This window comes from Alligator mississippiensis, chromosome 3 (assembly GCF_030867095.1).
Source record: "Alligator mississippiensis isolate rAllMis1 chromosome 3, rAllMis1, whole genome shotgun sequence".
NCBI classification, from domain to species: domain Eukaryota; kingdom Metazoa; phylum Chordata; order Crocodylia; family Alligatoridae; genus Alligator; species Alligator mississippiensis.
In genome coordinates, this window is record NC_081826.1 from 303,663,563 (window position 1) to 303,732,559 (window position 68,997).

Consider the following 68,997-nt stretch of genomic DNA (forward strand, 5'->3'; position numbering starts at 1 on the left):
CTCCGATGCACCACCTCTTCCCCAGTGCGCATGCGTGTTCATGGCCGTTCATAGATGGTTACATGGCGCAAGTGGGAGCCTGCACTGTGTGGCGCCTGCACGCTGGGTCTCCCTCCCTGGTTTTACGTTGCGACCGCTCTCCCGCACAGCAGCGCCGAGCCATGACTTGCTGTGGCTGGGTACTGGGAGACAGCGGGGGAGCGTCTATCCTTGTCCCCTCCCCCAGTGTTGGACGCAGGGTGCCCGCTAGTGCTAACTCCCAATGCGCATGTGTACTTTCGGTTTTCGTCGTGTCGTCCCTGTCGCCGTAACCATGGCCACTCATCGATCATCGCCGCTCTGGCAGTGTCCACTAATTCGCAGGAAGCAGGCGCCAATCGATTATATCGGTTTCGACGCAATTAGTCTGGCCAATGCGCACCCGCACTGAGATGCCATCGATTGACTCGGCGATCAGCTGATCAGGCTCAGAGGCAAACGCGTACATCCACTGCCCTTTGGTGGGGAAACGCTGTGCGACACCTTCCCAAGTACGCATGCATCTTCGTAGTCTCGCTTGAACTTCTGTCATGTGACTGGGATCAGCCTCTCACGGTCCGAAGCATGCGTACTTGCGGATCTGGAAAACGATGTGGCGACTTCCCAAATGTGCAAGTGTAGTCAGGGCTTTTCATCGATCTGTTCGTCACGCGACTGGGAGCCTGCCTTGCATAGCAGACGTGTACTGAGCCTCCCCCAGCCCTTTTTTTAACGCGGCGGCACACGTGGCTGGACCTGTAGGCTTGGAGGAACGTGGCGGCGGGGGTGGGCAATCATGTCTACCCCGAGTATTGGACCCTGGAGGGAACGGTCGTGTTCATTATTAATGCGCATGCGTATTGACACGTGCCCTCATAGTTTCGGCGGTTGACATGTCGTCACTTCCTCCGTAACTGTGGAAACTGAACCATGACTCTTCTGGTAGCGGCCGCTGATGCTTACGATACATGCGCCAATCCTGAACATCGGTATTGGATGTTTTTTGACTGCGTTCTCTGCGCACGCACAAGTTCCTCTATAGATAAATTCGGTATTCGGGTCATCAGCCCACTTACTGCCCGGCGCATGCCTATTTGCTTTGCTGATTGAAGGGGAACGCGATGGCCCGCCTCTTGCCAAATGCGCGTGCGTGCCCATGGCAGATTATCGATATTTTCGTCGCGCAACTGGGAGGCTCAGCTGTACCGCGCGTGCGCACTAGGTCTTCACCGGTGCTTGCTTAACGTCGCAGGCGCTTTTGTGCACAGGGCGGTCGCGCCAAGTGTGACTGCTGTCTTCAGTGCATGTGTAACCAGGGAAACCATCAATTATTTCGACAGGAGGAAACGGTCTCTTCCTAGGACACGTACGCATCCGGCGTCAAGAGTTCTCCGGGCGCATGCATACTGTCATTGCCCATTGAGCAAGCGTCATGAGTGCTTTTGGCCGCCCTGTAGTGCGCATGCGAACTGAGTCTCCTCCGTACGCCCCGGGATGGCTGCGACTGCGGCCGCGGCCCGATAGCGACGAGACGGAGACATCCCTGCCTCTCCCCCGAGTACTGCTGCGGCCTGAGTGGAGCGGAGAGTGTGGAGCCCAGCTTCCCTTCTCTCATGGGTTGCACAGCTGGATTGGTCCCTGTGGGAGGTGGGGGTGCTGAATGAGGGTTGCCTGCTGTGGGCTTGGGCACCCTGCCCTCCTGCCCCAGTGGGTAGGACCCATCACGGCAGGGCAGAGCAAAGCTTGTTGCCACTGTTGCGAACCCTCCGCCACCGTGGTGAGCCTGCTCACCGGGACTAAGGACCGCAACTCCACGCTGCCACCCTTGCTGGCTGGTGGGCAGGGGGCTCCTTGCCACTGCGGTGCAGGGCTCGCAGCAATGCCAATGATGTTCCCCACCCTGGACTGCCCTGCCATGCTGGGTGTGCCCTGTTGGGCCAGAGAGGGTCCCAGGAGAAGCCAGCAGTCTGGGAAGATACAGCATGCTGTGGGCAGCTTGCCACCACCCTACGTGCAAATCTGGAGGGCATGTGCCCCCATTTCTCCCTGGTAGTGTGCGCAGTGGCGAGGAGTCAGGCCCCCGCCCACTCCCACTCCCCTCTCGGGCCCTTCCTTTATTTGCTGGCCAAGTTAGTTGTCATATCTGCAAGGGTTCATGCTGCATTCAGTGAGAAGAAGGCTTTGAGCTTTCTGCTTAGCAGCACTTCTGCAGCTTAGTGTAGGTGCCTTGAAAATGGCCGAGGCTGGGAGCAGGATCCTGTTACTGTCATCTGTGTTGTGGTTAACAGTATGAGCATTTTACATCGTGTGAAAGTGTCTGATGTGGATCCGCCCTTTCTCACAGGCTAGTCCTTGTGCAACTGTCCTTGGCACCAGGTTATTGGTGAAGAGGTTCAGTGTGACAATGGGCTCCAAAATGCCTGGGGTAGAAGGGCCCCCGACAGTTGACACGTCTGCAAAGGGTCCCTGTGCAGGCTGTAGAGAAACAGGGTTATGGGGCCTGCGCTAATCTCTTGAAAAGATCCGAGCCAACCCTGGCAGCAAGTGAGTGCGTGTTCCTGCCTTGGACACCCTTATGGAACACAACGTGCCACTAGTTGCCTTGGTTTCTCACTGGATGCACATTGTTTGCTTGCACATGTCCAAAGGTACCACCTGCAGTGACTGCCGCTCTTGCCTCTGAACTACTAGGGCACCTTGCAAAAGCAATGGCCTGCCCCTGGGCTAGGCTGATATTAGTGGCCCAGACCCAGAGACTTCCTGTTGTTTCCTGCTGTGCCTGGATTAGGTGTTGAGCACTTGGACCTCTTCCAGCATCAGCACGTATTAGCCTCTCATTCTCCTGTGGCCAACACCAGAGGGCATATGACCATGCTGTCTCTGTCAGCCTCTGTCTCAGCCTTCCCATGCTGGCTCCCATGAAAACCCTTGTCCCATCACAATGTGCAGTGGGGCTGCAACAGTATTTCCTAGCTGCAACTGGAGAATTGTGAGGTGGGTGGGAAAGAGCCTTCGTTGCCTGCACGCTCCTTCATTTTTTCAGCTTGGAGCTGCTTGTCTGTCCCAGTGCTCCTTTTCTGTTCTCCTCTGTATATGCTGCCCCTGCGTAGCCCTCCTGTCTCCTGTGTATGCTGAGAGGTGGTGTATGAGGGTGTACATAGGCCTCCAGTCAGAACTATTTACTTACGGAGTTAAGCTGAAACCCCTCTACAGAGCATCATGCAAAGTGCCTACACATCTGCAGCAGTGGAAGGCGAATGGGGTAAGGGTTAGAGGTGAGGGGATGGCTCTGTGTTGCCCTCTGTGAGATCCCAGGGAAACGCTTTGTTGCGGGCAGTCGAGTGGGTCACAGTACAACCATTCTTCCATGCCTGAGCTTTAGCCCATGAGGTTTGGGTGCAGGTTTCCCCCGGGGTGACATGACACTGCCTGTACAGGCGCAGTCACCTGAGCACAGAGCCAGGGGGAACTGTATGGTATGGTTGGGTTTGAATGCAAAGGAGCAGGGACCAGGATGCACTGGTCCGAGTTGGGTTACAAACCAGTGAGGGGTTTCATACATGTCTGGGGCAGGGCACTGGGGGTCCCTGTGCTTCTGGCTTGTGGGGGAGGAGCCTGGTGCTGGGGGTGCCCCTTGCTGCTGCCCCCGCAGCCCATGCTAGTTAGATGCTTTAACGCCCTTGACTCCCAGCTCTTCGTCTCCGCTTGTCTTATGATGCTGTCACTGCTGACCCGCAGCCCCCGCTCCCCGTTCTTGTCCCCACGGAAAAGGTCGGTCCCGCGTGCGGCTCCCGCCAGCGATCACCACAGGAGCCGGGGCTGGGGGCGTGTCCTGGAGCGCGCGGCAGGGCCGGCATCAGAGGCGCGTGTTCCCGTTGGCCGCCTTGAGGCGAGTCGCGATTGGGTGGAAGAGCTGTATGGGCGGGGTCTCGGAGACTCCGACCTTCCTCGCTTTGACTGGCCTCTGCCGGTGGAGGCGGGTCCAGGAGGAAGTCTCGTTCTCCGCAGTCTGACTGGCTGTTGGGTTTGGTAGGAGGAGTAGGCCCAACTGCGTGCTGATTGGTCCGACTCTGATCTTCAGAGGCTCGGTTTGCGCTGGCAGGGCGCGGCGTGGGCTGTGCGGGGCCGGAGATCTTTGTTTTAACATAAGTGCCATGTTGAGTCCGGTGCGGGGGAGCGAAGAATTGCCCGTATTATTCGTATTCTACGTCCTTGTCATGACAGAAATGCGTGGAGGTGGGATGCGTGTGCAGATGTGTATACAGTGCGTGTGCTGCGTGTAGAATAGATGCGGAAGCCCCGCGGCAGCACTGAGCGGTTCCTCCCTCCCCGCCGTTGTGTCCCGGCTCCGCGCCCGGCTGCAGGGACAGGAGGACACGTGGAGCCGCTTTCGTCCCTGTCCTTGTCCGCTGGCTGTAATGCCCGGCGTGACCACAGGAGAGCAGCACTGAGCCGTCCTCAGGAGCCGTCCGCGTCCCCCTCCCACTCTCCCCCCCCTCCCCGCTGCAGTGCACGGCGTGAGCCGCCGGGGGCAGCACGGAGCGCTCTCTCCTTCGAACCGTGGTGCGGCGCCGGGGGACCTTGGTTTTGTGACCCACGTGGGAGCGGGGCACGTGCGGGGTGCGCGGTGCCGCAGCCCGGGAGCTTCAGAGCTGGTGCTGGCGGGACGCTGCCCCGCGCCGCCTGCCCCTGGTCCCGCTGCTCGTCGCCGCTGTCCTGGGGCGCCCGGCCCGGCGTCGTTCCGCAGCGGCGGGGGCAGGACCCGGGGGTGTCTGTGGGGGATGTGTCCTGTGTGGAAACGTGAGTTGGGAACCTTTTTCTGGCAGTGCGGTGATTTTGTGGGTGGGAAGTTGGTCATTTAGTGTGGTGATTTGGGGCGTTTCTGTGGAAATGTTTGGGGAAATCTGGGGATTTGGGACCTTTTTTCTGGATGTATGTGGAAATGTGTTTTTTGCTGTGGGAAACTGGGAATTGTGTGTGATGATAGCTCCTTTCCCTGAAAACACAGTGGCTCTGTATTTAAAACTGGTTACTCTAGGAGTAGTTTGTAGAAATGTGTTTAGAGATATGGTGTGGTAATTTTAGGGTGAGTTGGGAGGGTTTTTAGGGGACTGGTTTGTTGTGGGATGTGTGGAAAATTGTGTGGCAATTGGGCAACCATATGGAAATATGGTCAGGTTGTGTCAGGGAAATTTTCTGGGGATTTGGAAACCTTTTTGTAGGAATGTGTATAGATAAGTGATGATATTTGTGTAGTGATTTGGGTACCCTTAATGGAAATGTGCTGGGTCGGCCCATGGCGATCGTCTTATCCGCTGCGGTGCGGTTAACAGCGTGTGCGTTTTCACTCGTGTGAAACGGTCTAACGTGGGCGTGCCCTTTCTCTGAGGCTCTCCTCATGCACCTGTCCTTGGCACCAGCATATCAGTGGTGAGCTGCAGTGTGACAGAAGTGTTACTTGGGGCAGAAGGGCCCCCAGGAGCTGTCGTGTCTGCAAGGATCATTCTGGGTACTGAGACGGGTGTGGCGGTCCCTTGGAAACAGCCAAAGCACCACAGGCAAGTACGTGTTTCTGCTTTGACACGCCAAGCGGACAGAACGTACCAGCAGTTGCCTAGGCTTCTGCCTGGAGGCACGTCATTCACGTGCCCTGCTCCAACAGGAACACCTCCACTGACTGCAGCTCTTGTCTCCAACTGCTTGTAGCACCCTCAAAAAGCAATGGCTTGCCCCTTGACTTGCAGAATACTGGGGGCCCAGACCCCACAGACTTTGTATTCTCTTCCCCTGTGCCTGGGGGAGGTGTTGAGCCCTTTGATCTCTGCAGTCTTCAGCACTTGTTAGCCACTCCTCCTTATGTGCGCAACACCCAGCCCCTGTGACCTTGTCCTACCTGACAGCCTGTGTCAGCCTCTCCTAGTCTCATCCTTCCTTGGAAGGCTTCCCATGAAATCCTGTCTTCTGTCCCAGCGTGCAGCAGGCCTGTGCCAATATTTTCCGGCTTGCTTTAGAGAGTTGTAGGGTGGGGGTGGTGCTTCCTTGCCCCCTGCTGTTTGCTTCTGTCAGCTTTAAGATGTTTATGTCTTTCAGTTTTCCTTTTCTCCCCTCCTCTGTGCTGCCTGTGTCTTGCGCATATGGAGGACGTTGGTGTAAGGCAGGGGCCAGCAGCTCTTTGGGCTTGTGGGCCACAGAGGCGGTACTGGGGAGGTGACGCGGGCCGGTCAGCGGTGCCGATCCTGAATAGCCCAGATCCCGTGTGCCCTACGGCTCCTCCCTGTACTGCCAACAGTGCCCAGCCTAAGCCCTGACCCCCAGCTCACCCTGCACCTTCTCTGGACTCCCTGGACAAAGTTGACCAGATGGAACCTGTGTGCATAACCCTGGCCCGCTGTGCCCCTGCTCCTGACAACCCGTGCACACTGAGCAGCGGCAGTAGCTGTTGCTTGACATGGCGGAAACATGACTCCTCCTCGTCACTGTGGCCAGTCCCTTCCTCCTGCAGCTGTGCAGAGTCTACATGTGGGCTGCCCTGGGGCTTGTCTCCACTGCCATCGCTGCTGCTTCCGGGCCATGCAGCAGGGCCGTGGCGGCTGTGCAAAGGAACCGTAGGGCAGTCCAGCCTCAGGCTCGTAGTGGTTGCAGCCAGAAGAGCCTGGTAGCTGTGAAGGGTGTGGGGCCACTTGTCCCTTGTGCCGAGCATGAGCTTGTGTTCACCTCCAGCAGCTATGGCCGCTGCTCAGCGTGGGTGGGCACGTGTAGAGGAGGCGCAGTGCAGTTTGGGGTTTGGGCTGTGTGCACGGGTTCTGGCTGGGCTGGTGCTCGTCCACTCTGCTGGGCCTAGTCCTGAGCGGACACTGGCTGGATGGAGTTGGAGCTGTACGTGTGGGTCCTTGCCAGTAGCTTGGGTTTGGGGCAGTGGCAGGAGAAACTAGAAGCAGCTGTCTTTTCCTGTACAGCCTGGAAAGGCAGTCCAGGCGCACCCTGCTGCATGCCCGGAGGCAGTGGGATGCACTAGAGGCTAGACAGTGATTGGGCAAGACAGGATTGATGTACCTGCCAAGGGGCAGACTGAGTCCCTCCATGGGCCACATCTGCCCATGCTACTCATGGTGTTTCATATGGAACAGGTTTTAGGAGCAGAGTATCTGGAAGGAGGACTACTGTTGAAAAACTGTCTCCCTGCAGCTGTCTCCCCACATGGATTTGTGGTGCTGAGCAGCCGTAATACGCTGGTGCCCTGCCCATGGCATGTTCCCTCCCTCCCAAGCTACACCCCCCTCAAGGCCAGTGCCCCTCACTCCCCTTTTCTATGCTGATGCCGAAACCTGTCTAGAGAGCAGCTTGCAAAGCACCAAATTTTCATTTTTTAAGCAGAAAAAGAAATGAAAAAACCTGTTGTTGTTCAGGAAGCACCGCAGGACATCAATTCAACTTCAGGGGAGTTTGAGATGTTTGGAATACAGATTCTCACCTGTGCAGGAGGGGGGAGGAGGCTAACAACAGGTTGCCTCCACTTTGCAAAGGTCTGTTAAAGCTTTCCTCTGTTCACATCTAATGTTTACGTGTGGTTTTTGCTTTGTTTTTTAAATGGATATTACGATATGTGTCAAGCAGATTGGTGTCACTGGAAGTTTGGGAATGGGAGTGAATCCATTTTCCCGTGGACTTGGGAGATGCCAATGAGCTGGGGCCTGTGTCCCTGGAAAAAATACAACTCTGGAAGGGAAAAGCACTGCTCATGTCTTTCCCTGCCCACCTGGGAATGCTCCTTGCCCTGTTTTGTTTCTTTTACTCTGCTGTCTAGACCGATTTTAATTTACAAAGGTTCACAAAACCAAAAATCAGTTGGTGTTTTAAGCTGCTTTTTCCCACCTTTTCAGGAAGTAGTTACTCATCTTTGGTCTCACCTGGTATTGAAGGCTGGAGAAACAGATTCTTATTGTACTTTCTCAGGCCATTGCTTGTGATGTAAATGCAGGCTTATTACTTGTTAACTGTTTCAAACAGCATGTTCATCTAACACAGGAGGTATATGGTCCCACTAGGGACCTCTTACTGGACTTGGTGCTGGCTACAGGGGATGACCTGGTAGGGAATCGACTGACACAAGGTAACCTAGGAGACAGTGACCATCCATTGATTGGATTCACTATCTGGCCCAGGGCGGGAAAGATAACCAGTAGGGTAGGAGTGCTAGACTTCAGTGTGGTCAGGAGATTAGTTAGTGAGGCGCTGAAGGACAAGAGCACTGGTGAGATGGGAGTCCAGGAAGGGCAGTTGTTCCTAAAGGGAGCAATCCTACAGGTGTAGAAGAAGATGATCCCGTTGCACAGGAGAGGGGAAAAAGGGGCCAAGAAACCCTCTTGGCTGAACAGCAAAATGCAGGAAAACCTAGGGGCAAAAAAGAGGCATATAGATAGTGGAAGCACGTGAGATCTATCAAGGTGGAGTATACCTACTTGGCCCGCATTTGCAGGGAGGCAGTTAGAAAGGGAGAAGCAGAAATGGAACTTGGGCTGGCAACAAAAATTAAAAACAACTAAAAAGTCTTTCTTTAGGTGTATAAGGAGTAAAAAGAAGGTGCCATGGTAGCATAGGAACCCTACAGGACAAACCAGTGCAAATAGTGATAGGTGGGGTGGGCAGGGCAAGGTTGAGCTCTTCAGTGAGTTTTTTGCTTCTGTATTCCTGAACATGGATCAGGACAGATCTCCCAGTTGGATGCTAAACAGGCATAAACGGGACACCAGCCCACCAAGTGTTTCTGCCAACTTGGTGAAGAGGCACTTGGAAAGACTGGATGTGTTTAAGTCAGCAGACCCACGTGATCTTCATCCAAGGGTGCTGAAGGATTTGGCAGCGTTATAGGAGAGCCCCGGCACAGCTGTTTGAGCACTCGTGGCACTCGGGTCAGGTCCCAGAGGGCTGGAAAAGGGCCAACGTGGTCCCTATCTTTAAGAAGGGAAAGGAGGATCTGGGTAACTAGACACCAGTTAGTCTCACTTCTATTCTGAGGAAAACCTTTGAAAACATTAAAGATCACATTTGTGGGAGTCCTGGAAAGTGGGGGGATGCTGAAGGGCAGTGAGCACATATTCATAACAGGTAGATCTTGCCTGACTAACCTTGTTTCTTTTTTATGACCAGGTCACAAAATGCTTAGACACAGGAATTGAGGTAGATGTCATCTACTTGCATTTTAAGAAGGCCTTCAATATGGTATCTCATTCTAATGTCATTAATAAACTGAGCCGGTGTCACATAGATGATTACACGATCAGGTGGGTGGCAAAATGGCTCAGTGTCATACCCAGAGAATGGCGGTGGATGGGTTGGTATCAACCTGGAAAGATGTGGGCAGTGGAGTCTGACAAGGCTCGGTCCTTGGACCTGTGCTGTTTAATGTCTTCATCGGTCACTTGGATGAGGGCGTGGAAAGCACTCTGTCCAAATATGCAGATGATACCAAATTTATGGGTAATGTTAACATGCTAAAGCAGAGGTCCTCCAACTGTGGTGTCTGGACCAGCACTGGTCCACAAGCTCCATGTAGGTGGTCCTCAGAAAGGTTGCAGAACAATTGAGAATCTCTGCATTTGGCCCCGCAGTTGATTAATTTTTTTTCTGGTGACGGAGATTAAGCGGTCCGCTGAGACTCTCGGCAATTTTCAAGCGGTCCATGCAAAACAAAGTTTGAGAGCCAGTGCACTAGAGGGTTGGGACCAAATCTGTGGGGACCTGGACAGGTTGGAAAATGGGCAGACCAGAATAGGATGCCGTTGAACAAAGACAAGTGCAAAGTGCTGCACCTAGGGAGAAGGAATCACCGGCACGCTTACAGGCTGCGGGAGGGCTTTCTCAGCATCAGAGCAGCGGAAAGGGATCTCGGAGTCAGCATCGACACCGAGATGAGCGCGAGTTGTCAACGTGACAAAGCGATTGGTAAAGCTAACTGCACTTCATCATGTGTTCGCAGGTGCAGGACAAACAGGTCCAGGGAGGTGATGCTTACCCTCTACGCGACATTGGTCGAGCTACACTTGGAGTACTCTGTCCGGTTTTGGACGCCACACTTCAAGAGGGATGTGGACAACCTTGTGAGGGTTCAGAGGAGGGCAAAAGTATATCTATTATAGAAAATAACATGCAGTATATTTAGTTACATCAATTGCCACACTGCTAGCTAAAGATAAACCTATGATATACCATATAGGGATCATTTATGTATGGTCCGTTAGCTCCTTTTAGGCCTTGTGCTTTGTTTAATTGTGTTTGATGGTTTCCTTTACTTGCTGCCCAAGTTAGTTGTCACAACTGCAAAGGTTCATGCTGCGGTTACTCAGAACAAAGGCTCGGCCCTTGTGCTTAACAGCGTAAGTGCGGCTCAGCCTAGGCACCTTGAAAATGGCCGAGGCTGGCAGCAGGGTCATCTTATCGCTATCTGTGCTGGGGTTAACAGTGTGAGCATTTTACCTTGCGTGAAAGTGTCTGATGTGTGTCTGCCCTTTCTCACAGACTAGTCCTTGCGCTCCTGTCCTTGGAACCAGCTTATCGGGGAGGAGGCGCAGCATGACATTCGACACCAAAAGGCCCGGAGTAGAAAGGCCCCCAGCATCTGTCACATCTGCAACGGGTCCCTGCGTGAGCTACTGAGAAACGAGCGTTTGGGGCCCGCACCGGTCTCTCGGAAACATCCGAGCCAGCCCTGGCAGCAGGTGCCTGCGCGTTCCTGCCTCGGACACGGTCAGGGAACGCAACGCGCCAGCAGTTGCCTCGGCTTCTGACGGGATGCACGTCGTTTGCTTGCAAGCATCCAAAGCTAGCACCTCCAGCGGCTGCAGCTGTTGCTTCCCAACTACTAGGAGAGCCTTGCAAAAGCAATGGCCTGCCCCTGGGCCAGGCTGATACCAGTGGCTCAGACCCAGAGACTTGCTGTTGTACCTCCCGGTGTCTGGATTAGGTGTCGAGCGCTTGGAACTCTGGCAGCTTCAGCACATATTAACCTCTCGTCCTCCTGTGGCCAACACCACAGAGCCCATTACCCTAATGTTTCTGTCAGCCTCTGTCTCACCCTTCCCCTGAAGGCCTCCCATGAAATCCCTTGTCCCATCCCAGTCTGCAGGTTGGCTCCACCAGTATTTCCCAGCTGCACGTGGAGAGTTGCAAGGGAGGTGGGGAAGAGAGTTTTATGCCTGCATACTCTTTACTTGTTTCAGCCTGAAGCTGTTTGTCTCAGGGCCTTTTTTTCCCCTCTCTCCTCCTCTGTCTGTGCTTCTGCTGTGTAGCCACTGCCTCCTGTGTATGTGGGAAGGTGATGTAAGGGAGTGCACAGTTGCCCTTAAGAAGGAGCAATTTTTCTATGGAGTTAAGCTGAAACTGCTGTACAGAGCACCTTGCAAAATGCCTCCAGGTCTGCAGCAGTAGAAGGTGTATGGGGTAAGGCACAGAGATGAGGGAATCGCACTGTGTTGGCCTCTGTGAGCTTCCCGGGAAACACTTGGGGGGGGGGGGGGGGGAGTGCAGTTCATGTAGGTGTGGCTGGGCAGTGCAACCATTTTTCTTCCATGCCCAGGGGGTGTGGGTGCATAGATTCATAGATGTTAGGGTCAGAAGGGACCTCAATAGATCATTGAGTCTGACCCCCCGCATAAGCAGGAAAGAGTGCTGGGTCTAGATGACCCCAGCTAGATACTCATCTAACCTCCTCTTGAAGACCCCCAGGGTAGGGGAGAGCACCACCTCCCTTGGGAGCCCGTTCCAGACCTTGGCCACTCGAACTGTGAAGAAGTTCTTCCTAATGTCCAATCTAAATCTGCTCTCTGCTAGCTTGTGGCCATTGTTTCTTGTAACCCCCGGGGGCGCCTTGGTGAATAAATACTCACCAATTCCCTTCTGTGCTCCCGTGATGAACTTAAAGGCAGCCACAAGGTCGCCTCTCAACCTTCTCTTGCGGAGGCTGAAAAGGTCCAGTTTCTCTAGTCTCTCCTCGTAGGGCTTGGTCTGCAGGCCCTTGACCATACGAGTTGCCCTTCTCTGGACCCTCTCCAGGTTATCCGCATCCTTCTTGAAGTGCGGTGCCCAGAATTGCACGCAGTACTCCAACTGCGGTCTGACCAGCGCCCTATAGAGGGGAAGTATCACCTCCCTGGACCTATTTGTCATGCATCTGTTGATGCACGATAAAGTGCCATTGGCTTTTCTGATGGCTTCGTCACACTGCCGGCTCATGTTCATCTTGGAGTCCACTAGGACTCCAAGATCCCTTTCCACCTCTGTGCCACCCAGCAGGTCATTCCCTAGGCTGTAGGTGTGCTGGACATTTTTCCTCCCTAGGTGCAGCACTTTGCATTTCTCCTTGTTGAACTGCATCCTGTTGTTTTCTGCCCACTTGTCCAATCTATCCAGGTCTGCCTGCAGCTGTTCCCTGCCCTCCGGCATGTCCACTTCTCCCCGTAGCTTTGTGTCATCTGCAAACTTGGACAGAGTACATTTGACTCCCTCATCCAAGTCACTGATGAAGACATTAAAGAGTATCGGTCCAAGGACCGAGCCCTGCGGGACCCCACTGCCCACACCCTTCCAGGTGGAGACCGACCCATCTACCACGACTCTTTGGGTGCGACCCTCTGGCCAATTCGCCACCCACCGGACTGTGCAGTCATCCACATCACAGCCTCTTAACTTGTTCACCAGTATGGGGTGGGATACCGTATCGAAGGCCTTCCTGAAGTCTAAGTATACGACATCCACCCCTCCTCCTGTGTCCAGGCGTTTTGTAACCTGGTCATAGAAAGAGACTAGGTTGGTCAGGCACGATCTGCCCGCCACAAACCCGTGCTGGTTTCCTCTCAGCATAATCTGCCCTGCCGGGCTCTCACAAATGTGAGCCTTGATAATTTTTTCAAAGACTTTGCCAAGGATGGAGGTGAGACTGACTGGCCTCTAGTTGCCCGGGTCCTCCTTCCTCCCCTTCTTGAAAATGGGGACCACGTTAGCCTTTTTCCAGTCCTCCGGGACTTGGCCCGTGCGCCACGAGCGTTCGACTATTCCCGCCAGTGGCTCTGCAATGATGTCGGCCAGTGCCTTCAGCACCCTCGGATGGAGCTCATCCGGGCCTGCCGACTTAAAGGCATCCAGTTCTTCCAAGTGACTCTACACCGCCTCAGGATCTACACATGGCAGTCTGGCGCCTTGCTGCTGCCTCTCCACAACCCCAGTGAGAGACTTGTCGTGCCTCTCGCTTAGGAACACTGAGGCAAAGAACTCGTTGAGGAGTTCAGCCTTGTCCCCCCTGTCTGTCACCAATTGTTTCTGCCCATTTAGCAGGGGTCCTATTCCTCCCTGGGCCTTCCTTTTACTCCCAATATATCTAAAAAACAATTTCTTGTTGTCTTTTACTTGGGTTGCCATCCTCAGCTCCATGGTAGCTTTGGCCCGCCTAACTGCCTCCCTACAAGCACGAGCAGAGGAGGTATATTCATCTTTAGTGATCTCACCCTGTTTCCACTTTTTATGTGCTCCCCTTTTGGCCCTTAGGCTGCCCTGGTTTTCTCTGGTCAGCCATGGAAGCCTCCTGGCCCCTTTCCCTTTTTTGCCTCGCTCGGGGATCGTCTTGCTTTGTGCCCGAAGGATCGTTTCCTTAAGGCACAGCCACCCTTCTTGGGCTCCCATCCCTTCAAAACTCCTACTGTGCAGTGCATCCTTGACTAATCGCCTGAGTACATTGAGATCAGCTTTCCTAAAGTCTAGCACTTTCACCCTACTAGTTACCTTACCCACTCGACGTCTTATGTTGAATTCTATTATAAGGTGATCACTGTCTCCCAAATGGCTACCGATCTGGAGGTCCCCTATCATGTCATCTCCCGTTGCCAATACCAGATCCAGTATGGCATTCCCCCTAGTGGGACCGTGCACCTCCTGTGTCAGGTTGAGGTCCTGTACACAGGTTAGAAACCTGCGTGAGCGATGGGACCTTGCTGTCTGCGTCTCCCAGCAGATGTCCGGGTAGTTTAGGTCCCCCATGACTACCGCCTCTTTAGCTTTTATGGTCTCCGAGAGTTGCTTCAGGAGCCCCGCATCTATTTCTTCCCCTTGGTGTGGGGGTCTGTAGCAGACCCCTACCACCAAATCCCTTTCTCCTTGCCCCCCATGTAGCCTAACCCACAATCCTTCTACTTCCTCAACCTTGGATTCTGTCTTGATGAGGGTTGATGTATATTGCTCACTGACATAAAGTGCAACCCCCCCCCCCCCCTTTCTTCCCCGACCTTTCCTTTCTGTACAATCTATAGCCCTCAATATGTACCGCCCAGTCATGGGATGAATCCTACCAGGTCTCTGTTAGCCCCACTAAGTCATAGGTGTTTAGTGCAAGCAGGAGCGCTAGTTCATCCTGCTTGTTCCCCATGCTCCTAGCATTAGTCTATAGGCACTTGAGCCCTGCGACTGGCGCCTTTGCTGCCGCCCCGCTCCAAGTCCCAAGGGGCCCATTGTTTCTGACCTTCTTGTTTCTTACCTGTTCTGTAGTGCTGGTCTCCCCATGGCTTTCAGGTCTCCAGTGTTCTCCTTCTTCAGGCTGGGCTGTCCTTGTGGGTGCCACATGGTTTGGTGGTCCACAGCTTCCCCTGCCCTCGTACTCCCCTCCCCCCGACGAGCCTAGTTTAAAGCCCGCCAACCTAGTAGAAAACACACGCTTACCTTTGGGGGACAGGTGAAGCCCTTCCCAGCTGAGCATGTCCCTCGTCGTGATGTGCGGGTCATTGTCCAGGAAGCCGAAGCCTGCCTCGAGACACCACTGCCGAAGCCGCCAGTTGGTTTCTCGGATGCAGTTCTCCTGCCGTCTTCCTCGTCCGGTCACTGGTAGGATGGAAGAGAAAACCACCTGTGCACCGAACTCCTTCAGCACGCCACCCAGAGCACTGTAGTCTGCCATCAGGTGATCGGGGGTTCTCCTGGCCGCATCATTAGTACCCACATGGACTAGGACCATGGGGTAGTAATCGGTGGGCTTGATCCTGGCCTGGATTACCTCCGTCACATCCCGAATCTTTGCTCCAGGGAGGCAGCATACCTCTCGTGCCGAGGGGTCCTATGCAGGTTTCCCCCTGGGTGACATGACACTGCCTGTGCAGGCCCAGTCACCTGAGTGTAGAGCCAGGGGGGCACTTTATGGTATTGTTGGGTTTGAACTACAAAGGAGCAGGGACCAGGATGCACGGGTGCCAGAGATGTGTTCCAGACCAGGTGAGGGGTGCATGCACGTCTGTGGCAGTGTCCTAGGGCAGGGCAGGGCACTGGGGGGGGTCCCTGTGCTTCTGGCTAGTGGGGGAGGAGCCTGGTGCTGGGGGTGCTCTGTGCTGCTGCCCACCAGCCCGTGCTTGTGGGATGCTTTGGTGCCCCTGACTCCCAGCCCGCAGCCTCTGCTTGTCTTGTGTTGCCCTCACTCCTGACCCGCAGCCTTGTCCCCACGGAAAAGATCAGTCCCAAATGCGACTCAGGTGGGTGAACAGGTGCTCCAGGGCTGGGTTTGGTGGGGGAGCGGGGGCAATGCATCCCCTAAGTGCATGGTGGCATGCGGTTGTGTCCCTCACTGGTGCTGTGTGGGCTGGGGCTGTGGTCCCACTGTTCCCGAAAGCAATGGGTTGCACCTGCTGGGCTGCAGAGGCCCCGGGGCGAGGGCAGCAGGGAGGGAGCCTGAGTCTGCAGTGGGCAGCCTGCCCCTGCCCTGCACACAGGATTGTGTTCCCGCTGCCCCTTGGGAATGCGCACAGCTGTGGGGAACCCCCCCACCCAGCCTGAGCTCACAGCAGGCAGGCAGTGGGTGGGGGGAGCTGGGCTTTGGTCTGGTGCAGCAGCCGCTGTCTCCTGCCGGGCAGGGCGCCGTGGACACGGGTCCCTGGCCCCATAGTGCTGGCAGCTGGGGGCCCCCTCTGGTAGAGCTGGGGGCCAGGAGGTTGGGCGGAGTGGGGAGTTGAGGGGCCTTTCATTTTAATCAGGCATTTTGGTGTTTTTATTTGAGAATGAGTGGGGTTATTTATCAGAGATTGTGCTTGCTTTTTTTTTTTTTTAATCTGGGAAAAGCAGGATGCCTCGTCGTTAGAGCAGCACGTGGGAGCCAGGGCCTGCAGCGTTATCAGGCGTGGGGTGGACACGCGGTTCCCGGTGTCAGTCAGAGCCCGGTGGGGGGCGGGCACGCTCCGCAGCAGCACCCGGGCTCCGGCGCTGCCGTGCGCTCTGGACACGAGGGGCAGCTCTGAGCCGGCACGTGTGGGGCCGTCTGCAAGGCTGGCTCGGGGCAGAGCAGACCGGGGTGCTGTGCGCGACCCTCGGGGCTGTCAGGCAGCCGCTTGCCCAGCGGAGGCATCAGCGCTGCAGGCGGGATCCGCCATGGCCACGTGCGGGGCAGGGCACGGCGGGGCGGGCGGGTGTTCTGTGCGCGGTGCCGCAGCTCGGCCCCTTCCTCCTCGAGCTGGTGCTGGCGGGACGCTGCTCCGCCCCGCTCCGCCTGGCCCTGGGCGCGCTGCTCGCCCCGCGCCCCCCGCACGGGGTCGGAGCCGCCGCTCTCCTGGGGCGCCTGGTGCGGCCTCGTTGCGCGGCGGGGCAGCGCGGTGCGGGCGGGCAGGCCCCGGCGCCGGACGGACCCGGGGGAGGGGGTGGAAATGTGCCCGTGAGCAGGGGCGTGGAGCTGTGTGAGCACCGGGGGGTTTTCATGTTGCCTGTTTTGTGTGGGGGGCTTGGGAAACACTTTTTGTGGCAGTGTGATGATCTTTTTGGTGGGAAGTTGGTCCTTTAGTGTGGCGATTTGGAGGTGTTTTGTGGAAATGTGTGAAATATGGTGGTATTGGGAGAATTGTGTGAGGAGCTGGGACCTGTATTTTGAAATTGTGGAAATGTGATTGTTTGGGGGGAATTTGGTCATGGTGTGTGGTGATATAGTGCCTTGTTTGGAAATACTGCTATTTTGTGTGGAAACGTGATGGTTTGGGAACTTTGTGGAAATGTGTGTGGAAATCTGTTGATTTTGTGTGGAAGTGGTGTGGTAATTTTAGGGTGATTTGGGAACTGTTTGTGTGACTGGTGTGTTGTGGGACCTGTGGACAATTGTATGGGGATTGGTTCACTGTGTGGAAATACGGCTGTGTTGTGTGGGGGGAAATGGTCTGGGGATTTGGCAACCTTTTTTGTGGGCTCGTGTGTGGGCTTGTGGTGGTTTGCGAGTGGAAAACCAGACATCCTTTGTGGTGAGTTGGAGGCGTTTTTGTGTCAATGTTTGGAGATATTTTGTGACGTTGGGAGAGGTCTGTGGGGATTTGGGACGTTTATTTGGGAGTGTGTGGAAATGTAAAAATTTTGTGAAAAACTGGTGATGTGTGGTACGAAAGGACCTTGTTTGTTAGAAAACGTGATTTTTGTGTGGAAAACTGGTGATTTAGGAACTCTGTGGAAATGTGGTGATTATGCCAGTGGAAAATGGTGTGGTAGTTTTAGGGTAATTTGGGAGCTGTTTGTGCAACTGGTGTTTGTGGGAACTGTGGAAATTTCTGTGCATGGGAATATGGTTGTGTTGTGTGGGGGAAACGGTGTGGGGATTTGGAAACCTTTTTTGAGGGCATGTGGCGACTTTTGTGTGGAAAACAGTTTGTTCTGTGTGGTGATTTGAGAACCCCCTTTTTATCTGGAAGTGCTGATTTGTTTGGTGGCAGGCGAGTCATTTTGTGGTAATTTGGTGATGCGTTGGTGGAAAGGTGTGGGGAAACGTGGTATTGGGAGAATTCTGTGGGGACTGGGGAGCGTGTCTGTGGAAATGTGCTTTTTTGTGGAAGATGTGATGGTGTGTGGTGAAAAAGGATTTGTTTTGGAAGTGATATTTTTTTTTTGCGTGGAAAACTGGTGATTTGGCAGGTGTATGTGGAAATGTGAGTGGAAATATCTGGTGATTTTTTGTGTGTGGAAAATGGTCTGGTAATATTAGAGTGATTTAGGAACTGTTTTTGTGGAACTTGTGTGTTGTGGGACTTGTGGAATAGTTTGTGGTGACTGGGTAAGTGTGGAAATATGCTTGTGTTGTGTGAGGGAAATGGTGGGCAAGGGTTGGAAAAATTTTTGTGGGCATGTGTGTGCCTGTGTTTGGACACGTGGTGGTTTCCATGTTGAAAACTGGTGCTGATTTGAAAACCTTTTTTCTGGCAGTGTGGTGGTTTTTTTGTGGGTTTTTTTAGGTGGGAGGTTGGTCATTTTGTGTGGTGATATGGAAGTTTTTTTGTAGAAACGTTTTGGGGAAATATGGTGGTATTGGGAGAGTTCAGTGGTGCTTTGTGAACTTTTTCCTGGAAATGTTTGGACATGCGATTTTTGTTGTGGCATTTGGGACCTTGTGGTATATAGGACATTTGGAACTATAGGGGTTTTGCATGGAAATATGGTAATTTAATTTTTAGAAAATGGTGTGGTAACTTTAGGGTGATTTGGGAACTGTTTTGTGCAACCTGTGGAAAATTGTGTGGCAATGGGGTAAGCATATGGAAATATGGTTATGTTGTATGAGGGAAAATGCATGGTGATTTGGAAACCTTTTTTGTAGTGGTGTGTGTAGAAAAGTGTGATTTTGTGTGTGTGTGTGTGTGTGTGTGGTCATTTGATAAGTCTGAACGGGAATGTGCCGGGCTGGCCCACGGGGGTCATTTCATCTACTGCGGTGCGTTTAATGGTGTGTGTCTTCTCACTCCAATGAAACGGTCTAACGTGGTTCTTTCCTTTCTTTCCAACTGCTCCTTGTGCACCTGTTCATGGAAGCAGTGTCAGCGAGGAGCTGCAGCGTGAAAGAAGTGGGACTTATATCCAAGGCACCACGGGTAACAGGTGAAATATCCAAGGCACCACGGGTAACAGGTGAGTACGAGTTTCTGCCTTAAACACTCTCATGGGGCAAAATGCACCCTCAGCTGCTTAGGCTTCTGCCTGGAGGCACATCATCTGTGTGTCGTGCTCCTATGATAACACCTCCAGTGACTGCAGCTCTTGCCTCTAACTGCTGGTAGCACCCTTCAAAAGCAATGACCTGCCCCTTGGCTCACAGGATCCCAGTGGCCCAGACCCCACAGCCTTTGTATTCTCCCTTCCTGTGCCAGGATGAGGTGTTGAGCACTTTGATGTCTGCAGGCTTCAGCACTTGTTAGCCACTGAACCTTATGTGCCCAATATCCAGGCCCTGTGACCTTGTCCTACCTGACAGCCTCTGTCAGCCTCTCCTAGTCTCATCCTTCCTTGGAAGGCTTCCCATGAAATCCCTTGTCCTGTCCCAGTCTGCAGCAGGCCTGCACCACATTTTTCAACTTCCTTTCGAGAGTTGTAGGGGAAGTGGGGAGAATACTCCTTTGCCCCCCGCTCTTTGCTTCTCTCAGCTTTAAGGTGTTTTTCTGTTTGTTTCCTTGTCCCTCCTCCTCTGGCTGTGCAGTGGTAGCATTGTCTCCTGTATATGGTGGACATTGGTGTCAGCCAGGGGCAGGCAAGTATTTGGACTTGTGGCCCACACAGGCAGTTTTGGGGAGTTGCAGCAGGGCAGTCAACACCCCCCTCCACCCGAGCCCCAAATGTGCCAAGCTTGTGGGCTCTACGGCTCATCCCTGCCACTACCAACAGTGGATAATCCCAGTTCCAATCCCAGCCTGCCCCACGCCTGCTCTGGACTCACCCCAGCCAGAGTGGACCAGTCACAACCTGCGTGCACAGCTCCAACCCTCGCCCGCATTGCTCCTGCTCCAGACCGCCCACCCACATTGAGTACTGGCAGCGGTCGGGCAGAAGCTGCTGCTTGGCATGAGAGAAAAATGGCCCCTCCCTCTTACAGTGACTAGGCTATTCTTGCTACAGCTACCTGGAGCCTGCACCCAGGTTGCCCTGCTGAGCCTCTGCCACCATCACTGCTGGGGCAGCAGCGGCAGTGCAGAGGAGATGCAGGGCAGCACGGGTGCAAGCTATGAGCGGCTGCAGCAAAAAAGGACCCAGCAGCAGGGGAGGAACAGTTTTTCTTTTTCATCGAGCAGCAGCTTCTGCTCGACTGCTGCTGCTGGTGCCATTGGTCAGCGTGGGTGGGTGAGTCCAGAGCAGGGTCGGGGCTGTGCATGCGGGTCTGGCTGGTCTCCTCCACTGGGCTAAGTCCAGAGCTGGGGCGGGGTGGGGCGGGATCGGGGCTGTACATGTGGGAACCTGCCAGTAGCACGGTGCTGGGGCCAGTGGCAGTGACAGCTGGAAGGAGCCACTGCTGTCCAGGCTGCCTAGAAGGGCAGTCCAGCCACAGTTCTGCTGTATTCGCAGGGACGGCACGATGTGCCACAGGCTGGACAGTGCCCGGGCCAGGCGGGACCGAGGAACAGACAACGTCTCTCCCCGTGCTGGATCTGGCCTGTCGACAGTATTTTGTGCGTGCGGATGCACACGTTACACCCCGGATGGCTCTGGAGAAGTAGAAGATAAGCTGGAGCAAGTTCCTTCAAAAAAATGTACACCGGTCTATCGAGATATTAATAGTCAGTCACTTCTGCTGACAGCAGCTACGTAAAGCAAAGAATGCGTAGGCATACACGGTACCGGGCGGGAAGGTGCCACGGCCCCTTGCAATCCATCCCCCAGGTTTGAGGGCGGTTCCAGAATCCCGCATCTCTACCTTTTGTGCGGGGGTTTTATAGAGTTCAGGTTGAAATTTCTGTATTCCACCCTGTTTGTCTGAGGTAAGGAGCGCTCGGCCAATAGAGCGGAGAGCAGGGAAACTGAGGCGAGGCCTGGGACCCTTCGTCTTTCCGGAGGTTGCCTCGTTAGCATCGCACGTGATTACTGACCTATATATCTCAACTCCCTCAAGACTTCTCTCACATGCTACTCATGGTGTTTCAGACTGAACAGCTTCTGGGATCAGAGTATTGGGAAGGAGGAGAAACGTAGCGTAGCAGAAGAAGGGCGCGGAGTGTTCGGGACTCCCTAAAAATCCTCACCTTAGACTCGAGCAGACACTTTGTACTTTAGCAGCGACAGATTACGGTTCTGCATCGAGGGGCCTCGTTTGTCCACTAAGTATAATCATTCCAGTTAAAATTGCCAGATATTTTTTCTGAGAGTATGAGTTGGGGTGGAATAGGTTTTTTGGGTTTTTTTTTTTTTTACCTTTTAGCCAGTAGCATTTCAGCCTGGATTTCCTTGGCTGATCTCAGCATATCCAGTGTCCCATTTGGGGCTCTTGTTGCTCGGCCCTGAAATCGCTTGGAGTTTATGAGATGACTTTTCTTTATACAGTTTCAGCTGTGCGTGATGGACGTAGAGGGTGTTTTTAATCAGTCACGCACGTTATGGAGAACCAGGTAGTGTTCAGTCTTTTGACAGACAAGCCTACAGTTCTGTTATGGTGAGGACAGTTTTGCAGGTTAAGACAACATTCTAGGTAAGTATCCATTCCTTTACTTATTACCAGGGATCCTGCTTTTCTCAGAAGAAAAAACAAATCACAAAATCTCTGAATAGCCCCCCAAATCCACCTTTTTTCACGACCAAAAGGAAATGCCACTATATATATAGGGATTGGTTGAACACTGTTTTATTGATATGTTTCCAATGTTAAATCCACTTGGAATCTTACCAGTGCACAACCCCGTGGCCGTTCCTGTACTCGTCACTCTCCACCCATGGCCCCCTAGCCTGCCAGTGCCCCTCAGTTGCCAAGCATGGTCCCTTGGGCCCTGGCAGTGCCCCTCAGTTCCCACCCACAGCCACATGCTGCACCCCCTCCCAGCTGCCAGGGTTACTGGATCAGGGTCCTGGATGTGTCAGGCGGCAGCTGCTGTGGCCTGAGTGGGGAGCGGAGCACAGCTCCCGCTTTCATGGATGGCACAGCCTGAGTAGAGCCTGTGCGGGGTGCATGCATGCTATCTGCTGTGGGCTTGGGCACTTCACTCTGTTGCCCTTCCCCTGGGGTTTCTGGAGCCCAGTGGGCAGGACCCAGCATGGAAGTAGAGAGCAGGGATGGGCAGGGAAGATTGGTGCCGCCCCTGCAAGTCCCACGCTATCATGGTGAGGCACCCTGTGCCCACCCAGCAGCAGCAAGGGGAAGAACTCTGTGCTGCCACCCCCAGTGCTCTCTGGCGGGCAGGGGGTAACTTGCTGCGGTACTGTAGGGGTCACGGTTGTGGCACTGAGCTTCTGTGCCCTATATTGCCCTCCTGTGCCAGCTCTCGCCCACTGGGCCACAGAGGCTTTGCAGAGAGGTCAGCAGGGTTGGAAGACCAAGCCTGCAATGGGCATCCTGCCCCCAGTGTGCATAAATTGGGGGCATGTGCACCCCATCTGCCTCAGGAGTGTGTGCAGTGCCAGGCAGTCAAGCCCCCCCTGCCCGCTCCTCACCTAGGCCCTGTAGCTGTGCTTGGCAGCACCAGGCCCCATGCTTGGGCACAGCTGGGCAGCAGCCCCAGCCCTGCCCAAGTCCCTCACTCCTCATTTATGGGGGCCTCAATTCGCCTCCTCCCGCCACACCTGACTTACATGTGGGGACCCACTCTCCAGCCTGTGGGCAGGCATGTACCTGTGTACATGGTCACATGCACATAGCACCCCTTTGTGACCCCTCCTCCTGTTCCCCTGAGCACCTTGCAGGATGGAAGTCTGGCAGCCTGCAAGGAGAATCCCACCACTGGTCACGCTGTTACCCTTTAGAGGAGAAAATCTGGGGGGCTGGGTGTCGGCAAATAAAAACCTAGGTTTCCGGACTAGCCCAGGGATTGACACGACACTCGGTTTGAGGAGCGACAGAAAGGCTTTATTTACTACAAGTATTTAAGATCAAGTCGGGCGAATCCAAACCAAATCTAAGTCCAGTAATTAGCCGTAAGGTGACGATTTCTCGCCAAACAGGCGACAAAGAGGCGGTCTGTTTCTCTTCACCTTGTAGAGTAAGTTGGGCGTATTGGCAAGCCGTGTCAGAGAGATGTTTTTCACTCCTGAAACGTGTGTGTGCTGTGTGCCGTTTTACTTTTTATCCCTTTACTTTAGCATCTTCAAAGCATTCTTTTAGTTGCGTAAATCAAGACGGAGTCCCAAACAGTAACCGACAGGAAAAACCTGCCGATTACCGGTTATCGGACATTTCTAATGCGAACGAGTTAGCTTCTTCGGTGACGAGAGGTTATTCAGTTTGGAACGTATCGAGAAACCGATTAACCGCTAGGAAAAACATACTAAATCAGGAGGAGGCAGCTATTACATATGGAGAATGTGTTTCGGCATATAAACGCGACTTAGTCGGAAAAGAGATATTTATCGTGCTAATTAATTGAGGATAGACGTTTCGTACGTTTACACGCCAGACAACTAAGAGTCTGTGTGAAATCATCCTGAATGTAGCCCGATAAGATGGAAGAGACTTCATAATTCTTTCTTAGATGGCCTGGCCATGAAATTGCGTTGTCTTGCATTATGCAGTTAGCATTATTATTCAGTATGTTAACTTTTGTGAGTAGGGCCAAGCTGTACATGATTTTCAGAGTCATTACTGGGTCGGGGTCCTTAAGGTGACAAACTGGGTTTTACTGCATTTTTCCTTGGTGAATGCAAAACCCGGGTCCCTGCCAATTACCCTTTTTGTACGTGAAGTGAAGACGCTATGACACTTGCCAGTGATGCTCTTGGCGTGTAAAGGATTACAACCCTCCAACTTGGATAAAGCAGCTAGAGACAGGGCTAGAACATGCACTTTTATTGATCACACCTCGAGGCATAAGAATATAAACCCTTTGTGCTATGCCTACCTAGTGACTTGTCACACCACAATACAGATTGCCCAGTCTACCGGCTGGGGGAGATGCAGGAGGGAGGAGGAGGCTGACAGGAGGTTGTCTCCACTTTTGCAAAGGTCTTTGTACTTTCCCTTTTGTTTAAACCTAATTTTTACGTGGGCTTTTTAAATCGATAATCCGACGGGCGTCACGTAGACTCGTTTTGCTGAAACTTTGGGACCGGGACCGAACCCATTTTCCTGTGCCCCGCAGGACCTGCCCCACGGGGACCAGCCCATGGCTGGGGCCCGTGTCCCTGGGAAAACTCCGAGTTTGGAAGGGAGGAACACTGCTCATCTCTTTCCCGGCCTGCCTGGGAATGCTCCTCCTTGCCTTGTGTTTGTTAGCCTCTGCCATTTAGACCTATTTTAACTTGTAACAGGGTCACAAAACCAAATGCCAGTTGCTGCTCGTAGCTGCTGTTTCCCACCGTTCCAGAAAGCAGCTACTCGCTCTTGGTCTTGTCTGGTATCAAAGTCTTGAGAAACAGAATCTTATTCCACTGTTTTTGGCCGTTCCTTGGGATATAAGTGTAGGCTCACGGCCTATTGCTTGTATGCCAGCTTAAGCACGTGTCATTCTTAAGTTAGGCTTCTGGTAGGTGTGTAGTCTGCAATACTGAGCGTGGTCTGTCAGGCCCTGACCATATTTTCAGTTTACACCGAGGGGAATCTGCCCATAGCCTTCCTTCCCCTTTCTCATCACCATCTTCGTAACATCCCTGCCTCTTTACTTGTTGCTCATTTCAGGAGCTGTTGTGTGCCAGTGCTTCTGTTCCCTGGTGCTTTCCCCGGGTACCCACCCTGTCTCCTGTACGTGGTGGAGGACCGGTTTAAGGAGTTGCACGGAGGGCCTCACAGAAGTCCTGTGTGGTCATGGGTTTACAATGAAGACTTGCAGCTGTGTGTTGCTATTTCTGGGGTGTGCCGTGTGTGAGGCGCAGCTGTCAGAGGAACGCTTTGGAGATGTCGCTCACGCAGGGAAGCAAAATTGTTCTGCTTCCCACTACTGAGCTTTAATGATACCTGTGAGACATCACATCCCCTGTCCAAACCTGAGCCATCTGAGCAGGGGAAGTGGCATGGGAGGGGGGCCAAGATACCTGGTTGACAGCCCAGACTGCAAGTTGAAGGCTGCAATGGAAGCGCTCAGAGTGTGGCCTGTCAGATTCCAACAAAATCTGTCAAGTCTTACATGTAGCTTATCACAAGGACACGAAAAAGAAAAGGACGTGAGCAGGGGCCCATGTTAGAGTCTTAGTGCATTGGTCAGCGATTGGGGGTGAGGGGGTGCATGTCCCTCCTTCACTGCTTGTGTGTTGACTGTCATTGTTAAAGGACCAGGGTTGGGGGCGGGGGCATTCTTGGCTGCTTGGCCAAGTGCCTGGGGGAAGAGCTAGGAGGGAGGGAGAGGTTCAGCAACCCCGGACTGGCCAGGTCTCCCCCTGCCTCCCACAGGGCTGCGCTACCTGCTACTGGCAGTGACTCTGCCTGGAGCAGTTGGCAGGCCCTTGTAAGCAGCCTGCACTGCTTGGGAGATGCGGGCTGTGACACCTTGGTTTTCTGGACTGCGGTGAGAAAGCAAACAGCCTTGTAGTACAGGCTTCAGTTGTGGGACTGCACCCTGTTGTTGAGACCCCCCCAGGGGCTTATTTCTTGTATGTCCATGCAGGATAGTTGGGGGGGCGGGGAATGGAAGGAAGAGGCACGGATGAGCCCTGCATCTTTCATTCAGCAAATTTCCATAAGTAATGTTAGTACTACTAATATTATCCCTGTTCTGATTCTTACTATTACTATTATTTGTTTTCCCATATACTTTGCCAACAAAGCACCTGGCAGGTCCAGTAAGAAAAGGAAGTTTCCAAACAGGTGACAGAAGGAAACCAAATGATTTAAGCATGCAAGTGGTGGTGGCGGCGGTGTTGTTGGGAAGGTTCAGGAACCACGGGGGAGGCAAGATTTTTGTTATGTCTCGTGTGGCAACAACAGCACGGTTTGGACGGACAGAAGCAAGGTTTTAGGCATCCCAGTCCCCTTTTTCAGTCCTGGTTCCTTCCCAGCAACCTGAGGAAATGTACTGTCATACCCCAAAGGTTGCCTGTATCTATGCCCATCTTACAGTTGGTCTGGTAAAACAGGGGTCAAAAAACCTATGGCCTGTGGTTTGGATCCAGCCTGTGAAGAAACTGGTTCTAGCCTGTAGCAGTTCAACCAAGGAGCAGCACACTCCCATGGTGACAGCAGCAGGGACATCCCCAGCGGCCTGTTGCCACTGCGTTCAGTTTGTTCTTTGTGCTGCAGCAGAAGCAGCCTCCCCAGGGTCCCGGCCCCTGCCTTTTTCTTCTGAGTCCCTTCACAGCCTGTGGAGATTGCTGGGGAGCAACCTGTCCCGTCGGCAATGGTGCATAACGGCAAAAGAACGGCCCTTCCCTGCAAGGAAAGATTGCACCTAACTCCAAGCGAGCAGAGCAGAGCAGAGCATGGACACAGAGCGAGATGCTCATCAGTAGGGTAGTCTGGCCTTGCCGTTGCTAGGAGTGCCCAAGTAGGGAGGTGTTGGAATAATTTCTCAGCTTTTTCCCTAGATCGCTGTAAGATGAGAGGGGAGCGCTAAGCACACTTGGGTTCGTGCACGCTCCCCATCGTTTTCAGAAGCGGACGGCAGGAGAAAGTTTGCGGTCAGCGATAGCAGCACAAGGCCATGCAACCAGGCTGGGGAACGTGGGGCTCTTTCCTAAACCAGGAGTGGCAGGACTTGCACAGCTTTGCCAGGTGAATGCTGTGCCCGAGTCCTATATGTTGCTTACCTCTTGCTGCCCTCTTCCTCCCTCCCTCCCCGAGCACAGGTACAGCCTCAAGCCCCTCTCACTGCTACCTGGCCAACTTTTAAAGCGGTGGTTCTTGCCCTTTTTCACTCTAGGACCCCCACCATCCTGCTCCGTGATTTAGAGAGTCTCTCCCTCCCTCCCTCCTGTTCCTTTACCCTGCCCCCAGGCAGCCTCGCAGCGTTTCTCTCTACCTTGCTGTGACCCTTTCAAATCTTGCAGAGGAACCTCTCTGCTCCCTTTGGCTGGTGGTGTAGATAACAGGGAGGAAGGTAGGGAGCCTCTTCCTGTCCTCCCGTCTTGGAGGCACAGTGAGCAGAGCTAGGGTATAAAGATGGACGTGGGCCCCGTGCAGCGAGCGGAGGCTGCTTCAGCACTGGACCTGAGGACGAGGACTGAGCTGAGCACAGTTGCGTTCTTGTTGCCTGGGCAAATGGGGGAGGTCGTGCCTGCTGAGAAGGGTCCGGTGGACACTCCGGCCTGTTCTCCACGCTTTTTCTGTGGGCGGAGGGGGTGGGTCGTCCTACAGGCAGTTGGGTCAAGGACAGGCTCCGGCATGGCACTGCTGAAAGCACTTTTGCAAAGTTGAGGCTCAGCAAGGCCTCCCCATACTGCTGCTTGCTTCCTTAGTGTCACAATACTGTTTTGGTTTCTGAGTTTCCCCCATTTTGTGTTCTAACAGCTCGCTACCGCCGGGCCTCGGCCAAGGAGACTGCGGCCTGTCTGCGCTCAGAACCTCGCAGGCTGACGCAGGCACAGAAATGACGCAGCTACGGCTCCCTTGATGATTACCCTTGAAATGCAAAAGGCAGGTCCCACTACAGTGGCCACCCAGGCAGCTAAGAGGCAGGAGACCAAGCTGCAGCCTGAGCTTGCTTGTCATACCCCAAAGTTCCCCCACGCAGTAGTGCAGCACCACGCACGTTCTCCCCCGCGGGGTGGGAGGTGGTGGGTCTGACTGGCAGCAGGACTGGAATTGGTGCAGTTTCTCTCGCCTTTGCCTTCCAGCTCGCCCCATCCTGCAGACACCCGAAGCAAAAGTCTGGGGTGGGAGCCAGGTGCCAACAGCTGGGGGTTGGGTTTAAAGCCGTGTGCCAGGTAGTGTGGTGTGGGCCAGGTGCTCTTTCTTGGCTGAGTGGGTTAGGTGCCTCACCGGCAGAGGTTTTGGGGGCTATGGCATTAGAGCCAAGCCGGGGTGGGGACAGGTGCTGGAAACAAGTGCTTGTCGCACACGGCCACGGAACAAGACTGGGCTCAGCTCTGCAAGACAAGGCGGCACCTGCTGCGGTGATGCCTGATGCCCGCTAGCGCTTCCTCACAGGTAGGAGTTGCCTGGGGCCCGCGCAGCCCGGCAGCTGCGGGACCGCGTACCTTCCTGCGGCTGGGGTGCGCCGAGAGCCGCAGCGGCCCCTGCCTGCCGCTGAGGACGCCGCTGGCGGACGGGGAGGGCAGAGTCTGTAGTCCCGGTCCCTCCGCCCGCCCCGGGGGCAGAGCTAGACCCGGCGCGCACTGCCCTGCGGCCGGGCGGGCAGCGGCAGGAGCGGGGGGCGGTTGGGGCCCGGGAGCTCTTCCTAGGGGCCTGGGCGGGATCCGCCGGGCCGCCCTCGGGTCCCGGCTCGGCGGCGGGGCGGGGCAGCGCTGGGCGGTTGCGGCCACGGGGCCCGGTCTGTGCGGCGGAGCCCGGCGGCCCGTGCGGAGCCGTCTCCCTGCGTGCCCGAGGCTCTCGTCCAGTGAAAAGCCGAGCGCGGGCCGGCGCGGCACGTGACCGGAGGGGGCGCTGGAGGCGGGAGTAGTGTGCGCTGCGGGGAGCGCCGGGCTCCTGGCCGCCTGTGCGGGCTGGGCGTGCCCCGTGTCCCCGCGCTTTGTTCGTCCCCGTTTTCGTGTTGTTAAACCCCCGCTTTCTCTGAGCTGCTCCGTGGGGTGCTGTCCCTCGGGGGCCTGGGGCCCTGCTTTGCTGGGGCCGGGGGTGTTTTGGGAGCCGTTGGCTGAGACCTGCCCTCGGTCCGAGTCCTGGCCTGGGAGTGCTGTTAATTGCCCGCGTTAATTGCCTCGAGTCGGGGCGGGTCTTTCCGCCGCGGTGCCTGGTCTCCGAGGAGAAGGGCTGCGGGGCCTGGGTGCGAGGAGTGTCCCCTGTGCCGCCTGGGCCTTCCCCTGGGCGCCGGCCCCTGCGTGCCCTGGGCCGTGGCCCGAGGTGCCCCAGGCGCACCTGGCCTGTCCTGCCTGGGGCCCGGGGGGCGGGCGCGGGAGGCTTGACACTGCGGGTGCCGGGAGCCAGCTGCGGCCGGCTGGTGTCGGGGCCTGGCAGAAATGCGACTCGTGCGGGGTGGGGGTGAGCAGTCCCGCTGTGGGGCGGCGTCCTGAGCTCTGCGCTCGCAGGCCGCCGTTTTGCAGCAGGGGCCTGCGGTGCCCGGGGCTGCTTCTGCCTGTGGCCCCGGAGAGCGTCTGCCCTTGTGTGTCAGCCGCTCCTAAACTCCTTTGTGCTGTGCTGGGTTAACTGTTGTGTTTAATGCTAGTTTACTAGCTGCAGCCCCCAAAACGCTAGGAATTACATTTTTATTCCAGAAGTATTTATTGAAGTCCAGGAGTTTTAGGTACCCTTTGAGTGCGTACTCTAACACAGCGTCAGCACTTATTTCAGGTGCAGGGCCACTCACCAAGTGGTGGCACGTGTTGCAGCCCTGCCCCTGGCTCGGTGCCCTGCCCCTTGGTCGCCGTCCTGTGGCTGCGAGTCCTATCCCGTAACCCTGACCTTTGCCACTGGAAGTCCCTCTCTTTGCTCCCTGGAAACACTCCTTTCAGGAAAGGGTTTTGTCATCTCAGAAGCAGAAAAATACCGAGTTATATTCTAAAAAGAGAACATCTACAACAACGACTAATTTTATTAAAAAAATTTAAAAAGCAGTAATTTGATTTCAAGAGTCACTCTTGTGCTCCCGGGGCACTGGCAACCCATCCACCCTGAGCTTCTCTGAGCGCAGCCAGGCTTCCAGAAACCGGTGCACCATTGGATCCAGCAGGTGCAGCCTGTGAGCTGGGGCTGCAGCCGTGCAGCTAGCACCCTGCCTGGGCAGCCTTGAGGGAAACAGCTGCTGCGGAGGGAAGCACCCGCCCCCTGCGACTCGGGGGCTGTGCAATGCCCAGCAGCTCGTATTGGCAGGCTCTGCTGAGGGGTGTGGGGGGGGGAAGCAGTGAGGGGCCTGATCTCCCTTCTTCCCCCTCCCCCAGCCTGAGTGCAGGCTCCAGAGCACTCTGTTTGTTTCGTTAAGCATTGGGATTAGCTGCCGAGATAACCCACCGGAGCGCTGTGGAGAGACGGAATAAGCCTCTGGAAGGGGAAAACTTATAGAGGGGATGACTGGTTCCTATGGAGAGGGTGCAGGGTGGAATAGAGCTGCTTCTGTAACTCTTTGGGTGGGAGTTGTTCTGCCCTCGGTGCTGTGAGGATTGTAAGTGGAGTTGCTTGTAAGGTTTTTTTGGTTGTGGTGGGGTTGGTTGGCCTTTCTGCCAAAGTTTCTAGGGTTTGAGAAGCAAGTGTAATGAAGAGACCTAGAGCTGATGAGTTGTGGAGGGTAGAGGAGGGAGCAAGAGGCTGGGTTTGTGTTTCTGGATTCCCTGTGGTGAGGCCTCTGCCCCTGTGCCCTTAGCTGCCTTGGAGCGGGACATGGTCACAGCCCGGGGGAGGTGCAAGCTTCCTTGGATCGTTGTGGGGTTGTCTTTGATTTGTCAGTTTGTTGCAAGGCACAGGGATGGCTTCTGGGAGCTTGGAGACACTGGGTGGTGGGGCCTGGATGCCTGTGTATGCTGCTTGGGAGGGATTTCAGTCTGGTCTTGATTGACCCTGTGGGCTTCATGGCTTGTTTTCTCTTTCAGGATCCTGGCTGTTGTGGAGAGACTTTGGGTTGGAGATGGATGCAAAGAAGTGGAGGCGTGCCATGGTGATGGAGGATAGAGCAGGAGGAGTAGCGTGATGGAAGGTGGACTTACCTCAAGCGGGGGTGGTGTTTTGAGTGGGGGTGTCTGGGTGGGCTGGGAAGTCCCTGCTCTGGGTTGGTGTCCTGAGCTGCATGCTCCCAGGGCAGGGCTACTCAAGCGGAGGGCCATGGCACCCAGGAGTGCCTCTGAGATGAGTGGTGTACGGCTGGGCTGGCTTGGCCCAGAGTTGCTCTGAGTCTGTGCAAAGATCTCCAGGTTACGGTGGGACAGAGGATTGGGTCTCTGCCTGGCTGTACCTGTTGCCACATGCCTCCTTTCAGTGCTGGGAATTGCATTTATGTCTCATCTCTCTGGGTGTCACTGGTGTCTGTCTTTGTACTTCTGTTCTTAAAAATCACTGCAGCACTTGTTACTTTGTTCTTCCCAGGACTGAAAGGAGGGTTGTGTTTGCATTTAAATTGATCCCCTCACTTGGGAGGGGTGTAGCTGCAGCCCCCTGCGGTTTGTTAGTGGGGCCAGTCCAAGCTGCTGTTGTACCCCTGGTTGGGAGGGAGGGGGTGCTGTCCCGTTGGTGCTGTGAGACCTGCGCATAGCGCTGCAAGTGTTAATTGCTGTTCATTTTTGGTGGTGTGGACATGTTTGGCAAGGTGATCAAAGTCTGGTCCTGAGTGGAGAAGAGCTGAGTAAGAGGTGAAGATCCCTGGAGCTGGTATGGTGTGGAAGGCGTTGGAGATGGCCCGAAGCCATGCTCATGTGATCACCTGGAGCGAGGTATTTGCTTCTTGCGGGTTGCAGCTCTGGACGGACAGATCCTGCAGCTGGTAAGGGGTTGCTTGGAGCAGTGTGGGGCTAATTGCTAGACTCAGACATTCATGCTTTGCCCTTTGATGTTTTTCATGCTGAGTCTTTTCTTTTGCGTCCTCAGCAGGTGCCTGCATCGTATCTGGGAAAGGGATGGCAAGCATGAGGACTGACGGCGCACAAGGACTGAAAGTGCAGCTTGATGCCAGGTGTGGTGAGTGCTGGGTCTCGGGGCTGAGGCCTTCCCCCTGCTGTCTGCCTACCCTGTGCGTGCCCATAGCAGCGTGTTGAGGTGCTCCCTTGGTCAGATGTGTGGGGTGGGAGTTCCCCCAGTGGTTCCCTTTGACTGTGTTTTGTTCTTCCACTTGGGGTGAATACCTGTTCTCTGTATTCCAGGGTCCTGGTGTTCCTGGAAGGAAAGGGTGAGGGCACAGGGACCGGAGCAGAGCAGCGGTAACGGAACCAGAGGATCAGGATGCTAGAAGGTGTTTCGTGTTTGGGATGGTGGGTGTCTGGTGTGCGGGCCGGGCCCTGCTCCCGCCGCCACGTGCGGGTCGGGAGGGGCGATCTGCGGCCCGTCTTTCGCGCACAGGAGCTGTGGCCAGCAGCCTGGGCACGCGGGGTTGGAGAGAGCAGGCGGCGAGCTAGAGTTAGTCACAAACGCGTAGCGGTTGATTGAAAAGATTGTTTACTTACACCCAAAGATGGTAGTGGTGTAGGCTGGACAGGTTTCCAGGCTCAGCTCCCGCTTAGATCCTCGCTAGAGGAGCATGACAAATTCGATTGCTCCCATGGAGTTGTTTAGGCTCCACGGGTCCGGTTCGGTTTCTTGGTTCTCCGGAGTTGTTTAGGCTCCGCGGGTTCGAAGGGTTCCCTGGAGATGCTTAAGCTTCGCGGGTTCGAAGTTTACAGGAAAGGGATGTGTCTCTAGCGGGTTATGGAATAGAGAAAATCCCACACAATTTACTGATTTGTTTTGATGCACTGGCTGGGGGAGTAGTTAGCTGATTGCACGATTTCACAATGATTACACACTTAATTCATACAACACAATTTTATTTTAAAACTCTTTGCTACGCATATAATACTGCTTAGCCTTAAGAAACACCACAAACATTAAAAACACAATAATTACATATATCAGAAACAATGCTCCAAATGCACTTCCTTCCCAAACAATACTATAAGAATTAGTGTTACAAAAACAACTACAATTACAACTAAAAGTTAAATTTGAATCAATACTATTATTTTTCATATTGTACTTACAATCCTAGAATTCCGAGAAGCCAAATACCAAAATATGGTTTCATTCCTCAGTAGTACAATTTAATGGGTTGGCCTCAGTAGTACGGTTCAATGGGCTCGCCTCAGCAATACGATTCAATGAGCTGGGCTCAGTAGTGATAGGACTAAGTCCCTTTCCTTCAGTCCCTTTCGGGCGCTCTGCAGCTTCAGCGTGAACTAAGAGATTCGTGTTCATGGAGAAGTTGGTTCAGGTGATCAGTCTGATCCGGGCTACACTTGTGATTCTTCCTTCATTGTTCTGCAAGTGAAGTGACCTCCAAATTGGGACAGTAACTTACAGTTTTTATTGAGCGAGCTGCTGTCAATGGGCTCCTCCTACTCAAGCCTGTCACTACTCCCAAATTTGGGCTCGGATCTTACTCAACAGATTCTTTTGCCTTTGTTGAGCATTTTAAATTACCTTTGGGAAACTTCCATATCACTTCAAATGCCCTTTTCTTACCAATCTGGTCAAAATGCCTTGGGGTTTGATCTCTCGGAACTCAGGATATTTGCTCTCTTTGTAAAAGACTTCTAAAGATAAAATTCAAATTAAGACTTTAAACAAAGTCAGGGCCTCTTGCACGTAGTACAAAAACAATGACTTAGGTAAGGAGATAAATCTTATCTTCTTCCTGAAACTGGCTAATGGGCAACCTTTACAAACATTCAGACTATTTCATTCAATATGACAGGATACGTCTGGGATTGCGATCGGCGACAGGGAGAGGCTAGAAGCGAAAGCTCCGTAGGTTCGGTTATTAAGCCTCTATTGCCTGCTTAGGGGAGGCGTGTCGGGTCCGCAGCGCTTGGAGATCTTCACACAGAGTCTCTCTCTCTCTCTTCCTCCCTCCTCCGACTTGGGCGGAAGCTACCCAAGCCTTTTGTATGGCTAGCAAGCCAATAGCTAGCTGCCACGTGTGCCTACATTGGAACTGGCCAATAATATGGCGCGAATCCAAATACAAATGGCGGGAACTCCTTTGCAACGTGCATCGCTAGTATGCAAAAGAAATGCACCCTGCAAAGAAGCTGTAATTTGGCGGGAAATCCCCCATTACACCAGAGTTCTCTCCCGCAGCAGAGAACTCTATCGTGCAAAGAAAGCTACAATCGGCGGGAAAATAATTTAGCGCTGCTGAAGCACGCGCAAACAAAAACCACAACTTTTGGGTTGTGACATCTGGGTGTGATGGGAAGGCTCAGGCAGGGTGTTGTGGAGATCAAAGTTTCCCTCCTCTCTTGTGGTGGCATGCTCTGGCCAGGGGTCCCTCATCTGGCTCTACATGAGGCTTGAGTATCTGTGCCTGTCCCTGCTACTAGCCATTTTGGCTCTCTGAGCTGGGTTTGGTCCAACATTTGAGTGCTGGTGTCTGGCCCTGTCCAGGGTTCGCTGGAACAAGATGGTGCGTGTCTGCCTAGCTGCTTGTCTTGCCACAGGCTCTCCCACTGGTGCCGGGAACGGCTTGTCCTGTGTCTGTATGCGTTTCTGTTTGTCTTGTTGTCTTCCATGTCACTGCAGCGTTTCTCTGCTCTTCCCAGAACTTGCAGGAGACCTGTGTTTGCACATCTAAATTGCTTCCCTTGCTTGCAAGGGGAGAGCCCGGAGAGGGCTGTGCCTGCACCCTTGCCGCTACGGGCGGGGGGGAGGGGGGTAAAAAAAAAAAAAAAAATGTTACCTGTGGGGTCTTGGCAGGGAGGGTCTGCTGCCCCCAGTGCCGTGAGGCCTCTGAGTTGTTAACAGTGGCAAGTGTCTTCCTGTGTTTTGTCTGTGTCCAGAGGAGCCACCTTGCCAAGGCTTCAGGCACTGAAGACGAGGTGAAGAGCCGCAGAGATGGTGGAGGAGGAAACGGGCAGCTGTCTCGTGACTTCCCAGTTTGTGTGGTGTGAGGCCTCTGCCCCTGTGACGTCACCTGTGTGGAGCCTGCGGTGGGTTTGAGCTTCCTTGGAGCGGTGCGATGTCTTTGTCTTCCTGTCTGACCACTTGTTGTGCACTTGTTCTTTCATGTTTCCAGGAGCTGTTGTGTGTGTATCTTTGCAGGTCATGCTGTGTGTACGGTGGTTTCTGTGATACATCACGTTTTGAGTGCCTGTGACTATCCAGCTCCGGGAGGCCGCAGACAAGCCTTTGAGAGCTCGGGTAGTGAGTAGGGGGGCTGGATGTGTGTGCTGGAGGATGGGAGAGGAGCTTTCCCCGTCTCTGACTTTGTGCCCTTGCAGCCCCTCTTTGGGCTGACAATGTTTCTGCTCTTCTTCCAGAAGCCTGTATGCATCTTGTGGGGGAAGAGGGACACAGGGAGTTCTGTGCCATGCTGGTGGAAGAGGAAGGAAAACAATGCTTAAAGGTGGGTGTGGTTAGAGTGTGTGTGGGGGAGTGGTGAGCATTGTTTGCCCTGGGGTTTTTGGGGTGGGGGGGGGAACCCCTAATGTCTGATAGATAGTGTCTTGAGCTTCTTGTTTCCAGCAGGGTTTTGGCCTCCTGGGTTGCCCCAGAGCTGGGTGGTGTAAGCCTGGGTTGGGTTTAGGCTGCCTGTGAGTCCTTGTTCTTTTGTAAAGGCTGAAAATAGTCTTTAAGTATACAGATGGTTTCAGGGTTTGCCCCTGGCATGTGAGTGCAGATCTTGGCCTTGTGTGCTGAGGCAGAGGAGCGGGTGCTTGTGTCCCTGCCTGTGCTGCCACTGGCCTCCTTTCAGTTGTGGGAACTGCACTTTGTTCTGTCTCTCTGGGTTTGTCACTGGTGTTTCTTTCTAGTTTGATTTTTAAAATCACTGCAGCACTTTTTATTCTTCCTTTGCTTTTCCCAGATCTGGAAAGAGGGCCATGTTGGCACCTAAATTGATGCCCTGCTTTGGGGAGGGGCTTGACTGCACCCTGCCTGCCTTGTTTGGGGGGGTTGGCAGTGTGCTGCTTCTGGAGCCCTGGCCGGGGGGGGGAGGGGTCTTCACTTCACTACAATGAGAGATGAGTGCTCTTCCATGTAGTAATTGCTTGTTGTTTTGGGGTGATGCCAATGTTTGGACTGTGAACAGAGGCGAGCCGAGGTAGAGGTAAAGCGACCTAGAGCCACAACGTTTTGGGAGGTGGAAGACACAGGGGACTGCGCTCCGATGGTGACTTCTGGGTCACTTGGAAGGAAGGCCTCTGTCCTTTTGCTGGAGTTGTGTGCATGAGCAGAGCGTGCAGTGAGTAAGATGTTACTTGGAGTGGTGTGGGATTGTGTTCCGGTGGGGCAGTTGTTTGTCCTTTGCCCTTCTGTTTGGTAGTGAAGTTGCCTGTGTGCCCTCAGGAGGTGCCTGTGTACCCTGTGCAGAGAGGAAGGCAATCGGGGACAAGGCTGGGCTGGAGAAGGAGCAGAATTATGCTAGTTTGGGTGAGTGTTGTCTCTAAGGGCTGAGGCTTCTGTCATGGCTGGGGTGGGTCTTGGCCAGGCACCATTTGGGGAACTTTGAACTGGGTGGGTGGGGTGGGAATTGTACTTGGTGGTCCCTTCTTCTGTTCACTTGTGCCTTTTGGGGTGAATGGCCTGTTTTGTCTCTTGTAGGATCCTGCCCTGCGTGGAGGGAAATGAATGCCGGTTCAGGGAGTGGAGCCAAGCAGTGCCCATGGAGGCGGAAGCAGGAGGAATTGAATGCCGTGAGGTGTGTTGGCGCTGCATGGGCAGATCCAGTAGTTGGTAAGAGCTTGCTTGGAGTAATCTGGGGTTGTGTGAGTCTGGTAGTTGTTTCTGCTTTGCACTTTGTAGTTCTTTGTGTTGGGGTTTTTCCTTTGTGCCTGCAGCAGGTGCGTGCCTCTGGAGTTAAGGGGGGATGGCAGGCAGGGACACGTGACGGCTGGTGTTGCAGCGCGATGCCGGCTGTGGCGGGTGCTGGCTTTCAGGGCTGAGGCCCTCCCCCTGCTGTCTGCCTACCCTGTGCAGTGTGTCGAGGTGCTCCCTTGGCTGCATGTGTGGGGTGGGAATTTTCCCAGCGGTTCCCTTGTCCCGTGTTTTGTTCTTTTGCTTGTGGTGAATGCTTCTTCTCTGTTCTCTTGAGGGTCCTGGCGTGTGTGGAAGGAAAGGGTGAGGACACTGGAGCAGAGCAGTGGTAATGGAGCCAGAGGATCAGGATGCTAGAAGGTGTTTTGTGTTTGGGAAGGGGGGGGGGAGGGGTTGTCTGGGTGTGGTGGGAAGGCTGAGGCAGGGAGTTGTGGGGTTTGAGGTTCCCTTCTTCCTTCGTGGTGGCATGCTGTGGTCAGGGGTCCCTCATCTGGCTCTACATGAGGCTTGAGCATCCCTGCCAGCCCCTGCCACTAGTTGTTTTGGGTCCTTCAGCTGGGTTAGCTCCAATATATGGGTGCTGGTGTCTGGCCCTGTTCAGGTTGTGCTGGGCCGCAAGTGTTTTGTCTGAGTTACTGCCTAGCTGTTTGTATTGCCACAGGCTCTGCCACCAGTGCTGGGAACAGCTTGTCCTGTGTCTGTGTGCCTTTCTGTTTGTCTTATTGTCTTCAAAGTTGCTGCAGCCTTTGTCTGCTCTTCCCAGAGTTGGCAGCAGACCTGTGTTTGCACATCTAAATTGCTTCCTTCGCTTGGTAGGGGAAAGGCCTGAGAGCGCTCTGTCTGCACCCTCACAGCTATGGGGGGTGGTGGTTTAAAAAAAATAAAAATAAAAAGGTGCCCGTGGGGTCTTGGCAGGGAGGGGCCACTGTCCCCAGTGCGGTGAGGCCTCTTTGTTGTTGATAGTGGCAATTGTCTTTTCTTTGTCTCTGTATGTGTGTGGAGGAGCCATCTTCTGAAGGCTTGAGGGCTGTGAAGCAGACACTGTGAAGATGAAGTGAAGAGTCCCAGAGATGGTGCATGAGGAAATGGGCAGCCTTGTCATGACTTCCTGACTTGCGTGATGTGAGGCCTCTTCTCCTGTGGCATGACCTGGCTGGACTCCTGGGGTGGGTCTGAGCTGTCTTGCAACAGTGTGATGTGTTTGTCTTCCTGCCTGACCACTTCTTCCACACTTGTTCTTTCATGTTTCTAGGAGGTTTTGTGTGTGTAGCTTCGCAGGCGGTGCATCTCTGCTCCCACTTCCTGCTGTGAGGACACCTGGATAAGGAGCAGCATGATTGTGGCTGGCTGTGGTGAGTACTGCCTATTGGAGATGAGGGCTCTCCTGTGGTGGCTGTCCCTTGTGTAGGTTAGCTGAGTCCTTGATTGCCTGTGAATATGCACCTCAGGCTGGCCACAGGCATGCCTTTGTGAGCAGAGTTAGTGGATAGCGGGGCTGGATGTCTGCTGGGGGTTTGGAGAGGGGAACGTCCCTTATCTCCGAGTCGGTGCCCTTGCAGTCCCTCGGTGCGCTGATGAGGTTTTGTTCGTTTTTTCCAGCGGCCTCAATGTTGTGGGGGAGAGGAATAGAAGTGAGTTTTCTACGGTGGTGGTAGAAGATGGAGGAACTGGATCCCGAAAGGTGGGCTGGGTTAAAGTGGGAGGCTGGGTTGCGTTTTCCCTGGTCATATTTGGGTGGGGGAGGAAACCCCTAGTGTGTGATGGGGTCTGGAGCTCTGTGCTGTCTGGGGAGTGATGCTGAAGCAGGGAACTGTGGCCCTTAGGGATGCTGCAGAGCAGGGGGTCTAAGCCTGATTTTGGTTTAGCTTGGGGTTGAGTCCTGACTGCTTGTAAAGGCTGGAAATTGTCCTTGAGTATATTAGGGGTTTCAGTGTTTGCCCCTGGCTTCTGGGTGCAGATGACGGCATTGGATGTGCCGGGGCAGAGGAGCGGGTGCGTGCGTGGCTGCCTCTGCCTGGCTGTTGCTGCTGCCACTGGTCTCCCTTCAGTTCTGGGAAGTGCACTCTGTCCTATGTCTCTGGGTGTGTCACTGGTGTTTCTTTCTACTTTGATATCTAAAATCACAGCAGCACTTCTTTCTTTGCTCTTCCCAGAGCTGGAAGGATAGGTGTGTTTGCATGTAAATTGATCCCCTCCTTTGGGTGGGCTTTGACTGCACCCTGTGTGCCTCATATGCGGGTGGGGGTGTTATGCTTTTGGTGTCCTAGATTGCGGGGGGCATTGTGTCTGTGCTGTCAGTACTATGAGATGTGAATACTGTTGTGTGTAGTAATTGCTTGTTGTTTTGGGTGTGATGTCAATGTGTGGAGTGTGAGCAGAGAAGAGCTGAGGGGAAGAGGTGAAGAGACCTAGAGCCAGTGCTACGTAGAAGCAGGTGGTCATGCAGCCATGCTCACTTCTGGGTCACCTAGAGGGAGGCCTCTGCCCGTTTGGTGGAGCTGTGTGCATGGGCAGAGCCTGCAGTGGGTAAGATGTTACTTGGAGTGGTGTGGTGTGGTCTTCCCACTGGGCAGTTGCTTGTGTTTTGCCCTTTTGTTTTGCAGTGATGTTTCTTGTGTGCCCTCAGGAGGTCCCTGCGTCCCCTGTGTGGAGAGGACGGCAAGGAGGGATGAGAGTGCACTGGAGGAGGAGTGTGATGCCAGGTCCCATGAGTGCAGTCTCTTGGGGTGAGGCCCTTCTCACAGATGGATGGGTGCACCCTGGCCAGGCACGTCTTGGAGAGCTGTGAGCTGGGGCCTGGGTATGTGTGGTGTGAATTGTACCTGTGGGTTTCTTCTTCTGTTCACTTGTCCCCTCTGGGGTGACCTGCGTGTTCTGTCCCTTGCAGGGTCCTGACCTGTGCAGAGGGAAATGACTGCCGGTTGAAGGAGTGAAGCTGAGCAGCGCCCACGGAGGATGAAGCAGGAGGAACTCAATGCTGCACGGTGTGTCGGTGCTGGATGGGCAGGTCTGGCATTTGGTACGAAATGGCTCGGAGCAGTCTAGGGTTTTCGGAGCCTGGCAGTTAGTTTTTGTTTTGCTCTTTGTTGCTAGTTGTGCTGAGGTTTTTCCTTGGAAGCCTCAGCTGGTGCCAGTCTCCCGTATGGGGTGGGGATGGCAAGCAAGGATGCATGAGGGCTGGAGGAGAAGCGTGATGCCAAGTGTGGCAAGTGCTGGCGGTCAGGGGTGAGGCCTTTCCCCTTGTGTCTGTACCCTGTGTGTGCCCTTAGTAGTGGGGAGAGGTGCTCCCTTGGCTGGACGTGTAGGGTGGGAATGCCTCCACAAAGATCAGGACCCTGGACCGGAGTTCAGCCCAAGGAGCAGAAGTAAACGCAGGAGAAGGAAGCCACTGAGGAGAAGGGAGAGGGCGAAGGACTGGAGCAGAGCAGTGGTAAGGGAGCAAGACAAGCAGGATGCTGAAAGGTGCTGTGGGATGGTGGGGGTGTCTGTGTGTGGTGGGAAGGCCCTGGTGTGGGACGTTGTCATGAGTTCAATTAGTGCAAGCAGTTACGGTCAACCGGGGTGTTGCGGAACCTGAAGTTTCCCTCGTTTCTTGCGGTGGCTTGCTGTGGCCAGGGGTCCCTCATCTGGCTCTGCGTGAGGCTTGAGCATCCCCGCCTGCCCCTGCCGCTAGTTTTTTTGGCTCCCTGGGCTGGGTTTGGTCCAACATCTGGGTGCCGGTATCTGGCTTTCCCAGGTTTTGTTGGGGCAGGAGTTTGGTGTGCGTCTCTGTCTAGCCATTTGTCTTCTCACAGGCTCTCCCACCAGTGCCGGGAATGGCTTGTCCTGTGTCCGTGTGCTTTTCTGTTTGTCTCGTTGCGTTCAAAGTCGCTGCAGCATTTCTCTCCTCTTCCCAGAACTGGCAGGAGACCTGCGTTTGCACATCTAAATTGCTTCCTTTGCTTGCCAAGGGAAAGTCCCAAGTTGGCTCTGGCTGCACACTTACAGCTATGGGGGGCGGCGGTAAAATAAATTTGCTTGGGAGTGTTGGCAGGGAGGGTCCACTGTCCCCAGCGCTGTGAGGCCTCTGAGTTGTTGATAGTGGCCATTGCCTCTTTGTGAATGTGCGTGTGGAGGAGCCATCTTGCCAGGGCTTCAGGCTTGTGAAGCGGACACTTGGCAGAATAGGTGAAGAGACCCACAGGTGGCAGCGGAGGAAATGGGCAGCCCTTTCACGCCTTCCCATTTTGTCTCGTGTGAGGCCTCTGCCTCTGTGGCGTCACCTGTTTGGAGCCCGCGGCGGGTTGGAGCTTCCTCGGACCACCGCGACGTATTTGTCTTCTTGTCGGACCGCTTCTTCGCACTTGCTCTTTCATGTTTCCAGGTGGTTTTGTGCGTGTACCTTTTGCAGGTGGCGTGCCCCCTCCCCTTTCCAGCTGTGAGGTTGAGTGGAGCATGAGCCGCACGGTTGTGGCTGTGGCGAGTAGTGCCTGTAGGAGATGAGGGGTCTCCTGTGGTGGTTGTGCCGTATGTGTGGTGGTTGCTGTGATTGGTGACTCCTTGATTGCTGTGAATATGTGGCTCCGGGTGACCACAGGCAAGCCTTTGAGAGCTCAGTTGGTGGGTAGTGGGGCTGAATGTGTGTGGTGGGGGTTTGGAGAGGAGCTTTCTTCCTCTGAGTTTGTGCCCTTGTGTCCCCTCTTAGAGCTGATGAGGTTTTTGTTGTTTTTTTAGCTGCGTTGATCTCGGGGGAGGAGGATACAAGGGCAAGTTGTGGCCTGATGATGTAAGGTGGAGGAACAGGATGGTGAAAGGTGGGCTGGGTTAGAGTTGCAGGGGTGGGATTTGCCCTGGTGATTTTCAGGTGGGGGAGGTAATACCTAGTGTGGGACAGTGTCTGGAGCTCCATGCTTCCTGGGCAGTGATGGTGACGGAGGGGAATGTGGGCACCAAGTGTGCTCTAGAGCTGGGTGGTATAACCCTGGATTAGATTTTACCCTGGTTGTGAGTTGTTGTGTTTGTGTGAAGTCTCAGAATTGCCCTTGGCTATATAGGGTTTATCCCTGGCATCTGGGTGCAGATCTTGCCCTTGGATGTGCGGGGGTAGAGGAGCGCATGTGTGCGTCTCTGCCTCTGCCTGCCTGTTGCCGCTGCCACTGGCCTCCCTTCCGTTCTGGGAACTGCGCTTTGTTCTGTCTTTCTGGGTTTGTCACTGGTGTTCCTTCCTTGTTTGTTTGTGGCTTTTCTTCGTTTTGGTTTTTTGTTTTAACCACTCTAGCACTTCCTTTGTTCTTCCTTTGCTCTTCCTAGACCTGGAAAGAAGGCCATGTTGGCACCTAAATTGGTTCCCCCTTTGGGGAGTGGCTTGACTGCACCCTGCCTACTTTGTTTTGGGAGTGGTTTGGAGGGGAAGGTGTCTCCCCTCAGTACTATGAGATATGAATACTGTCCCATGTAGTAATTGCTTGTTGTTTTGGGGTAATGCCAATGTTTGGACCGCGAGCAAAAGAGAGCTTGAGATAGAGGAGAAGCGACGTAGAGCCGCGACCATTTAGGAAGTGGAGGAAGCGGGCGGCTGCGCACACGTGGTGACTTGCGGGTGGACTTGGGGGCAGAGCCTGTAGCGAGTAAGATGTTACTTTGAGCGGCGTGGGATTGTGTTCCAGTAGGGCAGTTGCTTGTGCTTTGCACTTGCGTGTGGCTTCAGGAGGTGCCTGTGTACCCCTGTGTGGAGAGGAAGGCAAGCAGGGATGAGACTGGGCTGGAGAAGGAGCAGCGTTATGCCAGGTTGGGCGAGTGCTGCGTCTGGGGGTGAGCCTTTTGTCCTGGCTGGATGGGTGCACCCTGGCCAGGCATGCCTTGGGGAGCTTTGAGCTCAGGGCTGGGTGCGTGGGGTGGGAATTGTACCTGTTGGTCCCTCTGTCTGTTCACTTGTGCCCCTAGGGGTGACTGCCTGTTCTGTCCCTTTGTAGGATCTTGTCTAGTGTGGAGGGAAGTGAATGCTGGTTCAGGGAGTGGAGCTGAGCAGTTGGGGAGGAACAGGGTGTTGTGAGGTGTGTTGGCATTAGATGGGTAGATCCAGTAGTAGGTAAGGAGCTTGCTTGGAGTACTCTGGGGTTGTGAAGTCTGGCAGGTATTTCTGCTTTGCCCTTTATGGGTCTTTGTGGTGAGGTTTTTCCTTTGTGCCCACAGCAGGCGCGTGCCTCTGGGATGGGGAGAGTTAGGGTTAGGATGCACGATGGCTGGTGTGGCAGTGTGATGCCGGCTGTGGTGGCTGCTGGCTCTCAGGGCAGAGGCCTTCCCCCTGCTGTCTGCCTACCCTGTGCAGTGTGTTGAGGTGTTCCCTTGGCTGCATGTGTGGGGTGTGAATTCCACCGGTGGTTCCCTTCACCCGTGTTTTGTTCTTCCACTTGGGGTGAATACCTGTTCTCTCTATTCTCTAGGTTCCTGGTGTACATGGAGGGAATGGTGAGGGGAAAGGGTAAGGGCCCCTGAGGATCAGGATGCTAAAAGATGTTTTGCGTTTGGGATAGCGGGGCTGTCTGGGTGTGGTGGGGAAGGTTCAGGCAGAGTGTTGTTGGGTTTGAGGTTTGCCTCATCTCTAGTAGTGGCTTGCTCTGGCCAGGAGTCCCTCATCTGGCTGTACATGAGGCTTGAGTATCCCTGCCTGCCTCTGGCACTAAGTGTTGTGGGTCCCTGAGCTGGGTTTGGTCCAACATTTGGGTGCTGGTGTCTGACCCTCTCTAGATTTTGCGGGGGCAGAAGTTTGGTGTGTGTCTCTGCCTAGCTGGTTGTCTTGCTACAGGCTGTCCCAGCAGTGCCAGGCATGGCTTGTCCTGTGTCCGTGTGCCTTTCTGTTTGTCGTGTTGTCTTCCAAGTCAGTGCAGTCTTTCTCTGCTCTTCCCAGAACTGGCAGGAGACCTGTGTTTGGACGTCTCAAGTGCTTCCCTTGCTTGCTATGGGAAAGCCCTGAGAGGGCTCTGCCTGCACCCTCACAGCTACGGGATGAGGTGGTTTAAAAAAACAAAAAAATAACAAAAGTTGCCCATGGAGTCCTGGCAGGAGGGGCTGCTACCTCCAGTGCCATGGGGCCTCTGAGTTGTTAACAGTGGCAAGTGTGTCTCTTTTGTCTGTCTGTGGAGGAGTCCTCTTGCCAAGGCTTCAGGACTGTGAAGCAGAGACTGGAAGAAGAGGTGAAGAGCCCCAGAGATGGCGGAGGAGAAAACGCACAGCTGTCTCCTGACTTCCCAATTTGTGTGGCGTCAGGCCCCTGGCCCTGTGGCATCACGCGGTTGGAACCTGCGGTGTGTCTGAGCTTCCTCGGAGCGGTGCGATGTCTTCGTTTCCCTGTCTGACCGTTTCTTTCACAGTTGTTCTATCATGTTTGCAGGATGTACTGTGTGTATGGTGGTTGCTGTGGTGCATTGCTTTTTGATGCGCTGTGACTATCTGGCTCTGGGCGGCCACAGGCAAGCCTTTAAGAGCTCAGCTAGCGAGTAGTGGGTCTGGATGTGTCTGCCGGGTGTTTGCAGAGGAGCTTTCCCTGTCTCTAGCTTTGTGCCGTTTCTTCTGCTCTCTGGGCTGGCTAGGTTTCTGTTCTTTTTCCAGCATAGTCTATCTTGATGGGGTGAAGGATACAGGGAGTACTGTGCCACAGTGTTGGAAGATGAAGGAACAGAATACTTAAAAGTGGGCTTGGTTAGGGAGGGGTGGTGGGGTGGTGGTGAGTGGTTTCTTCCCTGTGGTTTTTTGGGTGAGGGAGCAAACGCCTAGTGTCTGATAGTGTCTGGCGCTTCTTGTTTCCAGCAGGGTTCTGGCCTCCTGGGGTGCCCCAGAGCTGGGTGGTGTAAGCCTGGGTTGGGTTTAGCCTGTGTGTGTGTCCTGGCTCTCTTTGTACAGGCTGACAATAATCTTTGAGTATATAGGTGGTTTCAGTGTTTGCCCCTGGCATCTGGATGGAGATCTTGTCCCTGGGTGTGGTGGGGCAGAGGAGCGGGTGCCTGTCTCTCTGCCTCTGCCTGCCTGTTGCTGCTGCTGGCCTCCCTTCCGTTCTGGGAAGGGCACTTTGTTCTGTCTGTCTGGGTTTGTCACTGGTGTTTCTGTGTACTTGGATTTTGAACATCAGTGCAGCACTTGTTGTTCTTGCTTTCCTATTCCCAGAGCTGGAAGGAGGGCTGTGTTGGCAATTAAATTGGTCCCCTCCTTTGGGAGGGGTCTGAATGCACCCTATGTTGCTTGTTTGGGGCAGTTGCTTGTGCTTTGTCCTTTTGTTTGGTAGTGAACTTTCCCCATGTGCTGTCAGGAGGTTCCTGCATCCTGTGAGAGGAGACGAAGCGAAGCAGGGACAAGTGAGGGCTGCAGAAGGAGCGGCATAATGCCAGGCACGGTGAGGGCTGTCCCGAGGCTAAAGCCTTTTCTGCGGCTGAATGGGAGGCGTTGTAGCCGGGCGCCCCTCGGAGACCTTTGAGCCGGGGAGCGGGTGTGTGGTGTGGGAGTTGTACTGTGGGTTCCTTCTCCTTGGTTGTGGTCCTGGAGTGACTACCTGTTCTCTTCCTTCTAGGGTCCTGGCCCGTGTGCAGGGAAATGTATGCTGGTTCAGGGGGTGGAGTGGACTAGTGCCCATGGAGGATGAAGCAGTAGGAGTTGGCTGTTGCATGGTGTGTTGGCATTGAATGGGCACATCCTGCAGTTGGTAAATGATTGCTTGAAGCAGTGTGGGGTTGCCCAGGTCTGGCAGGTTTTTGTGCTTTGCCCTTTGTTGTTTTCTGTGCTCGTTGCGCCGAGGTTTTCCTTTGCGTCCTCGGCAGGCGCTTGCCTCCCGTGGGGAAGGGATGGCAAGCGAGGCTGCGCAAGGGGTGACGGAGCACTGCGATGCCACGTGTGGCGCGTGCCGGTTCTCTGGGCTGAGGCCTTCGCCCTGGTGTCTGCGTGCCCTCTGTGTGCCCTTTGCAGTGTGATGAGGTGCTCTGTTGGCTTGCTGTGTGTTGTGGGACTTGCTCAGTGGTTTGCTCATCCTGTGTTTAGTTCTGCTTGTTGGGCTGATCACTTGTTGTCTGTTCTCTGTACGGTCCTGGTATGTGTGGAGGAAAAGGAAGAGGGCTAAGGAGCGGAGCAGAACAGTGGTAATGGAGGAAGAGAAGCAGGATGCTGGGAGGTGGGGTGGGTTGGGGCGGGCGGTGTCTGGGTGTGGTGGGAAGGCCCTGGTCTGGCATGGTGTCTATGTTAGGTGATCCCAGTCAGAGATGCTGGAGCAGGGTGTTGCGGCATTTGAGCTTCCTCTCATCTCTTGCGGTGGCCTGCTGTGTCCAGGGGCCCCTCGTGCGGCTCTTCACGAGGCTTGAGAATGCGTGCCTGTCCCTGCCAGCAGGTTTTTTGGCTCCTTGAGCTGTGTTTGCTACAACACTTGGGTGCCGGTGTCTGGCCCTCTCCAGGTTTTGGCGGGGCAGAAGTTTGGTGCGTCTTTGCCTACCTGGCTGTCTTGGCACAGGCTCTCCCACCGGTGCTGGGACTGGCTTGTCCTCTGTCCATGTGCCTTTGTTTGTCTTGTTGTCTTGAAAGTTGTTGCAGCCTTTTTCTGTTGTTCCCAGATCTGGCAGGAGACCTGTGTTTGCACACCTAAATTGCTTCCCTTGCTATCGAAGGGAAAGTCCTGAGGGGTCTGGCTGTCCTGTGACAGCTGTTGGCCGGGGGTTGGGGCGTAGGGGATAAGTCGCGTGCGGCGTCTCGGCAGGGAGCGGCCGTTGTCCCCGGTGCCGCGAAGCCTCTGAGTTGTCGATAGTGCCAATTGCCTTTTCCTTACGTGTGTGGAGGAGCCATCTTGTGAAGGTTGCAGGCCTATGAAGCAGCCACTGGGAAGATTTCATAGACATTCGGGCTGGAAGGGACCTTGGAAGATCATCGAGTCCAGCCCCCCGCCCAAAGGGCAGGAAGTCAGCTGGGGTCATAGGATCCCAGCAAGATGAGCATCCAGTTTGCTCTTAAAGGTGTTCAGTGTAGGCACTTGAACCGCCTCCGGCGGCAGGCTATTCCAGACCTTGGGGGCTCGGACAGTAGAGAAATTCTTCCTTATGTCCAGCCCGAAACGGTCTTGTCGTAGTTTATGACCATTCGACCTAGTCGTCATCCCTTGGGGCGCGCTCTGGTGAACAAACGTTCCCCCAGATACTGGTGGTCACCCCCGATAAACTTATAGGTGGCCACCAGATCACCCCTGAGCCTGCGCTTTTCCAGGCTAAAGAGCCCCAGGGCTCTCAGCCTGTCATCATAAGGTCTGCTTCCCTGAGCTCTGATCATGCGCGTGGCTCTTCTTTGGACTCTCTCAAGCTTCTCCACATCCTTTTTGAATTGTGGAGCCCAAAACTGGACGCAGTACTCCAGCTGCGGCCTCGCCAGGGCCAAGTATAAGGGGAGAATGACGTCCCAGGATTTGCTTGAGAAGCATCTGTGGATGCAAGCCAGCGTTTTGGTTGCTTTAATAGCCGCAGCATCGCACTGCAGGCTCATGTTCATCTTGTGGTCAATGATGACCCCCAAGTCTCTTTCTTCCATAGTGCTAGCCAACGTAGCACTGTTGAGCCTATAAGGATGCTGCAGGTTTTTCTTCTCAAGGTGGAGAACCTTGCATTTATCGGCGTTGAACACCATCAGATTCTCGTCCGCCCACTTGCTGAGCCTGTCCAGGTCAGCCTGGATCGCCCGCCTGTCTTCTGGCGTGGATGCTTTGCCCCAAAGTTTGGTGTCGTCGGCGAACTTGGCCGGCCCGCTTCTGACTCCAGTGTCCGCATCGTTAATGAAGATGTTGAACAGTATGGATCCAAGGACAGAGCCTTGGGGGACCCCGCTGGTCACAGGACACCACGATGAGTGACTTCCATCAATTACTACCCTCTGGGTCCGACCACGGAGCCAATTTTCCATCGAGTGGATCCTGGAGGACCCAAGGTGACAATTGGCCAGAGGCGATCATGGGAAACCAGATCAAAGGCTTTTTTGAAGTCAAGATATGACATCAATCTCTTCTCCCTTGTCCAGGTGATAGGTCACCCGGTCGTAGAAGGAAATGAGATTGGTCAAGCAAGACCTACCCGCAACAAACCCGTGCTGGCTATCCCTTAAGACGTTGGCGTCGGCCAGTCCGTTAAGGATGGCCTCTTTAATTAACTTTTCTAAGATCTTCCCCGGGATAGAAGTCAGGCTGATGCGCCTATAGTTAGCCGGATCCACTTTCCTCCCTTTCTTGAAGATAGGCACCACATTGGCCTTCTTCCAGTCTTCGGGCACGACACCAGAGCGCCAAGAGTTGTCAAAGATCCGCGCTAGAGGCTGGGCTATGATGCTCGCCAGCTCCTCGAGTACCCTCGGGTGAAGATTGTCAGGGCCGGCTGAGTCGAAGGTATCCAGCTTTTCAAGATGTTCCTTCATGAAGTCAGCATCAATGGAGGGCAGGGGATCACGCTCACCCGGTGAAGAGACCCACAGTGGGCAGCCCTGTTATGATTTCCCGATTTGGCACGGTGCGAGGCCTCTACCTCTACTGTGTCACCTGGCTGGAGTGTGTGGTGGGTCTGAGCTCCCTTGGAGCAGCGCGATGTATTTGTCTTCCTGCTTTGTCACTTTTTCCACGCTTGTTCTTTCAGGTTTCCAGGAGGTTTTGTGCGTGTACCTGTGCAGGTGGTGTGTCCCCACTCTGTCTTCTGGCTGTGAGGATGCCTGGATAAGGAGCAGCGTGGTTGTGGCTGTGGTGAGCAGTGCCTGTTGGAGATGAGGGCTCTCCTGTGGTGGCTGTGCCCTGTGTAAGCTAGGTGGGTTTTTGATTGCCTGTGAATATCCAGTTCAGGCTGGGCAGAAGCAAGCGTTTGAGAGCTCAGGTAGTGGGTTGTGGTGCTGGAGGTTTGGAGAGGAGCTTACCTTGGCTCTGACTAGGTTGCCTTGTGTCCCCTGTTTGGGGTGATGAGGGTTTTGTTTGATTTCTAGTGGCTTTGATCTTGTGGGGGAGAAGGATGTGAGGGCATGTTGTGCTGTAGTGATGGAAGATGGGGGAACAGGGTGCTGAAAATTGGTTTGGTTTAGAGTAGCGGGGTGGAGTGGCTGGTTTGCTCTGGTGATGTTTGGCTCGGGGGTGGGGGGGGTGCCAGTCTCTGCCTGTGTGTTGCTGCTGCCACTGGCCTCCCTTCAGTTCTGGGAGCTGTACTCTGTGTTGTCTCTCTGGGTGTGTCACTGGTGTTTCTTTCTGCTTTGATGTTGAAAATCACAGCAGCACTTTTTGTTCTTCCTTTGCTCTTCCCAGAGCTGGAAGGATGGGAGTGTTTGCATGTAAATTGGTCCCCTCCTTTGGGAGGGGTTTGCTTGTACGCTCTGTGCCTTGTGTGGGGGTGGCGGCTGTGTGCTGCTTTTGGAGACTGGGGCGGGTGCATCTCTCTCCTTAGTACTGAGATGTGAATACTGTTTCGTGTAGTACTTGCTTGTTGTTTGGGGGGTGATGCAAATATCTGGACCCTGAGCGGGGAAGAGATCAGGTAGAGGTGAAGTGACCTAGTGCCACCACCATGCAGAAGGAGGTGGAAGAAGTTGGTGGCTGTGTCCCTGTCGTCATTTCTGGTTCTCCTTGAGCGAGGCCTTTGCCTGTCAGGTGGAGCTGTGTGCGTGGACAGAGCCTGCAGCAGGTAAGACGTTACTCGTAGCGGCGTGGGATTGTCTTCCGGTCAGGCAGTCGTTTGCGGTCTGCCCTTCTGTTTGGTAGTGAAGTTTCCTGTGTGCCCTCAGGCGGTGCCTGTGTCCCCTGTGTGGGGAGGATGAGGGAGGGGTGGAGAAGGAACAGCGTGATGCCCGGTGTGGCTGTTGGGGCTGAGCCCTTTCCTAGGGCTGGATGGGGCGCACCCTGGCCAGGCCTGCCTTGGAGAGCTTTGAGGTGAGGGCTGGGTGTGTGGAGTGGGAGTTCTCCCAATGGGTCCTGTCTTGTGTTTGGTTGTGTCTCCTGGGGTTACGGTCTGTTCTGTGCCTTGTAGGGTTGTGGCTTGTGTGGATGCAAGCGAATGCTGGTTCAGGGAGTGGAGCCAAGCTATGCCCGTGGAGGTTGAAGCAGGCAGAGGTGTGTTGGCAGTTTGTGTGGGAGGCCTTTGCTTGTGAGTTGTGTGTGAGGCCCCTGTGTGGGATGGTGTCTGAAGCTTCGTGCTTGCCGGTCAGTTTGTCTAGTATGCGGGGCAGGCACCTTGGGGGTCTGAGCTGTGATTTTGGTGCTGGTGGGTCCAGCCGGGGTGTTGTGTCTTGCTGTGCTTGAGGAAAGCCTCTGTCTTTGTGTAGGGAGTTTTTGGACTTGTAGCGGATTAACTTTTGACACGTGGGTGTCGATTTTTGCCCCTACATAGATTTTGCTAAGGTAGAGGATTGGGTCCGTCTCTGCCTGGATGTTGCTATTGCCACAGGCTCCCCTTCGGTGCTGGGAACAATGTTTGCTGCTTGCGTGTCTGCACGCGTGTGTCTGTCCTGTTACGTTTGTTACTGAAATCACCGGGGTGTTTTGTTTAGTCCTTCCCAGAAGTGAAGGCGGGAGGGCTGCGTTGGCAGGTGCAAACAGAATCCCCTGCTAGGAAGGGGGAATCCCAGAGAAGGGTCTGTCTGCGCCCTGTCTGCGCTGCGGGGCAAAGCAGGCTGGTGTCGGAGCCCTGGGCGGGAGGGCCGCGGGTGCTAGTAGTGAGGTGCGTGCGTTGCATCGATGGCAGTAACGGCTTCTCTGTTGCGGGCGGAGGGTTTGTTTGGTGTTTGTCCTGAGGTTTCTGAGGATGATGATGTGCACCAGACTGTGGGAAGAGGGTGAAGCGTCCCAGAGGTGCTGGAGGAGGTGCAGTCAGTCCCTGGTTGCCTGGTTTGAGGCCTCTGGCTTTGTGGTGTCTCTTGGCTGGATCCCTATGCATCTGTGGTCCCTGTGGTAGGTGGGCGAGTGCTTACTTGGAGCAGCGTGGGACTTCTCTCCAATCTGCCAGTTGCCTCCATGTTTTTGTTCTTGTGTTTTGGTGAAGATTTTCTGTATCTTGCAGGTTTCTTTTTTTCTCCAGCCCAGTCCTGGGTGTTGGGCATTGACTAGGTAGGGTAGACGGCTGGAGATCGATCTGGATGTTTCTGACTGGTGAGTACTGGGTGTCAGAGAAAAGGTCCTTCTTGTGGTGGTGTCTCCAGCATATGCTGTGGCTGCTGTGCTGTGGTCCCAGCAGAGGCAAGCCTTGGAGAGCTCAGAGGTGTGGACCAGGGGATGGGATTGCATTGTGTAGCTTTGTGCCTTTGCTTCTGTTGTTGGACTCCCTGGCTGTTGAATGTATTTCTGTTTGCAGGGTCCTGGTCCTTGGAGAGAAGTTTGAGCAGAGAAGGGTGGAAGATGGAGGCAGAGAGGATGGTGCAAGGTGTGTTTGTTCTGGAAGGGGGGTGGGGTGGGGTGACAAGTCCCTGGTGTACTGAGCTTCACGCTCCTGGGCCAGCGATGCTCCGGCAGGAGGTTGTGGCACCATGGGTGGCCCCTCTCTGTACCGGTGCAAGGCTGTGCTGGTGTACCTGGGAGTCCCGCAATTGCCTCGGTGTAAAGAATGGGAATCGTTCCCCTCCATTGTGGGCGATTTCTGGTCCTTTGAGCAGGGTTTGCTTCTGGCATGGGTGCAGATCTTGACTCTGTCTAGGCTCTAGCAGGGCAGAGGATTGGGTGTTTGCCTTGCTGATGCCATTACCACAGCTTCCTGCTTCAGTTCTGGGAATTGTCTGGGGGTATCACGGATGGCTTGGAGTCAACATCACTGCACTATTTCTGTCTCTGTCTCTTTTGTCCTTTTCTTTGCTCTTCCCAGAAGTGAAGGGGGAGGCCTGTGTGCGCACATGTAAATGGCCTCCCTTAGTTGGGAGGGGAGAGCTGTGAGACAGGTCTTGCTGCATCCTGTCAGCTTTGTGGGAGCTAAGTAGGGTGGTTTTGGGTGGAAGGGGCCCCTGCCGCCAGTGCTGTGAGGCCTGTGAGTTGTGCTGTTTTGTGGTAATTGCTGCTTTATCTGCAGCAGGGGGTCTTTTTACCAAGACTTTTGGGGCCGGGAGGAGAAGTGGAGATTGGGCAGAAGAAGAGAAGACACCTTGAAGTCATGAACCATGGAGCTGCCTGTCATTGGTGCGTGGAGCATGTGATGGGTGAGAGCTTGCTTTGGGGGAAGCTGTTGCTGCCTGGTTTTGCCTTGGCACATTTTGGTGAGGTTTTACTTGTGCATGTTCACAGGTGCTTGTGCTGTAGCTCTGTCGTGAGGAGCAGGGCAGGGGCAGTGACATGCTGAGGGCTGGAGAAGGAGCACCACAAAGATGGCTGTGGTGAGCAGTAGATGTTGGTGATGAGGATGTGTTCTCTGTGGTGGCCGTGTCCTGCAAACGGTCTGGTTGCTGTGAAGTAGATGTTTCCTCGGGTTGGATGTTGAACACCCTGCCCAGGCAGGCCGGAGGGAAGCCTTTGTGAGGTCTGAGTCTGTGGGTGAGGTGGGTTGGCTGCATCTGCCTGGGGCTTGGGGAGGACCTTCCGCCTACGTTTTGCTTTGCACCTATTTGTCATCCGTGTTTTGGGCTGACAAGGCACGTGTGGTTTTTCCCCTGTCCCAGAGGCCTTGGTCAGGCGTGAAGTATGTGAGCCAGGAGAGTGGTACAGCACACACGCAGGATGGAGGTAGAAAAGGGATGGGGGAGTGGTTTGTGGGGAGGGGGTCGGGTGGTGGCTGTATGTTGTTTGGGGGCGGTGTGGGTGGGGTAGGACGGCCCTGGTTTGCGATAGCCTCCTGAGCTTTTTGCTTCCAGGGCAACGAGTCGAGCGGGGGGCTTTTTTGGCCAGGGCTGCTGTGAAATCTGGTGTAGGGCTGGGCCAGCCGGTCCGAGTCTGTCGGAGTCCACGTATAGGAGAAACGACGGATGTCTAAGGAGCTTGTGGGGCGTTTGATCCGGGCTCATCCCTGGCACTTGGGGTGCAGGCCTGGCCCCTCTCTGGGGTGTGTTGAGGGTGAGCTCTGGGTTTGCGTTCATGCCCCTGACTTGCTGTTGCTACAGGCCTCCCTTCAGTCTTGGGAACAGCGCTATGTCCTGTGTGCCTGGGGGTGTCACTGGTGTCTCTCTCTTTCTACGTCTTTGCAAAATGTCTGCAGCACTTGTTCTTTTTCTGCTCTTGTCAGGACTGGAGGGAAGGCTGTGGTGGGTTTTTTCCTGCCACCTAAAATGGTTTCCACCTCGGGGAGGGGTCTGACTGCACCCTGTGTGCCCTGTTTAGGCTGGGTGGGGGTATCGCCTTTGAATTCTCGGGGGTTGCTTTTGCCCTCAGGGCTGTGAGTCCCGTGTGCCGCGTGACTTTTCCTAATTTATTTTTGTTTTGGTGACATGTACGGGAGTCATCTGGCTGAGGCTCGAGGCTCCTAAGTGGGCATCGGGAAGAAGAGGTGGAGATATAGCGCCTGTGACCTGAGGAAGCTGGTGAAAGAAACGGATGTCGGCGCATTCGCTTTGCTGTTGCCCGGTGTGAGACTTCTGCCCGTGTGGTGGCCCTGGGCTGGAAGCCTTGCTGCGTGAAGCCTGCGATAGGTGAGATCTGAATCGGAGCGGTGTGAGACATTTGGTCCGTGGAAGTTGGGAGGTGGATTTGAGCGGGCTTGGGGGGAGCATCTCTTGGCCTCCCTCGGTGGTGCTGGTGACGGTCCTGTAGAGGGAAGGGTTGTGGGCTCCTGCCGTTGGTCACAGGGTGTATTTAGGGTTGTCAGACTGTGCTTGCCTGTGGCACTTGGGTGTTGGTCTTGCACTTCTAGGTTGTTTTGGGCCAGACGATTGGGTTTGTGTTGGCGTGCCTGTTGCTGTTGCGAGAGGGCCTTCGCAGTGCTGGGAATGGTTTGTCTGGTTTCTGCCTGTCTCATCTTTGTTCACTGTGCCTGAATTCACTGTTGCCTGTCTTTGCTCTTTGCCGGACTGAAAGGAGGGGACTTTTCTGTAGTGCTGAAGTTCTGCCCTCTTAATTGGGGGGGAAGTTCAGAGGGGTCTTAATGCTTCGTGTCTCCTTGGTGGGCATGTGGGGTGCTGTGTGCGCCCTACGTAGGGGGTGGGGGGGTGCTGTAGTCTCAGTGCTCTGCAAGTGTTAATAGATGTATTATTGTTTTGGGGATGGGAGGGTGCAGCTGTGTGTTGCTTTGCTGGCTCCTGTGGTGTGGGGTGAGGTGTTGGGTTCACGGTGAAGAGCCCCAGACCTGGTGCCATGGCCATGTTGGAGGAATCGGGAGGTTACTTGGAGTCGCCTTGCATGGAGTCCTGTGGCTGTGCCAGTCAGAGCTGGGAGACTTGTGGTGTGAGCTGTGTGGGGCATTGTTCCTGTTTTGCGGGGAGCTTTTTCCATGGGCATTTTTGTTGGTGTGGGGGGGCGGGGTTTTCTTCTGTTTTGATGTGTCTAGCTTTGCATTTGTATTTGAGGGGTTTTCTTTTTTTTCCCCTCTGTCTGTAGATGTTGGATTGCTGCTCCCTGTGTGTTGAGGAGGATGGGCTGCAATGACTGGAGGCCTGGAAAAGGAGCCGTGTGGCCAGGTATGGCGTGCATTTGACTCTCGGGGCTGGAGCCTCTCGGTAGCGGCTGCGTGGCGGAGCCTGCAGTTGCCTTGTCGAGGCGGCTTCCTGGCTGCAAGTGGAACAAATTGCCAGAGCCCAGCGGCTGGTGGTGTTGGGATGCGTGGTGTGTGTAGTGCTTGCCTTGCTTCCCTTGTGCTGAAAGTGTGTTCTGTGTTCTTGCCAGGGTCCTGGCCTGCATGGAGGGAAGTAGGTGAGAGGACTGCATCGTGGAAGAGCCGTGGGACAGTGTTGGATGACAGACACGGACCGGCCGGATGTTGCCCGCTACGTTGGAATGTCCCTTCTGTATTGGGATTCTGCGTGGGGGTGTGGGGTGGGTTTGGGAGTGTCCTCAGCTTTATGATCCTGGAGCCAGGGGTTTGCAAGTAGTATGTTTGGGTCAGTTTGTCTGTGCTGTGGGTGGACCTAGGGTGACCAGAGGTGAAATCCATTCCTGTGACCCTGTAGTTGGACCAGCACCCAGACACTTGCAGGAACCGCTGGGCAAGCAGGCCCAGAGCTTTCAACTGTTGAGCACGGCAATGCTGGAGCCAGCTAGCATGGAAGCAGAAGGGCCGGCCGGGCGCGGGGCCCGGGCTGCCTCTGTGGCTTCTGTGCTAGTGAGGTTGAGAATTGCAGTGCTGGGGGGTTGGAGGTTTTGGACCTGCTTGTGCAGGGTTCTTGTTGGTGTTGGGGTGCTGGTTCTGCTGGGTCAGAGCAATGGGTTTTATTCTGCCTGACTGCCATGTTTACCGTGTCCTGCAGGGCTGGGAGCCTGTCATAGCAGTGTGTGTTTGGCTGGGGCGGGGTGGTTGTCTGGTTTGGTCCCTGAGCAGTGTGGTGAGCATGTTTGTTATTACCCTGAAATAAAATAGTTTTCTGATAGCCTACTGTTAGGCTAACAATAATTTAGATTATTAAGAAGTATTAGCTTTGCAGTTGAATACAAGGCATGACCTGTGGCCTAGCAATGCCGCTGACCACAAGGCAGAATGATAGCTAAGCCTTTGCTTATGTTAAGTAATCATTTTAACTGTGTTGACTATTTTCTGAGTAAAATGCAGCAAGTGAATCTGTCTGTGTGCTGTAAACCAGATACAGCAAGGAACAAGGTAAGAGGAAGAAGGCATTGTTCTAAGTACAGTGATCGTGTCCTTAAGAAGTATCTAGTACTGTGCAAGTTTTTGCTAACATCATAATGTTACTGTTATTTAGGTTAGAAAATATTGTTGGAAAATCAATGTGACCTTTGTATGACCTTTGGTCAATGCTGGCTGATGCAACCTTGCAGTAAGATTGCCATGATCTGTCAATATAGGCGGGCAGACAAGGTGATTGGGCCCAACCGTGCGGGGTGAGCAAAGCCAAGCCATCTTGGTGATTTCCTCTGAGTTTTGCGCATGCGTTATGAAGGAGCTTATGGAACCAGAGTTTATAAATCTATGTGTTGAGTTGCAGTCGGGGGGTCTCTCTGCCCTTACGAGGACAGGGGACCTTTGGTCGAATAAACTGAAAAGACCACACCCTCATCTCTTGCTTATTGGAGTCTCAGCTGGGAAACGAGCTCTGTTCGGGTTAAGAGAGTCTGCAGGTGTTCCCTTACCAGATTGGGAGCCTGGTCAGACAATTTCTCTCACAATTTGGCGAGCCAGCCAGGAGCACCCAGCTCGTCGCGTTGCCGCTGCCGCCTAAACCCAACCTCCGGCCGGCCGTAACAGAGGTGAGTTCACCACGGGAGTCTTGGGTTAAGGCTGCAGACACGGCGGGACGATAAGGTGACTCCTTCAATTTTACTGGCATGGTGTGGTCTTTTATATGTTGTGTATGTCTTGTCTAACGTGTTATAGGCCAGTCTGTTCTCCGGATCCTCAAACCTGGGCACACAGGCAATTTTAGTTAATTGCCCGTTCGACTCTTTTGAGCCGATAAATCTGTGTGGCGCGTTTTATGTCTCCATTCGTGCACTGAGGAACCGTCTCTGTTTCTGACCTTTTAACTGGATAAGTCCTCCAACCTGTTTGAGGCATCTTAGAGGCCTGCCTTTCCAGGTTGGTTAGGTCTAGGGCAGCCAAGAAAGCAGGGTTTTTGGGGAGCTTAATAGTATATCAGGTTATCTGGGAAAGGGATGTCCGCCAAGAATGACGATGGGACAGAAACAGTCAATTCTGGCTAGTAGTCCTCTTGGAGAATTGTTAAGCAACTGGAATAAGTTATCTGGACATGGCCAATTGAGTAAGAAGCGCGCTATAGCCTTATGTACTAGTGTCTGGCCCGGCTACACTTATAAAAACCCTGAACTTCAGTGGCCAGTGTTGGGATCCCTCAGTGTAGATAAATGAAGGTACCTCAGGGGGTTCCTAGAGGAACCCCATCCCCGACTAATGGATTATTGGTATCTCTGGTGTGATTCGATGGATTTAATTCTGCAGAGGAAAAAAAAAACTGATTACTTCTGGCCGCTCAACAACGTCTGTGGTGTCTTCTCCCCCTTATTCTCCCGCTATGCCACCATTGGTGACTAGGGGACCAGCCATAATAAACCCGGCCGCTTAGGCCGTGGCCCTTCCGGCACCTTTTACCCCTCCATCAGGCTCCTCTCCTCCCGTAACAGGAGTGTCAGGGTCTGTACCTGCCTCCTCGGAGCCTACTTTCAGTCCCATAGCAGGACATACTAGGTAGCGTTTGAATCAGGTCATACACCTGCTGTTGTACACATGTAATGACATCTGCACACCCCCATCACACATGCAGTCACGCCTGTTCAGAGTCCCTTACAGACACGCGCCTGCACAGAACCCCAAAACACACTGCGACATACACATGTGCCCCAACAGGTGTCCGTGACACACTTGCACACAAATGTGCATCCTCGCACACATGCATGTGCACAGTCTCACACACGCACCCAGAGCCCAGGTGCTTGTGACACGTGCATGCTCACACACACATGGAACTCAGGTGTCTGACACACATGCATATGTGCTCTCGCGGACACAGTCTAGCACACATGTACAGAACCCAAGTGTCTGTGGCACACAGGCAAGTACCCTGACATATTCACATTCACACACACACAAGCCCACATGGGTAGATATGAATCAACCTGCCCCCAATGATGTGTGCAATTATTGTAAACAATTGGGGCATTGGAGACGAGAACGCCCAAACTGCCCTAAGGGACTTCCCCCTTATGGAGGAAGAAAGGGGGGAACCCAGGGAAACAACCGGGCTGCCAGCACCGATCCTACAGATCCCTGGGTCCAGAGTTTGCAAGAAGATATAGATGACTCCCAGTGAAATAAGGGGGCGGCTCTTCCACACGATGTATTTAGGGGAATCTTCCTCTTTTGAGTATACCTGCGCCCCTTCATCCCCTTATGTACCACTTCAAATAGCAGGAAAATTTATAAATGTCTTATAGATAGAGGAGCAGATCTGTCCTCACTGGGAGAATCTCCAGAAAGGGCGGGAATTGCAGTCTCAGGATCTGAAAAGATTATGAGAGTAATTGGAAAATCTATGCAAGTGCCCCGTGGCACTGAAACACAAGTGCAGATAGGACCCTTGACCACTATTCATGCTTTCCTATTAGCTGAAGGAACTGTAGTGCACCTCCTTGGAAGAAATCTACTCTATAAACTACAGACCAGAAACCCTTCACCCTACTTACTCATGAGAATCAAGGCGTTGCTTCAGGTGTCTTAACTCAGCCATGGGGAGTTTCTAATCGTCCCATAGCATACTATTCTGCTCAGTTAGATCCTGTAGCAAGGGCAGCAATTCTCTGTCTTAGAGCAGTTGCTGCTGCCGCTGTGCTAGTTCAAAAGGCTCAAGATTTAGTGTTAGGACACTCTCTTGTGGTTGAAATATCTCATTCAGTGGAAGCTCTCCTACTACAGCACAACCTCTGCCAGCAGGGACCAACGCCCAGGCCGCTGAGCTAGCGGCACTCTGATGAGCATGCAAATTGGCCACAGCCTCCAGGGTCACTATCTATACTGACTCTAAATATGCTTTTGGTATCTGTCATGCGCTAGGACAGTCCTGGTGACAAAGAGGTTTTATCACGTCCTCTGATGCTGTAATCAGCAATGCCACGGAAGTCCAAGAACTGCTAGAGGCTGTCGTGTTACCAGGTGATATAGCGGTAATGCACGGTCCCAGACATTCCAGAGAAGATACTGACATCGCTAAAGGAAAGCATCTTGCAGATGCTGTAGCTAGAGCCGCTGCACTACAAACTAAAGGAAGTCTCCTTGCATCTCAAGTTGTTCTTCCACCCTTGTCTGTTATTTATGACAAAGTCCCAGCGGATGAAGTATCTATATGGGTCCAAAAGTGGGAAGCTGCGCAAGGAAAGGATGGAGTGTGACGTGTGCCAGACGGTAGACCAATTGCTCCTCGCACCTTGCTCCGAAGTCTGGCTCAGGATGCCCACAGATGCTGTCAGTTGGGAAAAGGAGAAATAGCAGAACAGGTCCTCTCCACCTGGTTTGCTCCAGGTATACATCTAGAAGCTGCCCGAATAACTCTGCAATGTTCAGAGTGCAGAGCCTTCAACAAATACAGAGGACACACAAAATTACAAGGGGCCCGACCGTGGGCCTATTTACCCTTTGAAAAACGACATGGATTTGCTCAAAGCTGTAAATTTCAAGCACTGCCTAGTAGCGGTAGATCAAGTAACAGGATGGCCAGAAGCTTTCCCCACTCGAGAAGCGGATTCAGTAGCAGTAGCCAAACCCGTATTAAAAGAAATCATCCCACATTTCGGCATTCCAGGAGGAATAAACTCTGACTGGGGAACTCACTTTACAGAAACTGTTTTAAAAGAAGTTTACAGAGTTTTTGGAATAATAACATACTTGCACGCACCCTATCGCCCTCTGTCCTCGGGTCAGGTAGAGAGTATGAATCAGAGTATAAAATCCCTTTTAGGAAAGATCTGCTCCTAAACCAAATTGAAATGGTCAGATGCTTTACCAAGGGTGCTGTTCGCTATAAGAACAAAACCCAAATGGCCTCTCAACCTTGTCCCCCTACGAGTTGTTGTTTGGTCACGCTCCTGTTATATAAGAGATGGGAAAATCTGCATGTTAGCTTACTCGGCGGAGATGAAGCTTTAATTAGTTATGTTTTATCCTTACAGGAGTCTCTCTAGTGTTTACACAGGTCAGCTGCTTTGGTTCAGCTGGTACCGCTGGACTGTAACCTTCACTCCTATCAATCAGGACGCTGAGTTTGGGTAAAACAGCATCGGTGAAAAACCGCCTCGGCCCAAGTCTGGGCAGGTCCGTACCAAGTTCTTCTTACTATACACGCTGCTGTGAAAATCGCCGAGAAAGAGGGCCGGATTCATCGCGGTCGCCTCAAACCTGGTATCGGCAAGTAATGACCGGTCAGCTGCTGTTCCGCCTTTATGGCTAGAAAGAATCGGAGAATCGTGGACCGTTTAGACTCCTTAATAGAAATGATACGTGTATTAAGCTTGCTTTGTATTATCTTTCTTGTTATACTTTGTGTTTGTATTTCACTGTGGATGCAGGGAAGGTTATAAGTTAATAATGGCATTTCACCGGGCTATCCTAACAGGATTATTGCTCTTGATGCATAAAACACCATGGCTATTTATGGGAAAGCGATACAGAACAGGAAGACCAGTGGAAAGATAATACTTACCTGATTTCTACTATAGCTATAGCACAGGCCCTAAAATTTGTCTAATGGTTGGATATGTGGTACACAGCCTCCTTCTACTAACTTTCCACCCTATCCTTTAATCTCTTGGGAAGGGTTTTTTTCTAATCCAGAGTGGGTTGATACGGATAGAGCTGGAATAAGTACCTGGCAGGACAATCCTTATTTTAAAGAGAGAGTACTTTCAGACATCATGTTATCTGCCCAGGTGTGTTGGGAAAAAAGTTAGTGTTATCTTACACATTGCAATCTGTTATCCTGTACTCCGCTGTACCATCTTCTTCCCTCTGGCCCCCCCCCCCGCCTTATCTTATCTGACTTCTAGCTGCAGCTGGTACCCAGTACACAGACTTAATTTCTGCTTTTTTCTAACAAAATGGTTAGGGCACTTGACATAAGAAAATAGTTGGCTTAGAGATCATTCTGTCTTGTGGTCAGGAAAACTGCTAGGCCACAGGTCATGCCTAGTGTTTAGCTACGAAGCTAATACTATGTAATAATCTAAATTACCCTGAAATTAAATAGTTTTCTATAGTATACTGTTCACAAGAAAGACAAACTTGCCCATCACTCTGACTGTGAGGTGGAAGAGGTGCCAGGAGGATGTGTGGGGTCTGAGTTGTGCCTTGGTGTGTGCTTAGTTGGGTGAGAGGGGTGCGAAGCTGCCTGGGTGTGGTGGGATCGTGCTCTGCTCCCTTGCTTGTTTGCTTTGTTTGGTGATGTTTGTGTGTGTCCTTGTGTTGTTTGTTGTGAGGCTAGCAATGTTTTCTTCCTGGTGGTTTGTTTTGTACATGGCTGTTTGCTCACCTCCTGTCTACTGAGCTTTTTGTATGTAACATGTAGAGGAACTTGTGGGCCAGCCTGGAAAAATAAAATAAAGGAGAAATGGTTTTGGCACCTGCTGCATTGAGTTTATTTACTTTTTGTATTTATTACTTTTCTCGTGGGGGGCAGGGGCAGGGCTGGGTGCTCGTGTCCTGTGCGCGGCCAGGGGGGTCGCACGGGTCCGGGCAGGGGCGATCCCCGTGGCTGGGCCCTGGGTCCTCGAGGGGGGGGAGGGGTCGTGGGCCGAAGCGGGCCCTGTGGCCGAGGGCGGAGGCTGTGTTGCCGGTGCTCGCCCCGGTCCATCCCGGCTGCTCCCTCCCCCCCGTCCGGGTTTTCCGGGCGCTGCGAGAAGAGCGCGGATTCCTGCGCATGGCTGCATGGGGCTGGGGGGGGGGGTGTCACGTGACTCGGCCACGTGCAAGCGGGCGGCGGTGGGGAGCGGCTCCGTGCGGTAAGTTTGGGTGGGGGGGAAGTGAGGCCCCCCCCCCGGTGGGTGCGGCGGCGGGGCCGGAAGCTGCGCGGGGCGCGTGGGGAGAGCCCCGGGGCCGGGGCGGGAGCAGATCGCGGCTCCGCGCGTGTCCCGCCCCGGCTCGTGGCCACTCGCTGTGCAGTGGGGGGAGACTCGGGGTCGCCGGTGGCCCCGCGCGTCTCCCGTGCTGCCCAGGTGACGGTCGTGCAGGCTGCTGGGGGCGCTCCCGGCGGCCGGAGCATCCGGCTCCACTTGCTTCGCTCTCCCGGCGGGTCCCGGCCGTGGGGGGGGGCGTGCAGCGGGTCGCGGAGCCCCGAGCTGACTGGCGCCCCCGGGCTCTGTTTCGGATCTCCTGTCCCGGGTGTGGTGCAGGGTGGGGAGCAGTGCACTTGCAGCTGCCAGCCTGCATCTGTGCCTGCCTGGCTTATACATGCGGGGGTCTTGTGCCCCGTGCTGTGCTTGGGAGTCCCCCCTTGCCCATCGAGCTGCCTGGGGCTCTGTTCTGCTCCCTGTCCCCGCCCTTTGGCTGCACATTTTTGCCTCGGATCCCATGCATGCCTGCCTGCAGCCTTGTCTGATACTTTCCCTCTGGTGGGGCCTGAATGCTGGTGTGTGTGTGTGTGTGCACGCGTGCTTGTGTGTGTGCGCGTGCTTGTGTGCGTGCATGCACATGCATGGGCTGTTGTCCCCAAAGGACAGTGAGTTCATGCCTGGTGCGCTTGTGGCAGTAAAGACAGAGGGGTGAAGTATCCAACTTAATCTTTATTTCTGCACAGAAAGCAGAGCTTGGCAATCGTTTGCAAAGGAAGCACACACACCCAAGTGGGTATCAGCCTTATATACTAGCCTTACACACTGTACAGTCACTAGAGGTTGCCTCTTTTGGTCCATGCGCACTTCGCCCCCTAGGTACAGACTACCCCTAGCCAGCTGAACTGGGCTTCCTAATAGGTAATTTGCTCATGTAGCACCTGGTATTCAGCCAGCCTAGCAAGCAACCCCCCTTTCCAACTCCCAGCAAGTAACCCCCCTTCCAACTTTCCCCGGACTTTGTTGATACAGCTTTTCCTACTAGGAGGCCAGCAATTAGCAACTAAGCAACAAGCGATCTCCCCCTGCCTAAACAACCTACTCTATGCCCTTGGTTAGATAGATACTTTTTGAAAAGATACAAAGCTGTTCCCGAAGTAGAAAATGGATAGTGAAAGTTCAGGGGTGCTTCTCAGGGCTGCCCGAAGGAACGTGCAGGGAGCTGAAAACCTGGGTCCTGGCATATTGCAGTTTAATAAAACACAGCTCTGGTTTGTTTGGCTTGTTTGACACTGGACCGAGCACCGGACACCACAGAGACCGACGGCGAAGGTCATATATTTGCACTTGCTTGCCCCGCTTCTGTTCTGTTACCCAACCTGTCCCTGCTGCCCCCCACCAGTTGCCCCCTTTGTCCTGCTGCTTGCCTTGACCTGTGAACTTGGCCGGTTTTGGCTGCTTTATTTTTCGCACTAAGCAGCTAGCCTGTGGCCTGTCCATAACGTGTGCCTTTTTAAGGCCCGTTTATTTTATCCCTGTAACCCTCTGCAATGCCCTTTAACACCCTGCCCCTTGTCCCTTTCACTCCTTGTTCCTTACTGGCAGTGTCCCTTGGCTCTGTAAAGTGGAAGAGCTGTTTAACCACCAAGGCCTTTAGCTTCCCTGCTGTTTAACTGCAAGGTCCCTGCAGCCCGCACTTGTTCTGCCTCAAGCTACCTGTATCTGCTGTCAAGCCCCCTGCTGCCTTAACCTGCCTCTTGCCCCTGCAAGCCCCCATCTTTGCCCCTCAAGCCCGCTGCAGGCCCCTGCATCTCCTCTCAAGCCCCTGCTGCCTTAAGCTGTGTCTGGGCCCCCTGAACGTCCCTGCATCCCTCACTTTTTTTGCCTCAAGGTTGCTGCATCCCCCCTTGTGTACCCTCTAGCCCCCTGCACCCCTCCTCTTTGCTCTTCCAGCCTCCTGAAGTCCCCTCAAGTTTGCTGCTGCCTTAACTCCGCTCTGGCTCCCTCAAGCTCCCTGCATTCCTCCTGTTTGCCTGTCACGTCCCCTGCATCCCCTGTCTTTCCTCTTGAAGCCTTGTGCATGCCCTGTCAAGCCCCCTGCTCTCTTAAATTGTGCTCTGGGTCCCTCAAGGTTCCTACATTTCTCTGCCTTTGCCCCTCAAGCCCGCTGCATCCCCTCTTTTTGCCTCTCAAGTGCCCTACATGTCCTGTCAAGACCCCTGCTGCTGCTACGCTCCTCTTGTGCCCTCAAGGTCCTTGTGTCCCCCCTGTTTCCTTGTCAAGCTGTATGCATCCCCTGTATTTACCCCTTGAGCTCCCTACATCCCTTGTCTTTGCTCTTCCAGCCCCCTGCATCTCCCAGTGTTTGTGGCTCACGCTCCATGTATCCTGTCTCTTTGCCCCTGAAGCTTCCTGCTGCCTTAAGGTCTGTCTGGCCCCCTCAAGCCACGTGTATCCGCCCCTCTGTGTTCCTCAAGCCTCCTGCAGGCCCCTGTATCCCCTGTCAAGGCCCTGGTGCTTTAATGTGTGTGTGGCCCCTCTCAAGGTCCCTGCATCTCCCACTTTTTCTGCCTCAAGCTCGTTGCATTCCCCTTTGTGGCCCCTCAAGCTGCCTGCAGCGTTGTCTTTGCTCCTCCAGCCTCCTGTATGTGCCCTCAAGCCCCCCCGGGTCTTAAGTGCCCTCTGGCCCCCTGAAGCTCCCTGGATTGCCTGTGTTTTCCCGTCAAGCCTTGTGCATGCCGTGTCAAGCACTGTGCTGCCTTAAGCCCTGTCTGGCCCCCTCAGGGTCCCTGGATTGCCCCCCCCCGGTTTCTGCCTGAAGCTTCCTGCATCGCTCCTTGTGTTGTTAACCTTGCTTCACCTGTCCTCTTTGCTCCTCCATCCTCCTGCATGTCCCCTCAAGCTCGCTGCTGCCTTGATCCCCCTGTAGGCCTGTCAAACTCCCTGCACACCCCCTGTTTCTGCATTATACTCTGTGCATCGCCCCTTGCGTCCCCTGAAGCTCCCTGCACCCCCCCTGTTTGCTTGTCAAGTGTGCTGTTTGTCCCCTCACGCGTCCTTCTGCCTTAATCCCCCTCTGGCTCTGGCAAGTGCCCTGGATTCCCCCTCTGGGTTTGTGAAGCACCATGCATCCACATTTGTGTTCCCTCAAGGTTTCTGCATTCCCTTTTTGCTCCCCCAGCCCCCTGCATGTCCCCTCAAGCGTCGTGCTGCCTTAACTGCCCTGTGCATCCCCGCTGCTTTCCCTCCAAGCCCTGTGCGTTGTTCCTCTTTGCTCCTCCAGCCCTGTGCATGTCTCGCCAAGCCCCGTGCTGCCTTAACAAGCTTCCGGCCCTCTTAGGGTTCCTGCATCCTCCCGTTTTCCCCTCAAGCCCTGTGCATCCCTGCTCTTTGCCCTTCAAGCTGCTTGCATGTCCCCTGAAGCCCCCTGCTGGTTTAACACCCTCTGGCCCTCTCAAGGTTCCTAAATCCTGCTGTTTGCCCCTCAAGCCCCCTGCATCTGTCCCTCTTTCCTGTTTAGGCCCGTGCATGTTCACTCAACCCCCTGCTGCCTTAATGTCCTCCTCTCTGGGCCTCTCAAGGTCCCGTCAACCATTCGCCTGTGTTTCTGCCTGAAGTTGCCTGCATCCTGCCCCCCCCCCCCCCCCTTTACCTTTCCCTTTCCCTCTCAACCTGCTTGTATTCCTTCTTCATCACCCCTCAAGTGTCCTGGTGTGTTAACCCCTCTCTGGTCTCCTGAAGCTCCGTGTATCTCATTGTCTTTGGTGCTGAAGCCCTCTGCATCCCCCATCCTTGCCCTTGAAGGCTGCTGTATGTTTCCTGTTCCCCCCTGAAGGTCCCTGCATCCCCCCTCTTCCCCCCTGAAGGTGCCGGCATCTCCTCCCATGTCCTGTCAAGCGCCCTGCGCACTTCCCCACTTTGCTCCCTCAGCCTCCTGCATGTCCCCTCAAGCAGTGTGGTGCCTTAACGTGCCTCTGGCTCCCTCAAGGTCCCTGCATCCTCTTCTGTTTCTCTCTCCAAGCTCGCTGCATTTCTTTTTCTTTTGTTTTCTTTCTATTCTCTTTTCTCTTTTGTTTCTTTTCTTTTATCTTTTATTTTTCTTTTTTCTTTTCTTTGTTTTATTTTTGTTTTCTTTTCTTTTCTTTTCTTTTCTTTTCTTTGTCTTTGGTGCTGAAGCCCCCTGCATCCCCCATCCTTGCCCTTGAAGGCTCCTGGATGTTCCCTGTGACCCCTTGAAGGTTCCTGCACCTGCCGTATTCCCCCTGAAGGTCCCTGCATCCCCCCTCTTCCCCCCTGAAGGTGCCGGCATCTCCTCTCATGTCCTGTGAAGCCCACTGTGCACTTCCCCCCTTGGCTCGCTCAGCCTCCTGCATGTCCCCTCAAGCAGTGTGGTGCTTTAACGTGCCTCTGGCCCCCTTAAGGTCCCTGCATCCTCTTGTGTTTCTCCAAGCTCCCTGCATTTCTTTTTCTTTTCTTTCTTTTCTTTCTGTTATTTTTTCTTTTGTTTCTTTTCTTTTTTGTTTTTTCTTTTCTTTTCTTTTCTTTCCTTTTCTTTGTTCTCTTTTTTCTTTTCTTTTTCTTTTCTTTCTTTACTTTTCTATTCTTTTTTCTTTTCTTTTCTTTCTTCTTTTCTTTTTCTTTCCTTTTTTTTCTTTTCTTTGTTTTCATTTTTTTCCTTTTCTTTTCTCTTTTCTTTCTTTTCTTTTCCTTTTCTTTCTTTTCTTTTCTTTCTTGTACTTTTCTTTTATTTCTTTTTCTTTCTTTCCTTTTCTTTTTGCTTTCTTTTTTCTTTTCTTTTCTTTTCATTGTCTTTGGTGCTGAAGCCCCCTGCATCCCCCGTCCTTGCCCTTGAAGGCTCCTGCATGTTCCCTGTGACCCCTGAAGGTCCCTGCATCTCCCCTCTTCCCCCCTGAAGGTGCCAGCATCTGCTCTCATGTCCTGTCAAGCCCCCTGTGCACTTCCCCCCTTGGCTCCTTGAGCCTCTTGGATGTCCCCTCAAGCAGTGTGGTGCCTTAACGTGCCTCTGGCCCCCTCAAGGTCCCTGCATCCTCTTTTGTTTCTCTCTTCAAGCTCCCTGCATTTCTTTTTCTTTTTTTTTCTTTTCTTTCTTTTTTTTATTTCTTTTTCTTTTCTTTTGTTTCTATTCTCTTGTTTTTTCTTTTCTTTTTTCTCTTTTCTTTTCTTTGTTTTCTTTTACTTTTCTTTTATTCTTTTCTGCTTTTTGTTTTTTTCTTTTCTTTTCTTTTTTTGTTTTATTTCTTTTTTTGTTTTCTTTTGCTTTCTCTTCTTTTACTTTATCTTTTCTTTTGTTTTCTTTTTTCTTTTGTCTTTTTTCTTTTCTTTTATTTTCTTTTTCTTTTTTCTTTTCTTTTTTTCTTCTTTTTTCCTTTTTCTTTTATTTTATTTTTTGTCTTTTCTTTTCTTTTTCCTCTTTTCTTTTTTACTCATTTCTTTTTATTTCCTTTTCTTTATTTTCTGTTCTTTTTCTCTTTTTCTTTACTTTTCTTTGTTTTTCTTTACTTTTCTTTTTTCTTTACTTTTTTCTTTTTCTTTTTGTTTCTTTCTTTTTTCTTTTTTTCTCTTTTGTTTCTTTCCTTTTTTCTTTATTTTCTTTTCTTTCCTTGATTTCTTTTTCTTTCTTTTCTTTTGTTTTCTTTCTGATCTGTTATTTTCTGTTTTCTTTCTTTTTTCTTTTCTTTGTTTTTGTTTTCTTTCCTTTACTTTTTTCTTTTCTTTCTTTCTTTCTTTTTTTCTTTTCTTTTCTTTTTTCTTTTGTTTTATTTCTTTTTCTTTCTTTTCTTCTTCTTTTTTCTTCTTTCTTTTCCTCTTTTTTCTTTTCTTTTCTTTTTCTTTTCTTTCTTTTTTTATTTCTTTTCTTTTTCTTTTCTTTTCTTTATCTTTCATTTCTTTTTCTTTTCTTTCTTTTGTTTTTTTTTTTTTCAGAATATAATAGAATAGGGATAGTGGCGAATGTCTCTCTTCCCGTGGCCTGGCCCCGGGGGTGGCGGGAGAGCCTGCTGTCCCTTTGGTCACGCCCTAGCCTAGCAGATCAGATGGGGAAGTTAGCGAGATGGAGATCCAGCTCTCTGAGTTTCGCAAGAGACGTCGTGAGCGGGATGGCCGCTCTCCCCCCCCCAAGAAGACAGGGAACGTGCTCATGGACATGGTCCTTGCCTCGGACGACGAGAGGCGGGTGATGTGCGTGGACGTTGAGGGTGTTGACACTGTAGTTGTGGGCAAACTCACACACTGGGGTGCAACCACGCTGCTCTTCTGTAGGCAACATCCACCCCAAGCTGGCGGAGCCCCTCTGGGTCCCTCTTGACTATGGGGGACTGCTGACCTTGCTGAAGCTAACTATGGGGCAGAAGAACGTAGCTGGGCGCATTACCGAGTGGTGTGTGGACCCCAAAGTGTTTGTCAAGGTTGGCAGGGGAACAGTCAAGCTCATGCAGTAGGATCGCGGCAGACGACAGATGGCCTACCGTTTGGACAAGCTTGGCTAGAGGGTGAGAGTGGAGTGGGGCCTGGGCATGTTGCTTGACTAGAGTAGGGCACGGTAGTCCTTCCCTGACCTGTCTGTATTGCCTTGCTCTGCTCTTGGGTGTTTGCTCTTCCACCCGCACTTTGCTTTGGTCTTCCTCTCGCACACCCACACCCACGGTAGCCACAACCATTTGCACCATCAACATCAATGGCTGTCGAGACTCGGTGAAGCGCGAGGCCGTCCTGGAGCTCCTGCGACAGAAGAGGCTGGCTGTCGGCTTCGTAGAAGCGACGTACTCTGACAGCTTCAACCAGGCGGCCTGGTGGGCTCCCTGGCGAGGAGAGGTGTTCCTGAGCCATAGCACCAACCTGAGCACTGGGGTCGCGACACTCTTATCACCGCAGATGGAGCTTGACACAGCGGTTCCGCAGGAGGTTGTCCCCGGCCGCCTGCTGAGTGTCCGCGTCACCCTCGCACAGCACCGCCTGCTGCTCGTCAACATCTACACGGGCTCCGATGGCTAGCAGAGAGTCGCTTTCTGTGAGACCTTGGCTGCCCTCCTGCGCGATACTAGCGAGGATGATGACCTGCTCCTCCTCGGTGGGGATTTCAACTGCACCCCTGCTCTGTGCCTTGACCTTACAGGGCCTGAGCCGCACCTGCCTTCCGCTCGCAAGCTGCAAGCTGTCCTGGAGGGGGCAGACCTCATGGACGTCTGGCGAGCCTTGCATCCTGATGAGCGCCAGTACACCTAGGTCAAGATGGGTACGGGTGGTCTCACCATAGCTTGCCTTTATCGACTTTATATCACCAGACACCACCTACCACTTCTGCGTAGCAGCCGCATCGCTCCCTCTGGTCTATCAGATCATGGCCTGGGCTTCAGCGAACTGAGCCTGCCGGGGAGAGCCTGTGCACGGGTACCGTATTGGTGTTTGAAAGTCAGCCTGCTTCAGGACTCTTATTTCCGGGACTGCTTTGCCCACGTTTGGCGGAGGTGGGAGGCTGCGAGACTGAGCCACTTCTCCTGGAAGCTGTGGTGGGATGTGGGCAAGGTACAGATCCGAGCCTTCTGCCAGCAATACACCCAGCTGGTTGCAAATGAGACGCGCCGCCGTGTCCGGGAGTTGGAGGAGGACATGGCGGAGCTCGAGGCTGCTCTGCTGGCCGCTGGCAGTGAGGCAGCACTGAGCGAGAGCCTCCAGCTCTGCAGGAAATGCCTGCACGACTTGGCGGACAGCGTGGCCCGTGACGCAAGGGTTTGTGCCAACTGCCAGGAGCTGGTGGGAACTGATGTCCCGAGTCGCTGCTTTTTCAATCTGGAGCGGCGGAGAGCAGCAAGCAAAGTCTTGGATCATCTCAAGACTCCTGAGGGCCGGGTCATTACAGAGCCGGGCGAAATACGCGAACGTGATGTTGCGTTTTGTTGTGACCTGTTCACGGCCGAGCCGTCGTGCCCCGAGGCCACGCAGGAACTGCACGAGGGCCTACTGT

General features: G+C 53.7%; 1 long non-coding RNA gene across 32 annotated transcripts; it reads left to right on the forward strand.

The window, feature by feature from the left end:
- Positions 1–10,620: 10,620 nt before the first annotated feature.
- Positions 10,621–60,589, forward strand: LOC132249688 (uncharacterized). Of its 32 annotated transcripts, XR_009461230.1 has the most exons (23): positions 14,032–14,956; positions 18,817–18,909; positions 20,335–26,608; positions 30,532–31,415; positions 31,520–31,609; positions 31,792–31,899; positions 34,462–34,611; positions 34,724–34,825; positions 34,942–35,027; positions 35,712–35,864; positions 35,969–36,052; positions 36,224–36,355; positions 36,714–36,796; positions 37,439–37,602; positions 37,689–37,788; positions 38,036–38,962; positions 39,063–39,236; positions 39,324–39,866; positions 43,558–49,077; positions 50,184–50,537; positions 50,740–51,551; positions 51,657–51,745; positions 52,028–52,105. It is a non-coding gene; the product is annotated as an uncharacterized LOC132249688 (long non-coding RNA). The 32 variants fall into 32 exon arrangements; XR_009461232.1 differs by lacking the exons at positions 14,032–14,956; positions 20,335–26,608 and adding an exon at positions 10,621–11,189; XR_009461233.1 differs by lacking the exons at positions 14,032–14,956; positions 18,817–18,909; positions 20,335–26,608 and adding an exon at positions 29,876–30,107.
- Positions 60,590–68,997: the final 8,408 nt, after the last annotated feature.